Source organism: Melospiza georgiana, chromosome 21 (genome assembly GCF_028018845.1).
Source record: "Melospiza georgiana isolate bMelGeo1 chromosome 21, bMelGeo1.pri, whole genome shotgun sequence".
NCBI lineage: Eukaryota > Metazoa > Chordata > Aves > Passeriformes > Passerellidae > Melospiza > Melospiza georgiana.
Genome location: NC_080450.1, coordinates 6,442,111 through 6,497,822, shown reverse-complemented (window position 1 = coordinate 6,497,822; position 55,712 = coordinate 6,442,111). Strand labels below are relative to the sequence as shown.

General features: G+C 44.5%; 2 protein-coding genes across 2 annotated transcripts; both read right to left on the bottom strand.

Annotated features, from left to right (window-relative positions):
* Positions 1–11,234: 11,234 nt before the first annotated feature.
* LOC131092209 (myosin heavy chain, skeletal muscle, adult-like) lies at positions 11,235–26,808 on the bottom strand. The gene is made up of 40 exons (XM_058038810.1): positions 26,788–26,808; positions 26,534–26,571; positions 25,730–25,972; positions 25,498–25,641; positions 25,250–25,406; positions 23,908–23,935; positions 23,696–23,810; positions 23,510–23,602; positions 23,348–23,411; positions 23,165–23,263; positions 22,955–23,058; positions 22,743–22,881; positions 22,066–22,184; positions 21,820–21,969; positions 21,323–21,493; positions 20,535–20,844; positions 20,337–20,407; positions 19,601–19,688; positions 19,390–19,507; positions 19,109–19,232; positions 18,890–19,026; positions 18,531–18,786; positions 17,799–18,041; positions 17,527–17,703; positions 17,296–17,441; positions 17,118–17,208; positions 16,638–17,027; positions 16,345–16,471; positions 16,052–16,170; positions 15,302–15,498; positions 14,814–14,997; positions 14,562–14,727; positions 14,266–14,390; positions 13,771–14,079; positions 13,468–13,671; positions 13,077–13,202; positions 12,812–12,982; positions 12,616–12,720; positions 12,380–12,475; positions 11,235–11,521 (listed from the first exon to the last, which is right to left on the bottom strand). Exons 3-40 carry the CDS (start codon positions 25,934–25,936, stop codon positions 11,369–11,371), a joined length of 5,823 nt encoding a protein of 1,940 aa, XP_057894793.1. The 5' UTR covers positions 25,937–25,972; positions 26,534–26,571; positions 26,788–26,808; the 3' UTR covers positions 11,235–11,368.
* Positions 26,809–34,420: 7,612 nt separating this feature from the next.
* Positions 34,421–50,581, bottom strand: LOC131092205 (myosin heavy chain, skeletal muscle, adult-like). Its single transcript, XM_058038802.1, has 39 exons — positions 50,559–50,581; positions 49,105–49,347; positions 48,883–49,026; positions 48,635–48,791; positions 48,046–48,073; positions 47,834–47,948; positions 47,656–47,748; positions 47,460–47,523; positions 47,265–47,363; positions 47,060–47,163; positions 46,831–46,969; positions 45,792–45,910; positions 45,543–45,692; positions 44,860–45,030; positions 44,052–44,361; positions 43,868–43,950; positions 43,110–43,197; positions 42,894–43,011; positions 42,509–42,632; positions 41,934–42,070; positions 41,588–41,843; positions 40,795–41,037; positions 40,518–40,694; positions 40,287–40,432; positions 40,110–40,200; positions 39,632–40,021; positions 39,258–39,384; positions 39,046–39,164; positions 38,584–38,780; positions 37,865–38,048; positions 37,613–37,778; positions 37,317–37,441; positions 36,823–37,131; positions 36,516–36,719; positions 36,108–36,233; positions 35,843–36,013; positions 35,647–35,751; positions 35,411–35,506; positions 34,421–34,709 (listed from the first exon to the last, which is right to left on the bottom strand). Exons 2-39 carry the CDS (start codon positions 49,309–49,311, stop codon positions 34,557–34,559), a joined length of 5,835 nt encoding a protein of 1,944 aa, XP_057894785.1. The 5' UTR covers positions 49,312–49,347; positions 50,559–50,581; the 3' UTR covers positions 34,421–34,556.
* Positions 50,582–55,712: the final 5,131 nt, after the last annotated feature.

The window sequence follows — 55,712 nt, the reverse complement described above, 5'->3', positions numbered from 1 at the left end:
CGTGTGTGATCATCCAGCCAATGTACCATAGCATATTTTCCAGAAGGATCTGCTCCATGATCTTGCCATGTGGAGAGGTGAAGCTGACCAGCCTGTAGTTCCCTGGGTCTTTCTTTTGCCCCTTTTTAAAAACGGGGATTTTTCTGTCCGTGGAACTTATCGGATGACCACAACTTGTCAAGTGTGATGGGTACTGGCTTAACCACTTCATCTGCCAGTTCCCTCAGGATGTGGGAATGCATCTCATCAGGGCAACTCCCTCATCTCTCCCTTCCAAATATTTCATATCTGTCACTCACAGCACATGTCAACCATACAGTCCACCCCAACGAGTTTCTGTGCTAGCAATCAGGCCATAGTGCCTGTCTGGGCAGTGGCTACCAGCTCCTTCTGTCTGTTGCCCACAGTGCTGCACTGATAGAGAAGCACTTCATCTAGGCTATCAGCCACATCTCCTTGTTGGAGGAGTTTGTCCTTATCCCCTAAGAAAATCCACTGGTTTGGTCACTAATTCATTCCCAACTTTGACTCAAGGACAGCACAGGGTCAAAGCAGCTCTGCTGAGTACAGAACCATCAGGTAGACTGCCTTGTCAGCAACTGAAACACAAAAGAGACAGAGAAAAAAATTGATAATTGGACAAAGATTGGAATTTTTAAATCTAGTGTCACAACAAACATTGAATACAGAAAAGCTACAAAAGCTAATATTGGTATTTTTCTGAACATTGTTATCAGTAAGAAAACTTTCCTTGAATATTTTAACTAAATTTATAAACCAAATTACTTATTTTAATAATTTTCACTTTAAAAATTCATTAAGATTTCTTCTCTAGAGTTGGCTCTGTCATATTTAGACTTCTCCTAATGGCAGTACTGACCATGGCCTTTGGAATATAGGAGCTTTCTTAGATCGTGACTATGTATGAAACTAGAGAGACTTTTTCTTCTAAAAACTTTGACAAAACCCTGCATATCAAACAGAAAAACGCTTGAAAGTATCCCATCAAAAAGCAAATTGAAGGAGTACCAATTAGTAAGAGAGGCTGGGGTCAGACAATCAGTTTCATATATACTAAAGGAAATATTATTTGATTTTCACATTACAAACTAAAAGCTTTTTTCCTGTCTGAAAAAAATTATTTCTCAAAACTGATCTCTTTATTAAAAGGTTAGTTGCTAAGGATTTTCCATGCCATGTGGCAAAAAACCTGCAACCGGTTGCAAGTAAGTCCAAGGTGATGTTACTGAAAATGGAAAAGCAGAAACCTATTGCAACTCACATTCCCTCATGGACAATATATCAACTCTTGAAATACAGCTCATGTATAAAGCATTTGAGGTGACCTCCAGAACCTTGAGATACATACCAATGATAGAAAGATGTTACAACGATAAATATTAATATGATAAACATTTAAAGGATATTAAATCAGGTTTCCCTGAAAGATGAGATATAAAAGACATTCTAAAATTAAAAATTAGATGCAAATTATAATGGTTTTACATGTACCATGTAAGATTTAAACAGCTAAAAATCACAGCATCCCCATGTCTGTAAAAATAAGGAAGTGCTTTGCTTTGAGCAAAAGGATGAAATTTATTATTTATAGAATTCAGACAGAGGAAGTATGGAACAACTCTTACTTGAGACAATGAAAGAAAAGTGAGGGATTTCTGATGCTTCTAAGGTGACAGCTGAGGATTCTCTCCCCTCACATTTGGAACTGAAAATCTTTGCTTTTCCAGTGGCAAATGACAAAGCCAGTCTACTCAGCAGAGCACTTTTGGGGCTTTTTTCTGTTGTGCTGTGCAGGATGTGGACCCAGCCTTGCAACGGGCAAGAGTGAGGCACATGGCCAGGCAGCTATTGGGATGCTAGTCCTTAGGAAAGGGTGTACTGAAAGCCGCAGTGATGCCCTAACATTGAAAGAAAAATTAAATGGATCCTGCCCACCACTGTCCCACAGTTCTGCTACTGTCACTGCAGGGCTGGACTCTGCTCTATGCATGGTACACTCAAAAAGAGGAGAGGGAGAGTGAGCACAGACCCTGGACACAGAATATCCTGCTCAGCAATGTGAAGTAGGCAAGGTCTTGCAGGTCTGACATTTCCCCTGAAGAGACTGAAGCATGCTGAAAATAGAACCATCTTGAGAAAGACATCAAGCAGCTGACTCACTGTCTGCCAGCCCTTAGGATATGACTTCTTCTATCTCAGACTCTGTGTTAGCAGGCAGAGAGAGATAATACTTAGCAACAAGGAAAAGTATATACATACACAGATTTCCAGCCTATGGCCTGGCAATATCTCACCAATTTTAGATTTACATTGTAAACTGGAGACTAGAGTTTATAACGTTCTATTGTGGAAAACTTTTCACAGCCTGAAAGAGTGGTATTTTCTTAATTACTTTTATACATGTTTCAATACCTTTATTAATGGGTTTCTTCAGTGGAAGAAGCCCCATGGTCCTTGTTCTGGTGTCAGAACCTATTACAAAGAATAAACCTAAGAAAAGAATGATCAGATCTTCATATAATTCTCATCCATTCTGTTATGCAGCTTGAAAAAACTGATTGAAAATGAGCACTGCCGACTTCTCACATTTGGCAAGGAAGGCCTTTTCATCCCATCTAGGTTGAATCTTACTATAAACAGATTGTCCTCTGGCAGCCAGCAGAGACCACTGTAGTAGAAAACAAACTGTGAGGTCCCATTTCCCCTTGCACTATAGTGCAGCAGTGAAATTATGTTCAATTTATAATTTTTATATGCTCATCAACTATCGCTTGCAGTTTCCTCAGTTTCTACTTTTCACTAGTTTCCCAGTACAATCTGAAATTTCAAACATGTTTTCAGGATGTTTATTTATCCAGTAGGACATCCATTCAGTGAGCAGTAGATGAAAAAGTACTCATTTATAGATTCACTAAGAAACTTTCACATCTTAGGTAGTAGCATCATGCCTCACTGAGATTGTGACTGGGGAGTTTTGAGTCCAGAAACTTTTCCTGAAGGTTGGCTGCTATGACATTTGTTTCCAACTGACTGTATCTTTGGAGATAATTCATTCAAGTCAATAAGCATCAGTAGATTCCAATGTAACACTGATTATACTTATATGATAGACGTGTCCTCTGATCTAGGCCTTGTGAGATTTTACTGCTTACAGAATGGCATTTCATGGGAAAGAAATGTAGAGATTCAGGGGGATAACAAGATGCATTGCAGAGTGAAATTGGGTCTTGATGAGTAATTACTACCACACTAGATGAAGATTAAAAGCATGACTCCAATGTCTTACTTATTTCCTTAACAACATGAAGCTCACAGGGTCAAGCAAACAATTCTTGGTAGTGAGCCCTGGAAGGTTGGACAGACCTCAGAGATGCTCAGCTTCTGCTCCAGTAGGAAGCTTCCTGCTGTGGGTTGAGGACCTGGAAAGCAGGCTCAGGTGCCCTACACAAACAACTGTATCTCCTTGTGCCTGGGGACGGGTCATTGCAGCTCCTCCTCAGGTAATTGGGGTCCCTGATGCCCTCATTGGGAACTGTGTTCAGGGCCATGGGAGGGACCAGGAATGAGCAGGATCTGCATGGATGTGCTGGTTCCCTGGCAGACCACGGCCCATGTAAGCTAAGCTCAGACACAGCTGGGAGAGCAGAGGAGCAGTGAGCCTGTCCCATCCTGTGCCTGGGCAGGGGCTCCCTGCAAGGGACACGCCTCCAGGGACATGTTGAGGTTAGGTGGGTGAGGGTGAGAAGAATGAGAGCACTCATCGGAGAGGAAGCTGAGAAGGGGTAATGCAGGATAGGGGATGTGAAGAGAGGAGGGACAGGCAGTGGAGAGAGAAGATGCAGTAATGTGGGTGCATTGTAAATGAGAGGTTGATGCAGCCAAAGTCTTGCTAGAATGCAAAGGGCTTGAGCTCTGCTGTCACTCCTATAGGAATCCAGGAGACAAACTCACTACATCATCATTCACTTTAGAATGTGCTAACACTTTTCAACATTTCTTTTTCAGTCTCAAAGAGCAAAAATCTCAAGAGGAGCTTCATACTTTGGAGATGAAAATCAAGAATTGTGATGAAATCCTTTTAATTAATTCTCTCCCTTCTCATTTTAGAAGTAGCTTCATTTCAGTAGACTGAACCAAGAAAACAAAATTAATCCAAATGCTACACCTGGAACACATATACATACTTATTGTGCCAAAAAAAGGTTAATATCACATAGATTTGGAAAATAGACAGGGTTACTAGAATAGTTTATCTTCTAATGAGAAGCCTTTAGCTGTAGGAATGAAATTATTAACATGCAAGAAAAGACATTTTCTCATATACTGACTTGATCCAAAATGCAAAGCTAAGCACCCAGGTTTCTTATTAAAAAATTGAATATGTGCAATACTTTTTACTGCTTCATGTTAGTTTTACATTAATCTAGAAGGAAAATTTCCAATGGGAATTGCAGCTTGCAAATGCAATGGGATTTGCAGCTTGCAAATGCTATTCTCAGCTATGCTGTTAATATTTTTAAAACATGCCAGGAGGGATCTTTTTGACTGCGGATCCTTAATGACTGAAAAGGAATGTGTAGCCTCTTACTGAACATCCCTGGGTAAAGTAAGACCTCTCAGGAATGCTGGCATGAGACAAGGAGAAATGCCAGAACATTAATTCTCTGGTGCAAGCTTCTCACTGGGACACTTTTGCTAAGATGTGGCCGAACACTGGACCCTGGAGATGGTAAGAATGAATTTTACATTGAATTTCTATTGAAAGATAGGTATTGGGTTGAATAAAATTAAATATGTTGAGTACTTTTTCTGGTTTTGGCATATTTAATCTGGGTAATTTTTTACCTGGCTAAAATGAGTCCTTCAGAGACTTGAGCTATCATTCCAGATGAGCAGTACTAAAATGATGGATAGAAAGAGTTGGGGATTATGTCTAGCAAAAAAAAAAAACAGTGATGAACCTAACAAAGGAGAGATTAACTAACCTGGTGAGGTACTTTGGGCCAGCTACTGGCTTGGCCATTGCAAGAACAGAATGTGAGAGATCCGAGCTTTGTGCCTGTACTGCTTACAACATCCCTGGATCTCAGGGTAGCTGTGAATGGACTGAGATGGCTTTGAGCTCTTCTGATCCTGCCCCTTCCTTTGGAGATTCATTTCTGCAATGCTTAATGCAGTTATTAGCTGACCTCACAGCAGGGAAAACATGTGGGACTTCTGAAGTTTTAACAGTATATTTTAAACCTAGGAATGTCTTTATTTTGCTTGGTGACATCTAAGTGTCTGCCCGCTGAGGAAAAGTAAGTCTTGCAAAGAAAAGTGAAGAGGGAGGGCAAAACCAGCTAGAGATTAGTGACAGTTGACTCACAGAATTTTTAGACTTAATGATAAACTACTTTCTGTGTGTGTGAGATTTCTATGGTTACTCAAATTCCTCCCATCGTCACAGCATATGTCAGAGAAACATGAGCAGCAGGTTCTGGATGAGGAGGTGACATTCAGGATGCCCTTTCCATCGCATGCCAGAGTAGCTGAAAATCTTCAGTTACCAAACAGGTGAGTGAGGTGAACAGGCTCTGATGGCAATGGAAGGAGAAGGAAAAGGCAAAAGGAGCTGGACAATGGCATGGAAAGAGAAGAAATGAAAACAGCAATATGAAATAAAATTAGCTTGATTGATTGGCTTGTTTCTCTGTTGACTGCACTTGCAAGAGAAGCAGAGAGAGGCTACATTATGGAAATAAATTTGCTTAGATTTGCACTAGCCTTTTTTTCTTCTAAGTGAATGTTGCAATTATATAAAAATGTTTACCACTTTTCTTCATAAAACAAGAACATCAGAACATTAAACCCAAATTGTACAAGGCATTTTCAAGTGCAGAAAAAGTCTGCAGTATTGATAGCAGATGTTTTGGATTGGTAATTACCAGATTCATTATATACATTGGAAGAAGAGGGTTCTCCAAATTGGCTTTCAGTTTTGAGAGGATACACATTAAGAATAGTAAAACTTTGGTTTCTTATGGGTGTTCTACATGTGTCCTAAATAATGTAATATGGATCTTCAATAAAGCTGGGCTGTAATTCCCAGGAGAACATGTAGGACTAGAATAATCTATCTAAAGATGGCTTTAGGAAGAGCAAACCTTGTTTGAAATGATTAGTTTAGACTGAAAATTATAGCAAGTTGTAAGAATCCTGAAAAGTCCCTGCAAAATAAAACATTCAATAAGTGTGATATGAGTTTAGAATCCTGAGGAATATGATAATTTTCCAAGTACAGCAGGCTATATTTTCAAGGTATTTATAATATTTTAATAATTTTATATTGTTCAAAATGTATTATCCGAAATAAAAATGCTGTTTTTCTTATTCATTTATTTACCAACCCAACCCAGTGAATTCTTTCCTACCACAGAATTCTTCTAGGTCTGCTACAATAACATGCAAACACAAACCAAAAAGTTCCCTAGAAATCTTCAAAAATATCAAAATCTATTTTTTCCCCTCAAAGTTAACTTTTGATGGGTTATAACCTCCACTTCCTTTTCTTCCTATTTCAAAACCCATAAATCTTTTTGACTAATTATCACAAAAGTACTTTATTTCTCTTTATTGCATTTCCTTCTGAAGATCTGAGACAATTTCTCCAGTTTCTCAGACTTACTTTTAATTCTGATGCCATTTCACCCTGCCAACGTGTTTGGACGTCAGTGTCCCAAAAATCTCTCAGGACCTTCACAAAGTCTGCAATGTGACAACCATGTGAGGTACTCAGGGCAGGGAGTCATGATAGTCACAGTGTGGTCAAAAGGGCAGTTCCTGTGGCAGATACGTGATGTGGTTTCCAAGTGTGGCACCAAATACCCCTGCTTTCAAAGGCAACAGAAATCACAGCACAGGATGCTCATGTATTCTTTACCTTCCATGGTAGCTCTGGGTATTTTAGGCCAGAGTTTTTTTCCCCTGAAGACCCAGGTCTCTGGCAGACTCATGCTGGGACAGCCTGTGTCCATCTCAGTAGCTCTATCATGATGGAAAAGTCACATTCTGGCCACAGATTCCTCCTAGGACAAGGGATCCTCCAAGCCAAGGACATGAAGCACAACCCACCTAAATAGGGCAATTATCTGTTCTTGGCTTTCCAAAGCCCCTCCCTCCTCCAGCTGTGGGCAACTCCCTGCCACATGCCAGGCCAGAAGGAAAGACTTCATCCCTGTCAGCAAGAGGAAGATGACTGGAGGGCACTGGAATTGAAGGGCACCTCTGTGCTTGCAGCCTCAACTGCACAGAGACTCCCAGATGGAACCGTCCCCTTTGGGACAGAAACAGCATGTTTGCGGGTGGGTGTCTTCCATGCCCTTCCTCACCTGGTTTCTGTACATTCTGCCATGGTGGAATCAGCGGTGATTGCATGGGAAGTCTTTGAGAATGTCCTCATTAATAATTAGTGTCAAAGAGGAAAATCCCTGTTGCCCCACAGTTTGATTTGCATTACAGGTATGATCATGGGGCCCACTGAATGTGCTCTCACCTCAGACTGGCACTGACCTCTTGGGACGTCCATCCTTTGCCCTGAAAACCCATTTCAGTCTAGATGCCAGGCCCTCAGCACTTGCTGTTCTGCCCCACTGATCATTTCCTATCATGCTGCTCTACCAGCTGAGGGAGAAATAGCCTGGGTTTGCAGTGTGTGTTAGAAACTGACCCTCTACCTCTCACAGCAGCCCTTTCCCCAGGGAAGCTGGTCCTGCTGACATGTCCCAGGGGAATATGCCCCCTCGGCAGAAGGAAACCTCAGGGCAGGAAAGAAAGACAAAGAAGATGATGATGAGGATTTCTTCTTTGCAATGTAGCTCTGATGTTGTTTTTTATTGAACAGTGAAGGTCAGATGGCCTTTGCTTGGCTTCACAGTGCCATGTTCAAATCTGCTTTACAGGGAAGAATATCTGGATTATTTCTCTGTTTTGCTGTTCCATAGAGGTAGGCCATGGGAATGGCTCATCTGCACTTTAGGCTGCCAAGAAGTTTTTCTGTCACTTCTTCTAGCCTAAAAGTCCAGGTAGTCCTTATGTGTGGCAGCTGGACCTCATCCTAGGAGGAGTGAGGGTGTTCAGAGCCCCAGGCCTCTCCTGGTGCCTGCACTATGAAGGTCCGGCCAGATCACAATTGCCAAGAGAATATTGCAGTCGTCCTCCTTAGGCTGCTCCACAGGGTGTGCAGTGGAGGTGGCAGGGCAACTGACGCTGTGTCTTGTCCTTTTGTTAGCCACACACTCCCAAGCACCTCCCTGGTTCCCTTTCTGGGCAGAGTACCCAGTGCAGAATGAGGCCCTATGCCCTGAGCAGCACCTGTCTCTGTCAGCTCAAGGTCTTTTCTTCCAGCATTGATGACACAAACATTTCCAGCTGTTCTTTGGCCCATCTAACCTGTTCTTTGGGGAACACATGAAACTGGCCCACCTGGCTGGATTTTAACCCCTCTGCTGTGATTTGCTGCTAATAGGTAGGCCAGGCAGTTTCAGCATCTAGGTTTCAACAAGATGGACCTGGCAGTTTCAGGAGGTTTAAAGCACCCAGGTTTCAACAAGATGGGCCATGCAGTTTTAGCAAGTTTGAAGCACCCAGGTTTCAATGAGATGGGCCAGGCGGTTTCAGGAGGTCTGAAGCACCCAGGTTTCAGGGATATCTCCCTGCTGGTCTGCAGTGGAGCAGGCCCAGAGCAGGGTCCCCTCCATGGCTCCAGGCTGCCATCCCCTGGCACTGGGTGCTGGAGCACAGGCCTGGTCAGCTGCTGTCCGGGAGCTCCCTGTGACTGACAGGAGCCTGATGGGGCCCTGGGACTGGCACCCCCTGCTCCTCTCACCAGGAATAATGCTGTTGGCTTCCTGCCAAGCATCCTAAAGGAACTTTGTGTCAAGTGACAAGGCCCAAGCTGAGGAGAAAGCTCATGCCACCTATGCTGTCAGAGCAACAGCCAAGGCCTGAGGGGAATGGAACAGCCACCATCCCAGCTGATGTCCTGGGCTCAGTGTCCTTTGATTGCCCATGGTCACTGTCCCTGGCTGGGACACGGCTTTCCTGAGCTCTCCAGAGGGCCAGGGGAGTCAAGGTGCAGGCAGGGCTGAGTCTCCATAACCATCATATCAGAGGCACCAGCCCAGCCAGGGCTTCTCCTGCAGCCCTGATACTCCCGGGACACTCCAGGCCGTACTCTGGAGTACAGCCCTACATGAGGGCTGGGAAAGCACAGCTTGAGCAAAGGGACATGGATAGCAGCTGAACCTCAGAGCAGGCCCTGCCTCAGCCTTCATCCTCACCCAGGAACTCCAGCATGGCAGCTGTGAAATGCTAGCTGTTGGAAGTACCTGGGCAGCTGCTGTGCTGCCCATGGGACAGCACATCCCAGCAGGGGATGGCCATGGCACTGGCCTTTGCATGGGCTCCAAAGGGGAACACTCTGGATTCAGGCTCTGAGCAGGGAGAGCACGCTCGGGCCCCATTCTGGTGTTTAACCTTTCAGCTGGCAATGGACCATTGCTGCACTGAGTCTCTCTGGGGTAAGAATAGCAGCTGCTGCCTTGGGACACAGCACACGTGTCCAGCTCCTCCAGGGCAGCACGTTGCAGTGCCACACACAAGGCAGCCTACCCGCCCAGGAATGTCTTCAGGCGCTATTAGTGGAAGCACATCATCCCCACAAACAGGCACGACCCCGCACAGGAGCCTTGGGAGAGTGGGGCTATTTTGGGCTTTGGCATTAAACGTGAAAGGAGGATGGGCTCATCCTCCTGCCATGAGCCTCCTCCAAAGCTCCTTTGGGCCTTGTCCCTTCCTCCAGCAATGGCTCTTGTGGAGGCTGAGGGGCAGTTTTGTGTGGCCCAGGAGTGCAGGAGGTGAGGGCAGAGTGAGCTGTGAGTTTGCTGGTGGGGCAGGGCCAGCCCTCAGTGTCATCAGCAGTGCCCAGCTGTGCTCAGGGGAGGTCCTGCCTGAGGGTGTACACCTGTCGCTGATCCCAGGGCATGGGGCCTCCTCCTTTATTCCCAAGCACACCCATAAGAGGGAGAGAGATCCAAAAGGGTGCATGCAAGAGAAACAGGCAGAAAACTGGAGGAAAAAGCAGGTGATTTTACAAAAAAATCTAAAGAAAGATATAATAGGTCAGAACAGACAGAGTCACACCCACAATGAGAGAATAACTTCTTCAGTGACTTGCCAGGCATTCCCCATTGGTGTCCTTTGTGACAGTGCTTTTGGACAAGTCATCAAAAGCTCTCCAGGTGTCTCATGTGACAATAGGGCTCATTGATCCTCACTAGTGTGTGTGACTTCTGCAAAATGGGGATGGCATGACTGGCTGTGACAGCTTCAGTGGGGGAAACTTCATGAGCTGATATTGCTGAAAGGATTTCTAAATTAACTTCATAGTCCTCAGTTCTCATTAATCTGTTTGACTCAGTGTATACACAGAGCCCCATGGCATTTGAGGTTTCTGGGAAAATCATCTGAAGCTGAGTGTTCTCTCTGTCAATGTCCTGAAGAGGTGTGTTGGAGCCACCTGGTGTATGAGAGCTGGGCACTAAGAGACAATCCTGACAGTCCTTCCCTTACACAGACCCAGGCAGGCTCGGCTGTTTGCCAACTCAAGAGAAACTGGCAGCAGCTGGTGGCAGCAGCTGAGGAAATCTAGGGTGAGGGAAATGGCACAATGTAGGGACACTATTGGTGTCTTGTAACTGTGCTCTTTGTGACTGAAATAATCTCTGTCAAGAAACTATCAGTCCTTCACAGTGCAGTGTGCTGGAGCTTCTGATGACTCTCTCAGAGATTAATGTTTAGGGTTTATGAGGGCCAGCATCACAAACAAGAGTGGGAAAAGAAAAAGCAAAAGGATCACCCTCTCTTGACTCCCACATGGGAAAGAAGCTGTGCTGAAAGGACAATGGGAGAAGCATTAGGCAGGAGCTAAACAAGGAGCTGCTAGAGACAGGAGAGAGCACAGGCTGGATTTTTCAGGAGTCTCCACAGCAATGGCCAGCCTCTAAGTTTGCAGATTCTCAATCCAGCACTGACCCCTGCTTCTCCCTTGTCCCAGAGAGGAGAAGTAAGGAAACGTCTTCTGCAATACAATTGCCCAAGGAAGACAAAACCCAAAGAAGAACAAAACCCAAAGAAGAACATACCCAAAGAACAAAACCACTGGCCATAGTGTGTATGCAGAGGAATCTACTACAGTCTTTATTCACTAGACACTGAGGTGGGTACTAAGGCTCATGGCAGAAGAAAAGTGACCAAGAGGTTCACATTTTGTGCAGCCCTCAGGTCACTTTGCTGCCTGGTGACATCCTCACTCTTCCTCTTCTATCCTCCTATGGAACTCGCGGCTCTTGGCTCGGAGCTTGTTGACCTGTGACTCTGCAATGTCAGCCCGCTCCTCGGCCTCCTCCAGCTCGTGCTGGATCTTGCGGAACTTGGACAGGTTCACATTGGACAGCTCCTCCTGTGTGGGGAAAGGGAGTCAGTGGTGAGGAGCCCAGGGCAGGGGCTGCATTCCTCTTGCACCTTGGCTTTGTTGAGCTGCAGCTTTTCCCTTGGGGGAAGGCACAAATCTCTATCCCATTTCTTCCACTTCTTACATGTCATCATCCTCACACATTGCTCATACTTGCCTTTGAGGAATATCCCTTGTAGAAGGAGCATAATGGAGTTTAAACATAATTCTGCTCTGGAATGTGGGAAGGAAGCAAGATGGGCAGCTGGAAATGTGATTCTTTTAGTGCAGAATCAAATATTCAATTACATCTGCAGATCCTTAAGTGGGGTTAGGAATTTATGAGACAATGATTACAAGAGGGCTCCTCTCATAAATTGCCTTAACTGAATCAGAAGCCCTATACTGTGGTGGACTGTTTCTGCAATGAAGAAACCATGCAGAGGCAATCTGAAATTCAGGGGCTGTAGGACTTGTCTCAGGGCATCCCTGACTGCTGCATGCCTGGAAACAGACAAAGGTTCCTTATACAATTATAAAAGCATCACACAAAGGTATTTGGGAGGGGAATTCCAATACCTTCCCTGTCTGCTATAAAAACACTAAAAATAAGTTTTTTGCAAAATTTCTTAATACACTGTGTTACTGATATTAGACTCCTTATAGGTTGCTCTGTGGTTCTAATGCAAAAAATGCTAGGTGCATTTGCCCTCCTCAGTAGTCTTCTTAGTGATTCATTGGCAAGGCTGATTTATGATCCTTTGAGAGAATTAGGAGAACTCCAATACTGATGAGCAGCATCTTCCAAATTTCTTGTATCTATCTCTGGGAAAGTGATTCTTGCGAAGCACTCAGAGAGATACTTACGGCCTCCTCAGATTGTCTCTTGTAAGATTTCACTTTCATTTGCAGCTTGTCCACCAGATCCTGCAGCCTCAGCACATTCTTCCTGTCTTCCTCAGACTAAAGCAGTTGGTAAAAAGATTAGAGTCAATTCTTGGTTTTGCATTACATGAGGTTAACAATTCCCCATGGGGATGGATTGTGCAAAATGTGAGTCACTGTGAGAAAGCCCAGTGAGAGCAGGAGAGCTCCTGCCTTACCTGGTAGGTGAGTTCCTTCACCCTGCGCTCGTACTTGCGCACACCCTTCACGGCTTCAGCGCTGCGCTTCTGCTCAGCATCAACCTCCCCTTCCAGCTCCCGCACCTGCAAGGACAAGCCCAGCCTTGCAGCTGCCCTGCCAATGTCTCTCCAAGGAGGGACACGCTCACTCAGGCACAGCCCCAGCCCTACACACTCTGGCCTCCAGCTTCTGGATCTGCTTCTTCCCTCCCTTCAGTGCCAACTGCTCAGCCTCATCCAGACGGTGCTGCAGGTCCTTCACTGTCTGGTCCAGGTTCTTCTTCATCCTCTCCAGGTGGGCACTGGTGTCCTGCTCCTTCTTCAGCTCTTCTGCCATCATGGCCGCCTGATCAGAGCAAAGGGTCAAAGCCATTTTGGGGCTGGAGATATTTTGGGCAGAGTACATTCACCATCAGCAATGCCAAGAGCACCCAACTCACATCTGTGATGGCCTTCTTGGCCTTCTCCTCAGCATTGCGGGCTTCCTGGATGGTATCCTCCATTTCGCCCTGGATCTGGGCAATGTCTGTTTCCAGCTTCTTCTTGGTGTTGATCAGGCTGGTGTTCTGTGCAATTAGAAGTACATGGCAGGAGTTAAATTCTAAAACCTGCCATGAACAAAGACTTTCCCCTTCCAGATTCCAATTCTTACTCTGGAATTATTGTTTCAATGGCTGTTTGCAAAATGTCAGGCATGGGCTTCGGGAAGAGATGCAAAACACACCTCTGTTTGGGGACATCAGTAGTACAGCCTTTCAAGTACTGCTGGCTCTGTATTAAATTTTAGCCCTCTGTGTTTGGTCAGTGCCAATGCCAACAGAGCTTCCTCACCTGGGTGTGCAGGAGCTGCACACGTTCAGCAGCATCCAGAAGCTCCTGCTCAGCCACTTTCCTCGACCGCTCCGTCTGCTCCAGGGCTGCCCGGAGCTCCTCAATTTCAGCCTGCAGCAGGTTTGCTCTGCGCTCCACCATGGCCACCTGCTCCTTCAGGTCATCCTTTGTCCTAAGTGCATCATCCAGATGGATCTGGGTATCCTGGAAAGAAAGAGAAAAGAAATTAGTAGGTATCAGTTGCTTGAGTGGCATAAATATCAGGGATCTCAGTTTCTATTTCTGTAGATCTGCTGAATGGACCTTGAGCACAGCCTGGGTGTTCCTCAGGTTCTTCTGTGCCTCTGCAGCCTGGCGGTTGGTGTGGCTCAGTTGGATCTCCATTTCATTCAGATCTCCCTCCATCTTCTTCTTCAGTCTCAGGGCTTCATTCCTGCTCCTGATCTCAGCGTCCAAGCTGCTCTGCAAGGACTCCACAACTCGCAGGTGGTTCCTCTTCAGCTGGTCAATCTCCTCATCTTTCTCTGCTATCTTCCTGTCAATCTCTGCCTTCACCTGGTTGAGTTCAAGCTGCAGGCGCAGGATCTTCCCCTCCTCATGTTCCAGGGAGGCCTAGAAAAGTAGACACAAACATTGACAGCATTGATAAACCTATTGTTTGTTTTTTAGAGAATGATAGGATATTTCCAGAGATCTTAGCTGTCTGCACTCCCCAGCCAGAAGAGAAGACAACCAAGGCGTGGTCAGCCATGTTTTCTAATCTCTTTAGTGCAGACACCAGTGATTATGGTCATATACCTCTGCTTCCTCCAGAGCAGCCTGGATTTCACATTTCTCCTGCTCAATCTGCTTCTTCACTTTCTCCAGCTCGTGAATTGCCTTTCCTCCCTCCGCAATCTGCTCCGTGAGGTCAGAAATCTCCTCTGTGGGAACAAAGATCAATGGCATGGTCAGCCACAGAGCAGAATGGGGAGGGCTCTGTCCCACCAAAGTGACAGGCATCTCTGCAGACCTGCAGGCACAGAGCCATGAACAATGGTGGGAATGGGTGATAGTGAGAAAGGCCAGGGAGGAGCAAAGGGCCAGGGACTTACGCTGCAAGTTCTTGTTCTCCCGCTTCATTGTTTCCAGGTGGTCCAAGGACTCCTCATAGGCATTCTTCATCTTGAACAGCTCCGTGCTCAGAGAGCGCGACTCCTTCTGCGAGGCCTCCAGCTCAGCCTGCGTTTCCTCATACTTCTGCTTCCATTCTGCCAGGATCTGAAGAGAAATGGGGGGTGAGTCGGGCTGTGGCCATCACAGGGCCCTGCTCTGGCTAGGAGTGCTGGTGCTGGAGGCCAAAAGACCTTGTCAAAGTTCTTCTGCTTCTTATCCAGAGCAGCACAGGCAGCATTGGATTTCTCCACATCAATCATCAGGTCCTCCACTTCATTCTGCAGCCTTTGCTTTGTCTTTTCCAGGGAGGCACATTTGGCATTGACAGCCTCAACCTGTTCCTCTGCATCCTGCAAGCGCTGGGCCAGCTTCTTCCTGGGAGACGTAAGGTCAGCTTACATTAACACCGAGTATCAGTGCATGCTTGCCTTTTATTATAGTATGCCTAAGCAAATTGCAGTTTGCAGTCACATGGTGCTAAGGGCTACATATGCACTGTCCTTAGGCTTTGCTTTTACTATAGTACTAAATATATATTATAGGATTAAGTTTCTAATTTTCTATTGCTCTTCCACAAATCAGATCCGTGACTTATGTCTCATAATATAGTGATGTTTCCCTTGCAAAGTCACCTTTGAATTTTCAATCTTATTTTTCTGCTTTTTCTATCACCCCCTACTTTGCCTCCTCGAGCTCCTCCGTGCGCTGAATCGCATCCGTCTCGTATTTGGTTCTCCACTGGGCCACTTCACTGTTGGCCTTGGACAGGGCTCTCTGCAGCTCCCCCTTGGCCTCCTGCTCCTCCTCATATTGCTCCCGGAGCAAGTCACAGTCGTGGCGAGCAGACTGCAGGGCGTGGGCCAGGGCATTCTTCGCCTGTGGGGACAATTGGGTTGGGACAATTAATTTCCCATGAGATAGTAAAATATTAACTTGATGAATGTTGTTGAAAATTCCTGGATTATAACATTTAATGTGAGACCAAGAAAAATGGCATATTACTTCCATGTTTTGAGAATCTAGAATGCTTTTTCAGGAGAGATGATGGGTAAATTTCAGGTATACAGCTGCGAATCATTGAATCCTTTTAAATATGTTCTAAAGTTTCAGCTGCCACTGTGAAAAAGTAGATTAAGATGTGCAGTTTCTTTTTAGATATGTCTCAATCACTTTTTATATGTCATCATAAATTGATTAAACACCTAAAATTGTTTGTCCCTGTCTCAGTATCCACACTGGGCGGGGGGGGGGGGGGGGGTGTCTTCCTCAGCTTTGCATACCACAGAGGGAGGAGGTAAAATTTCTCACCTTGCTTGATCACTCAAGAGTTAAAATGATACAGCTAACATTCTGATATTATGTGAGAGTAGGAAATACAGAGTAAACAGATTCCCAATCCAAATCAACCCCGTATAGCAAGTAACTTTACCTTTATTTCTTCCTCTAAATGTCTCTTTAGTTCCTCAATCTGTTGAGTGAATGCCTGTTTGCTTCTGGATAACTGAGATATCAAACCATCTTTTTCTTCCACCTGACGTGAATATTCACCTGAAAAAGTTTTCAGACAGATTGCCATTTGGAATCAATATTAAATCAATACTTCTTTTAAGCACAGTATACCAGCTTACAGAGAATAGATCAATTTGAGTAAAGCAGCAGTGTTTTTTCTTATTATCACTGGTTACAGTTGTTCCATTTTGAGGGAATATAGGGGTGTATTACCTGACTCTGTCTGCAGACGAGCTCTTTGAGCATTGAGGTCATTGATCATGCGCTGATGCTCTTCTTCCTTGGTCTTAATCTCACTCAGCTGATCTTCGAGAGTGCGGCACATCTTCTCCAGGTTTGCCTATACATCAAAGTTATGTAAAAGAAGAGGACTACCACTAAGTTCTAGCGTACTGTTCTCAAGGTGAAAAACAATGCAATTGGATTTGATGGCAGAATAAAATCAGAATCAAAATCGTGTATTAGGAAGTGTATAATAGGGCAGTAACTTGACAGAAACTCCATACCTTGGCTTTGGAGACAGACTCCATGTTGCTGGCCAAGTCGTCAATCTCCATCTTCAGCTCACTCTTCTCCTTCTCCAGCTTCTGCTTCACGCGTTGCAGGTTGTCGATCTGCTCGCCCAGCTCAGCTGTGCTGTCCGCGTGCTTCTTGCGCAGGGCGGCAGCCGTGGCTTCGTGCTGCAGCGTGGCCTCTTCCAGGTCACGGCGCATCTTCTGGAACTCTGCCTCACGCTTCTTGTTCATCTCCACCTGAGCTGCTGTGGCCCCTCCTGCTTCTTCCAGGCGCTCGCTGATCTCCTCCAGCTCCCTGGACAGGTCAGCGCGATGCTTCTCTGCTTTAGCGCGAGAGGTTCGCTCTGCCTCAATCTCCTCCTCCAGCTCCTCAATGCGGGCCTGCAGAACAGCAGGGACCCTTCACAGCCGTGCCCTCCTCCTGCCTGAGCTGAGCCTGAGCAAGGCAGGGCAAAAGGCACAGAGACTTGCCTGCAGCTCCTTGATCTTCTTCTGAAGTTGAACACCCAGGGCTTGTTCATCTTCAATGTTGCTCTGGATCTGGCTGATTTCAAAGTCTTTCCTTTGGGACAAGCGAACCATGTTAGAGCACAAAGAAACAAGACAAGTGCTGCAGCCCAGCACTCACGTGCCCCAGAGCCACACTTACTTCTTCAGTTTCTCATCCAGCTGCTGCTTATCATTCTCCAAATCCATGATGCTGTCCTGGGCCAGCTTCAGGTCTCCTTCCAGTTTCCTCTTAACTCTCTCCAGGTCCACGCGCAGTTTCTTCTCTTGCTCCAGGGACCCTTCCAGCTAAACACAACAAGACCATCAGGGCTCTGCCAGCCAGCTTGGACTCCATACCTGTCCTCTTCCTGCTCTATATCTGTGTGCTTACATCATCCACTTGCTGTTCCAGCTTGGTCTTGGCTTTGGTCAGAGTATTGACTTTGTCTTCCTCTGCCTGCAGGTCATCCAGGGTCTGCTGATGCGCCTCTTGGAGGGCTTTCTTCTCTTTTGTCAGCTTCACAATCGTCTCATCCAGAGCTGCCATCTCCTCAGTCAGGTTTTTCGCCTTTGAGAAGAAGGGAGCAAACACGGACAGAAAATGGCGCTTAAAACTTTCTAACAAGTTTTTCCAGAGTGCAAGTGACAGGTTCTACCTCATACCTTGTTTTCAGTGGCATGTTTTTCCTTCTCCACCTTGGCCAGTGTTAGCTCAAGGTCATCAATATCTTTCTTCAGCTCTGAACATTCATCCTCCAGCTTCCTCTTCTTGGCTGTCAGATCAGCATTGATTTCCTCTTCATCCTCTGCCCTTTCTGTCAGCTCCTTAATTTTGGCTTCCAGCTGGATTTTGGTTTTGATGAGCTGGTCGCACCTTTCCTCAGCATCAGCCAAGCTATCTGCTTCCTGGTGGGTAGACAAAATTTTGTGGATTCTAATGTTTTGAATTTGTTCTGCTCTGACTCTTTAATCACTGAGTAGCACCTGAACCTGACCTACAACTCCAGCAACAGAAGGATTTTAACTGCTAATTACCAAGCTAAGAGAGGATGACTTTTCCTACACCTGGATCTACAAGTAAACTTCCAAGTGTGTTTTGCATTTTGCCACAAAATTAATTCATTGTTCTATCTCGTGTCAAGGATCTACATTTGCCTCCTTCCTGTGAAGACAAGAGCTCTGACTCCCAGTTGAAACTCTCTGTATCTTTGCACTGGCTGTCAGAGTGCTAACCACATCACTGCCAAAATTTGTTTCCTCAGCTTCATATACGTATAATACAATTTCCCAAATTTATTACTTTTGGTCTTCTATAGCCTGATCTTCTGTTTGTAAAGAACAGTCTGAATGTATAGATTTATTTTCTGAGTGATAAAATAAAGGTAATAAACTCACAGCCTGTACTTGGAGCTGCAGGTCATTTTTCTCCTGCACAAGTTTCACCATTTTCTCCTCCAGCTCCTTCCGCTTTGCCTCAGACTTTGCAAGCTCTTCCTTGGTTTTCTCAAACTCCTGTTTCATGTTGGCCATTTCCTTCTCAGACTCTGCACTCTTCAGCAAGGGTTTGATCTTGAAGAACAGCTTCATCCATGGCCAGTGTTTGACATTCATGAATGCACGAATATTGTACTGGATGCAGAAGATGGATTCCCTGAGGCATAATTAAAATGTACAATGAATATTCTCAGTCTGATGAGTGTCAACACTTCCTCCCAAGCAGAATGACTCTTTAACTGAAGAAGAGGAAGGTGTACCTGCGCTCCACCATTCTCTGGTACTCCACCCTCATCAGGAAGCCCCTGCACCTGGCCTGGGTGCGGGTGATGAGCTGTGCCAGTTTCTCATCCCTCATCTCCTCCAGGAGCCCCAGCAGCCCAGCTTTGAAGAACACCTTGAGAGAGACAATATTGCAGCACATCACTGTCAGGTAGAGAGAGCAAAGCCCAGGCAGGCAGTGAATGGGGGGGCTGTACCTTGGTGTGTCCAAATTTATACTGGGTGTGATCCACATCGATTGACCCAAGGAGCTTCTCAGAAGCCTTCTTGCTATCGATGAACTGTCCCTCAGGGATGGCACTGGCATTAAGCACCTTGTATCTGTGGAATCAAAAGAAGATAAGACTATTTTTTTCCAAGCAACACACAGTAGCCTCTAAACCCCATCAACTGGTTTTGAAAACAGAGCACAGCCTAAATGGACCCATGAATGAGCCAACATTGCTTTTAATGATGCTGACAAGAGCAGAGCTCTCACCTCTGTTTGAAGTCAGCATAGAGGACTCTGCTGGGGAACCCTTTCCTGCAGATCCTGATCCCTTCCAGCACGCCGTTACAGCGCAGCTGGTGCAGCACCAGCTCGTGCTCCATGGCACCTGGCAATGCAGAGCACAAATGAGGGGCACAGATTGCATTGCAGAGGGGAATGAATGTATCAGAGCCAGGATCTTTTAGCTTGGGCTTCTTACCAGGTGTTTTAGTCTCATTGGGGATGATGCAGCGCACAAAATGGGGGTGAGTGCTCCGCAGATTGGTCATCAGCTTGTTCAGATTCTCCTAGAGGAACCAGTTACCAGTGTGAGTTCCTTTCTTTCGAGTGTTTGATGCACCAAGGTAATGATTTTACAAACTTCTCAAGCTGGGTTTTGAGCATTTCAATAAAGCCACAGAAACCAAAAAATTTCTTCTATTTGAAGATACTGAGCACCAGAGTGAAATACAACAGCGCTGCTATTGGTTCAGTGAAAACTTATATATAATTTCACACATTCACAAAAAATAAATTACTTAGATTTTTCACATTCTGCCTTTAGAACTCAATCTACTTTAGTATTAAGAAATAGGGATTTTTTACAATGAGATATCTATCTCCTTGGAAATTATTTTCAACTCCTCAACAGAAATGCAGGAATACTAGTATTACCATTCTAGTTTGACCCAAAGACATAAAAATATGAGTATCTGAATGATATCTGCCAATAAAAAAAAAAAAAAATAAGAAAGAAAACCATCACAAATTAGGCTTCCACAATTTTGAAGAATGAATGCTTATTTTTGAACATATTTGCAAAGTTAAAATTGACTGTGGAAAACCTGATGTAGAATTCCCAAAGAAATTTGCCCCCTTTATAGTAGCTCCTTCAAATTTAATATTAGCTCACCCCCTTTCTGCACATTTCAGAGATAACAAATACAGTACTATACCCGGAAAAGGGCTGAGACAGTCTGGAAGGAAGAACCCTTCTTCTTGCCTCCCTTCTTGCCACCACCAGCCTCTGCAAATTGAATAAAGAAAAACAACATTATAAAATTACCATGAAACAACTTTAAATGTATAGTGTTTATGGCTTTAATTCTTTGACAGGTCTCCCACATTAAAAATACAACTTTTATAAAACTGACCTGCATCTGCTCCACCATAGTTGGCAAAGAGTAAAGCCAGGGTCTTCACAGATGATTTCTGGTACAACCCAATGACAGTTTCATTCAGAGGGTCCTTGTTCTTCTCCAGCCACCCAGAGATGTTGTAATCCACTGTTCCAGCATAGTGCACCAGGGAGAAGTGGGCCTCAGCCTTGCCTTTGGCAGGCTTGGGCTTCTGGAAGTTGTTGGACTTGCCCAGGTGCTGGTCATAGAGCTTGTTCTTGAAAGAGGTGTCAGTTGCCTTGGGGAACATGCACTCCTCTTCCAGGATGGAGAAGATGCCCATGGGCTGGGAGAGATTATGACAGACAAGAGGGAGAAACAGATTAGAAAGGAGATATCTCTTGGTTGGAAAGTTGCTGAAGTCAGAAAAGGAAGCTGTTCCCATAGTGACTTAAAGTCAGAGAAAATCCACTAAAATTCAACTTTTTTCAGTGTTGCTGTTTCATTCAAAATTATGGAAATGCCTTTGCTGATAAATTATTATAGATATGACAATGTGAAATACTGTTCTCTCCATAAAACCTGTTTACTGGTAAGTACTTAGAGAACACAACCTTTTTCACTTCATTTTGTAATTTGGCAATGAATTCTCTAACCAAAAGCCTTCATATCTGAGTAATGATCTCCAAAACCACTTCTACCTGCTTGCCACTTTCACAGAGTATATATTTGAAGAAGTCAAAATATTCTCGCATGCTTCTTATTTGTTTCTCTTGGCAAGCATAGAACACCCAATTTCTATTAAACTTGAACAGGAAGGATACCTTCTCAATGAGCTCAATGCAGGCAGCCAGGTCCATCCCAAAATCAATGAATGTCCATTCAATTCCCTCCTTCTTGTACTCCTCCTGCTCCAGCACGAACATGTGGTGGTTGAAGAACTGTTGCAGTTTCTCATTGGTGAAGTTGATGCATAGCTGCTCAAAGCTGTTGTACTGCCAGACATAAAAAGACATACAAGGATTTCAAGCATTAGCAATAATACCAAGGTGTGTTCTTGTACAATCCTAATTCACTGTATCTTATATTTTACGTACAAGTCCCCTTCCTGTGTAGTTTTTCTTTGCTATCTCTCCAGAATATTTAGAAAAGAGAGGTTTTTAATTAAGAGCAATGAGAAGATTAGTTTTCTATTCCGTTGTTTTTTAAGGATTAAAAACATGATTCCAAAAGCCCTACAAGAAAGTGTAGGGAGAAGAAATATGTTTCAAAATTCTCAATTATAGTTCTACAAAAATTCTAGGAAAGCTGTGCTCCTTACATCAAAGATCTCAAAGCCAGCAATGTCCAGGACACCAATGAAGTACTGCCTGGGCTGCTTCGTGTCCAGCTGTTGGTTGATACGAACAACCATCCACAGGAACATCTTCTCATAGACAGCCTTCGCCAGGGCACCCACTGAATTGTTCACCTAAAGCATAAAGAAAGCTTTGGAGGTTACTATACACAGCAGAGGACAATCAGTGGGAACCATCACAGCATGCTCCACATTACCATATTTTTTTACCTGCTGCACAGTTTGGCCCTTGGTCACGTATTCATTCCCCACCTTGACTCGGGGGTAGCAGAGGGCCTTGAGCAGGTCTGCTGAGTTCAGACCCATCAGGTAGGCAGCCTTGTCAGCAACTATCACCAGAAAAGACAGAAGAATAGATATTAAAAAATTCCTAAAAGTTAGTGCTGGACTGTCCTAATAGTATTCTCCACAAGGTTGCACAACAGTATCTGTCATAGCTAAAAAGCTAATTTCTGAGGATTTATCACTCAGAAAGATGGTGACATGGACTGTCACTCCTACTGTGACAGAGATTAATGAAGTACACATGTCAGAGTTCTCTCCAGCAGGTAAGGGTGAAGAAAAGCAGAACATTCTGTCTTGTTAGGCTCCATACTACAGCAGAGGTTGCAAGGTGTATTTCACCTTAAGTATGATTAGCAAAGTTACAGCAATTGACATGCAAGTCTCCTGGCTTACTGTCAAAGTACACTGGATCTCTTCTATAGTAGTCACAGAGTAAAAAGTACGGGTATCATTAAATGAGATAAATGCCTCAAATGGAGCATTTAGTCATGGAGCAATTAGTCATGGAGCAACTACTTTACACATTTAAAGCCTGAAATCTGTTTAAGTCCTTCTGTAATAAAGATTATCTTGTTTGGAAAGGTTGCTGACTCTGCTGATACCTTCTGTGCCGTCAGGCTCTGCCTGCTCCTCACGCTGTTTCTGCTTGAACTTCAGGTTCCCATAGTGCATGACAGCCCCTGTCAGCTTGTAGATGGCTGTTTTCTCATCAGCACTGAAGCCCAGGATGTCAATGGCACTCTGGCAGCAGAAACACAATGTACATACAGCAGGGCTCAAGTGCACCAGATGATCATTTGGTAAAGTTACTCACATCTGTGGCCATCAGCTCCTCCTGATCATCAATGCTGGGGACTGTGATCTCACCTTGACTCACAAAGTGGAAATCGTAAGGATTGGTGGTAATGAGAAGCATGTCTGAAAGCAACAGAAGGAGAAAAACAAGCTTAATTTAGTTTCTAGATAACACAATGAACTATTGCTCAGTGCTCTTCCTTCAAAAAAAGTTAGTGATCTTTCCTACCAATTAGCTCTGGCTTCTTGTTGGACATGATCTGATAAAAGATGTGGTAGCTCCTTTCCGCCTTGAGCTGGAAAGTGACTCTGGACTTCTCCAGAAGATCTGGCAAGGAAGGTAGGACACAGTCAAGCACAAGAAGTGGGGAAGGCTGGAGGGAAGGGGGATCAGGCCAGAAAGGTGTCTTACATGTTTCAATATCAGCAGAAGCCAGTTTGCCTGTGGCACCAAAATGGATTCTGATGAATTTACCCTGAAAAGAGCAGGAAAGTCAATTGAGATTTATTTTACCAGTCTGGATAGCAAGAATATCCAAATTGGTGTTGACAGTTGTACCAATTAATAACTCACAAAGCGTGAGGAGTTGTCGTTCCTCACGGTCTTGGCATTTCCAAAGGCCTCCAGCAGTGGGTTGGCACTGATGATTTGATCCTCAAGCGTTCCCTGCAGGGTGATAATCAGTGCTAGTTATCCTTTCCAAAAATCATGTCAGGAACAAAGAAAAGCATTGATCCCACCATGTATCAACTAATTTACCTGCATTTTGCCTGACGCATGTTCTTCCTTCTTCTTCTCTCCACTGGCTGCAATTGTTGCAAAGTACTGGATGACACGCTTGGTGTTCACAGTCTTCCCGGCCCCGGATTCTCCGCTGCCAAAGCCATGAGAGAAGCAGAGGGTGCGTGGTCAGGCAGGAGGGGCCCTGGCACCGGGCAGCCCCACAGGGACCCGCGCAGGGGGGTACCTACGTGATCAGGATGGACTGGTTCTCCCGATCTGTGAAGAGACAGAGGTGAGAAACAGACATAAGAAAAGACAAATTAGAAATTCAAGAACTAGGAGAAAAATAAGAACTGAAGCTTCCAGAGGATCCAGGAAAAAAAAATAGCAAAAAGTGCCCAGGGAATTCTAGTGGGTACTTTTGATGTGGTCAGCAGTACTGCACCTCTTAGCAACTGGTTCTATATAAAGGAATCACTGCAGAGAAACTTCAGTAGTCTTATGCCTTTCCTGACATTGTCTTACCATCAAGTTACTTTTTTCTTTTTTAACACTCAAGTACAGGTTATGAAAATATTGAAGTTGCAATTGTTTTGTATGTAAATTCTTCTGAAGTTAAAAGTCTCTAGAATAATTTTATCAAAATCTTAAGGCATCATTAATTACAGAACATCTGACCAACATCTTTCATCCTTTTTCACCTCTATTTTTTTAATCCCTATATATACAGAAATTATGCATTCTTGAGATTATACATCAACAACATTCATTTTTTATTTTTTCTATTCTGTATGCACTTCCCAGAGTCTAAGAAAAGAACGGGAGAAGAAGTTCTAAAATCCTGCGCACCTTTTATTTCATTGCATAGATAAGGAAGAGAAAATAAGAGGTGAAAGGAAGAGGGAAAAGTGGCAAGAAATTTTTTGAAGTCGCCCAATTTAAATGCTAAAAGCTTTATTTTTTCCTTGATATTGTTTTACAAAGCTTACTTTTCACTCTACAGTGCAATGGATTTAGAGATGCAGCTACAGACCCGTGCATGAGTTCCAGAGATCATTAAAGGCTGTATGTAATTTACATCACATGGCCATCATCTACGTCAGGAAATCCATTTGCATATTAAGTGCCTCAGGTGAGCTTTACATACATCTTTAAGGTACACCTCTCTGTTTCATTTGTCAGCACTGATGCTTGAAGATTTAAATTTATATTATGTACATCATTTATAGGATATGTGTCATTTAACCGCATCCTGTACTCTCCATCTGAGACTAATTTAATGATTAACATACACAAGTCCATCCATATATGTAAGATTCCATTATAGGCATAAGGTATACACAACGAAATAGGTGATTTCTTTCCAGTGAATTTACACCCTCTAGGTTATGTCCAGGTCCTTAGTGATTCTAATGAGAGCACTGATACTCAGCTCTCACAGACCATTAGAGTTAAGTGCACTAATCTTCCATTAATTTCACACACACACTTTTTTTCTTAAGTGTGGCACCATATTTCCAGATAATACCCTACATTTTCCTGTACAGATAGACAATTTCAATGGCAGCTCAAAGGAAATCAAGCACTCACCAGTCAGCATGGACTGATAGGCATTGTCAGAGATGGAGAAGATGTGTGGAGGGGCCTCCTGGCGTTTCTTGCCTCGGTAGGCCAACACCACCTCGGGGTTGTACACCGGCAGCCACTTGTAGGGGTTGACAGTGACGCAGAAGAGACCCGAGTAGGTCTGCAAGGAAGGGACACAGCGCGTTGCCTTGCCCTGAGCCTGGCCCAGCAGCTCCTGAGGCTGCCCAGAGGAAGCTGCTGCTGCCACTTACGTAGATCATCCAGGCTGCGTAACGCTCTTTGAGGTTGTACAGCACAGCGGGTTCGTGCAGGTGGGTCATCATGGCCATGTCCTCGATTTTGTCATACTTGGGAGGGTTCATGGAGAAGACTTGGTCTTCCTTCACAGTCAGGGTCTGCAAAGAAAACAAAAGATCCACATGTATCGCCTAAAATCTCAAAGTGGAGATCAAATTTTGTCCTTGACTCTTATTTTTGACTCACCTCTCCCCCTTCAGTCTTGACAGTGACTTTTCCCGATTCCCTGCTCTGGATTGTCCCTTTCACAAAGGATTCTTTGGGATGAGCCACGAAGACTGATGACTTGGCATCAAAAGGTTTGTTCTGGGCTGCAATTCTCTCCTTCTCTGATTTTCGGAGGTAAGGAGCTGCCTCCCCAAAAACAGCCATTTCAGCATCTCCAGAGGCCATGGCTCTCCTCTAATGAAAGCTTGTCAGCAGAGGTGCCTTGTGAAGAGCAAAATGTTATTGGTCATTAAGAAGAATAATACAATTAATACCAATGAGAAAGCTCCTTGCTCTTTAGCAAATAAATTCCTAGTTAGTCTCCAAAATAAACTCTTGAAAGACACCAATTAAATCCACTTTGATTTGAAGTTAAAAGTACCGTAGTCTAAACTCAAGAATAAGACTTAGACTTCTACAACATGTAGATCTTGTAATAGTAACCAGACCATCTGAGTATTGAGTACAGTTTGGTAAGTCACCCTGAATTCAGACAAGGTTTGAGTTTTTCTCATAAAAGAATCTAGTAATAGAAAAATCACTCTCTGTTCGGGTCCTTAATTATCAGCCATGAGTCTTCAAGAGAGTACTTTCTTGCTGAAAGGATTACCTTTTCTATTAAAGATAAAAAATTACTTCAATTTTTAGATCTCCCCTATTTCCAACTATCTAGCCTAAGCAAATTCAGCTGGAATATAAGAGGATTTATGAAGAGAATTTGTGCAGCTCTTTAAAAGTTCTGTCATAGAATATAGATTAGGAATGAATTATTCAGCATATTACCTTTGGGTAACAGCTTGTATCCTGGTATATGGCCAACCCTGTAAAATAGGAATGGCAGTTGTTTCTTATTGCTGAACAGAATTCCATTACATACTGTAGATGGAAAATACAGGCATGCATCAAAATTACACTGAAAATTTTAGTTCACATGGGCACTCCCTCATGGAAAGGGTTGTTAGAGAAAGAAGAAATGAAACAGGATATTGCAAGGATGTGATCCTCTTTCTTCAAGCTCATGAAATGCATGCACTTACCTGGAAGCCTTCTGCAGAGACAGGCTAGGCTTGTCTCTGGCAGATTTTATAGTGTCTCGCCTGCAGATGATGCAGATGGTCCCCCTTTCTTCGGTCAAAACATTTCTGGCAAACCTTTTTTGGCCAAGCATTGTCTGTCAAACTAAGGGCATAATTGTCACTTGATTTGAATGATATAATTAGAACATTTTTATATCTTACTGACTACGTGAATACATCTATAAATAATTTGTCAAGAGTGTTAAGGAGAGAATCTGGACTACTCAAGGCACTTAGAGAACTTGCATGGTTCTATTGCTGCCTTTCTCAGTGATTTGCTCCTTGACCCATGGTAGTTTCCTTGGTATGTTTATACCACAACTTTTCAGTCATGTAATGGTGATGACAACGTCTATGATGCTTTAGGAACATATGCATTGAGAGGAATGGGGAAAATATGTCCAAAACTAGCAAATAATGTTGGGAACCACTTTTCAGTGGTATTTTCTAAAAAGCAGGAAGTAAAATTCTATTGCAGCTGAGTTTTCTGTATATGACACTCTCAATAGCTTAAATTATTTGAAAAAAGTGAGTTGGGAGCCTAATCCCAAGTAATGGGAGACTCTATTTTGATATGGAGCTCTTGAATAGATTCCTGAGCTGACTGTTGAGGAATCAAATGTTGCAAATGAGTTAAGGTTGCTTAAAGTATCACCATCAAAGGCATTAGTGAAAGAGTATTCAATATAAATTTGCAAAAGCACAACAAAGTTTGATGGCAAGGTTTGCTCTATTGCTTGCTGCAAAGATCAAGAAAAATCTACTAAGATGAAAACTGGGAAGCTGAATTCCTTCCAGCTCTTGCCATGTCCAGCACTGATGTCCTGTGTTTAAATTTCTCCATGCTCATGCTGTTCAGGGAATTCAGGTTCCTCAAGTTTCCTGCTTCAGGCTCTTCCCCAAGTATCTCCTCATTTCTCAGCAGCTGTCCTTTCAGGACAGAAATACCTACTTTAAATAAAGAAGGGGCTAACTGCTCAAGCAACTCATATAACACCCATAGGAGACTACAACTGCTCCATACATTATGGCAGATGTTATTTTGGGTTCTAGTACTCATTGCCAGTGAGTGCTTGTAGAAATCACTAAGAAGGGTGTGAAAGAAAAGCAGTGTTGACTTACCTGGTTTGAATACAGCTGTGGACATAGCTGAAAATAAGGCTGTTTTAGAATTGATCTACGACAATACATGTAATGTAGCATTCTATGAAGGGTTAAAATAGCCCCCAGAAGTCAATATTATTGTGTTTCTAAAGTACATCTCTCCTGAGCAGTCTCTTCTCTTCACAGCTGCTGCAAAGTGTGTGCTAACTAGCAGTTCCTGGAATGCAATGAATTTCAATCTTACAAAGTCCAGAATGGTAATTTTGTTGCTTATCTCCCCAGACTTCTGCTGGATCCTTCATCCAGTCATGTATTTGCTGCAGTCTGAGGTGCTATCTGGGATCATGTTTATCACAAGTTCATCCCTGCTTCCAATATTCAGTTTTGCCTGTCCAGAATTCACATTGGGATATTGGCATCAGCCTGCCCAAGAATTTCTGTCAGAGCTTGCCTGATGCTGTTGCCCTCACAGCAGATGCCCACATGGCTGAAAACATCCCTAAGGCAGAGGAGACTTGAGTTTCTACTAGTTGTGGAAATCCCTTCAGTACTTTGTCTCTTTCAGGTGGCCCATAACAGACTCTATCACAACATCCCTCATTTTCCTCCTGTTTCTAACAGGATGTCTGCAGCCCCACAGTGGAGCACTGCACAAATGAGGAGCACTTTGACATAAAGCATAAAACCTTCTCATTTCCCCTATGTATTCTTCCTACACAGTCCATACTGTCCCATGATTATGCTGCTGTGATGCACACTGTCCTACATTACCTCCATAATTCTGATCACATTCCCCTTCTTCCTTGTAAAATCCCTACACTTGCAGCTATTCCCTTGTTATTTCTCAGCTTAAGTGTTCTTCCCATAATGAAGCTGATTTTAGACCCTTCTCATCAGGTTAGTAGTCTCATGGCAGATTTCTTTCCTTCTCAGTCCTCAAATACAGATGTCCAAAAATCATGGGGAGCTCATAGATGAACTTGTGAAGCTTCCAAACAGAGTGAAAGCTCCTACTTAAGAATCCATTAATATATCACAGGACTGCCAGGTGACCAATGAAATACCAATGGCATTAATAGGGCTTATGGGGAAACCAAGAGAACTACAGTGCAGCAAGGCTGGTGGCTTTAATTGACAAATGAATTCAGCACCCCTCCCTCAACTCACTTTTTGAGGGCAGCACCAATATTTTGCTTTCTTGGTCTCAGTCCTTAAACTTTACAGTAAGCAACAATAAAATGGGAGAAACCCAATAGGGCACCTGTTCTGGTTTCATGAATTGGTTGGAAGCCCGCTGCATCCCACTCTTCCTGGAAATTTTAGCATATTTTGGAATGGGGATAGAGACACATTCTCCCCCTCCAACGGCTCCAAATTTATCACACAACAAGCTGCTCTCTGGGTAAGACACCAAGGCTCTGCATCATGTGCTTCCTCCTTGTAAAACTTTATTTCATTCCTCCCATTAGCAAAATTATTAAAACATTCTCCATTTCATTTTCTTTGGGGTAATTGTTTATTTTCTCCTGTAACTTAAAAAAAACCCAATTCTGTTGCAGAGTGAAATATAATTACTGTGGTGTTTATTTCCTGATAAAAGAATTCTTTTTACAACTGGGCAGAGCTTAGGGTGCCCTGGAGAGGGCAGGTGGTTGGCTTTGCTGAGTCCTCCTCCAGGGAGTGAAGTGACATCATGTTAAGGAAGTCCACCTCCTTCTTCTCTGAAAGGGTTGTCAAGCCCTGGAACAGGCTGCCCAGGGCAGTGCTGGACTCCCCATCCCTGGAGAGATTTAAAAGATGTGTGGGGACATGGTTTAATAGTAGACTTGGTAGTGCTGGGGTAATGGTTAAACATAATGATTTTAGAGGTCTTTTCCAACCCAAATGGAGACCTCATGACTCCATCACATTTTGGAGAGTACAGGGCAAGAGGAGGAGCAATTGTTCTGATTTCTTTTCCTGCTTTTATTTCTGCAGTCTCTTTAGGGTACTGACACACCACCTTCATCTCTTTTATTTTCCCTGTGCTGCTAAACTGTTTGGCATTATGCCCAGAATACTGAGTGACAGTTATTGTCAAGTCCTCCCCTTAGTTATTAGCTAGGATTTGCAGGAATCTTTCAAGAAAAGGATATAGTTTCAGTATAGATTGCCTAAATTCACTTCTATTGGGAAATGAGTATTTAGTATCAGTGTCCTTATATTCTAGGAAAAAAAAAAAAAAAAAAAAAGGTATGTTGTTCGGTGCCTTGATTCTGCCTTAAAAAACATTTATTGCAATGTGAGACCTAGCTGCTAGACTATCACTTTCTGGTCTAATGTTTTTTCTTGTCACACTCTGTAAGGAATACTATACCTCCAAAATAAGTGGCAACATTTGAATTCTAGAAGCAGGGCATCAGCATGCAGCACTTTTGAGGTAAAAAACATCGCCATCACCTCAAAACAGCAGAGGCTGACATAGTGCCAGTAGCAGATACAAAAATCATGTAGATTAGAATCACTTACAACTCTTCTAGAAAGAGCAATGGTGGAGCAAGGAGTCTGACTGACTTGCTCATTATTTCTCCCCACTGCCAGAAAAAAGGGATCTCAAATCCTTGCAGGATTTTTTTTGTTTGCCGCTGGCCCTGCTGTCATTAAGGTAGGGTCTGCCTAGAGAGGTCAGTTTTCTCTGCAGCCTGTCATGGACAGTTTGAGAGGGAATGCTCAGCCCCTGCTGCAGCAGCTTTTCTGCTGCCCTCTGTGTAAAACGAGAGCTTCCAGGAATGTTAGCAGAAGGCAAGCAGAAATGTCAGAGCACTGCTCTGTAGCAGCACTGCTCACCCCCGTACTTCTGCTGGGATATGACTGGACACCCTGGAGAGGGTAAGAGCACATTTTCCATATAAAAGATTGGCTTTCAATTCAGTGTCGCTCCATTAAGGTTCATGCTTTCAATGCTATGTTGAAAGATGCTCAGTGTTATGAGGAGAACAAGCTCAGTCCGTAATTTTGGATGCGACATCTGATTAGTAAATTTGCCATTGAACTAACATTTCTAATAAATGTGGCTTAAGGAATAGGCTGAGGCAATTTCTGGAAGCAATAAATGATTTCTGAGGAAGAACCACTGAGGACCATAACTGGTAAGACTTAAAAGCTGCAGGTAAAGAATAGGCCACCCATTCTCTACCATGGCAAATGTGAAGAAATGTTCAAAATTTCTGTGTGTAAGTGTGAGAACCTGTGGAGATAAGATGAATGTCACTGGCTGGCCATGGAGAGGCTGTGATGGCCTTGCTGTCCCTTCTGCTCTAGTCAGAAATTAACTTTTGTAGATCTTAATGTGATTTACATCCACTACATGTCAAATAAACGGAATGCACCTGTCCTAGGGGGGAGCTTTAATTATAAATTTGTTTCCAAGTAGGTTCCCACAGACTGGTATTCTTGGAAGTCTTGGAGTGAGTTTAAGCTGAACATGAGAGGCAAATAAATTGAATAACTGAACATGAGAGGCAAATAAATCCATAATCTGGGATTAGAGGATGGGTAGTTTCAAGAGCATGCCACTCGTGTGCTGCGATTCACACTACTCTTGTCTCCACAGGCACCTCAGCGGAAGAGGTCTGGGCAGGAGATCCCATCCAGGCAGGTGACGCTCGGGATGCCCTTTCTATCCCCTGCCAAGCAGCTGAGGAGCTCTAATTACACAGCAGGTGAGTGGGGTGGGCAACCTGGCAGGCAGGAAGAGGTAATTGAAGCAGCGAGTAACTATGAGAGCAGGAAGGAAGGGGAAGGAAAAGGAAACAATGAAGGAGCATGGTATTAACCTCTGCAGGAAACTCTGTCATAACCTAAAATAAGATGTCCTTGTGAGATCAAAGGTTTTTGTAGCCCAACTTCCTGTCTTTGAAAGTGATGCTCAGGAAGGATCATCATCATAGAATGGCACTTGTACAGAACTCTCCTACCTCCAGTAATTTGTATTTATGGAATCCCTGAGCAGAATGCAGTGTCTAAGTACTTAACAGCTCATGGAGGAATTTTAACTGATTCATTTCTCAAATGTTCATTTGCTGAACTTATAAGCGTTCCCTGAACATAGGTGATGTTACTGTGATCCTCTACTGACCAAGGCCAACCCATAGAAAGCGAGATCTCCCTGCTGGTCTGCAGTGGAGCAGGGCCCCGAGCAGGGTCCCCTCCATGGCTCCAGGCTGCCATCCCCTGGCACTGGGTGCTGCAGCACAGGCCTGGTCAGCTGCTGTCCGGAAGCTCCCTGTGACTGACAGGAGCCTGATGGGGCCCTGGGACTGGCACCCCCTGCTCCTCTCACCAGGAATAATGCTGTTGGCTTCCTGCCAAGGATCCTAAAGGAACTTTGTGTCAAGTGACAAGGCCCAAGCTGAGGAGAAAGCTGATGCCACCTATGCTGTCAGAGCAACAGCCAAGGCCTGAGGGGAATGGCACAGCCACCATCCCAGCTGATGTCCTGGGCTCAGTGTCCTTTGATTGCCCATGGTCACTGTCCCTGGCTGGGACATGGCTTTCCTGAGCTCTCCAGAGGGCCAGGGGAGTCAAGGTGCAGGCAGGGCTGAGTCTCCATAACCATCATGTCAGAGGCACCAGCTCGGCCAGGGCTTCTCCTGCAGCCCTGATACTCCCGGGACACTCCAGGCCGTACTCTGGAGTACAGCCCTACATGAGGGCTGGGAAAGCACAGCTTGAGCAAAGGGACATGGATAGCAGCTGAACCTCAGAGCAGGCCCTGCCTCAGCCTTCATCCTCACCCAGGAACTCCAGCATGGCAGCTGTGAAATGCTGCACTTTCAGGCCTACAGCCCAGCCTGTCTTTTCCATTTGCTGGTAAAAATGAGAGAGGCAAAGCCCCATCCACCCCAAGGAGCCCTGGCTGGCTGTTGGAAGTACCAGGGCAGCTGCTGTGCTGCCCATGGGACAGTACATCCCAGCAGGGGATGGCCATGGCACTGGGCTGGCACAGGCCCTTTGCATGGGCTCCAAAGGGGAACACTCTGGATTCAGGCTCTGTGCAGGGAGAGCACACTCGGGCCCCATTCTGGTGTTTAACCTTTCAGCTGGCAATGGACCATTGCTGCACTGAGTCTCTCTGGGGTAAGAATAGCAGCTGCTGCCTTGGGACACAGCACACGTGTCCAGCTCCTCCAGGGCAGCACGTTGCAGTGCCACACACAAGGCAGCCTACCCGCCCAGGAATGTCTTCAGGCACTATTAGTGGAAGCAGATCATCCCCACAAACAGGCACGACCCCGCACAGGAGCCTTGGGAGAGTAGGGCTATTTTGGGCTTTGGCATTGAGCGTGAAAGGAGACACATGATGGGCCGATCCTCCTGCCATGGGCCTCCTCCAAAGCTCCTTTGGGCCTTGTCCCCTCCTCCAGCAATGGCTCTTGTGGAGGCTGAGGGGCAGTTTTGTGTGGCCCAGGAGTGCAGGAGGTGAGGGCAAAGGCAGCTGTGAGTTTGCTGGGTGGCAGGGCCAGCCCTCAGTGCCCAGCTGTGCTCAGGGCAGGCCCTGCCTCAGGGCATGCTCCTGTCCCTGAGTCTCTGAGGTTAATGCTTGTACCAGCAATTGCAGTCAAGACATACTCACAGATTTTATGTGCCCTCTAGACTCTATGCAGACCTACCTGAAGCTTTGGAAATGCCCTCAGGTGGGACTGCTCCCAAGAGGAGCAGGCGGCCTCTAGGTGAGGTTGGGCACGCAAAAGTTCATGCCAGGAGGGAGGAAAATTTTAGGATTCTGCCAAGGAGCCCTGGGGAAAAGTTGTACAGTGTCATGAAAAGGAAGTACTAGTCTGGCATCTCTGCAGGGCCTTGGGTGGCATTCTGAAGGTCTGGGGTTGAAACCTGAGGTCTGCTCCTAAAGAACAATCTCCCATTTCTCTCCATAGACAACACTGACAGGTTCTGGTCGTCAATGCATTTTAGTGACAATGGAATCAGGCTGGACTTCCCAGCAAGAGCTGCTGAGGCTGCACTTGGGAGCCAGGTAAGGTGAGAGCCCTTGGGACATTGCTGTCATGGGTGTAACAAAAAAATATCAGAGTGGTCAGTTTCAACTTCCCTTCAGTGTTGAGATTGTTGAAAAACAAAACCTAAACCAGTGCTTAGGGTTTGTGAGGGCCTGCAACACAAACAAGAGTAGGAAAAGAAAAAGCAAAAGGATCACCCTCTCTTGATTCTCACATGGGAAAGGAGCTGTGCTGAAAGGGACAATGGGAGAAGCATTAGGAGGATCTGAAGGCAGGAGCTGGACAAAGAGCTGCTTGAGACAGGAGAGGGCCTGGATTTTTCAGGAGTGGCCAGTCTCTAAGTTTGCAGATCCTCAATCCAGCACTGACCCCTGCCTCTCCCTTGTCCCAGAGAGGAAAAGTAAGGAAACTTCTTCTGCAATGCAATTGCCCGAGGAAGACAAAACCCAAAGAAGAACAAAATCCAAAGAAGAACAAAACCACTGACCATAGTGTGTATGCAGAAGAATCTACTATAATTTTTATTCACTAGACACTGAGGTGGGTACTAAGGCTCATGGCAGAAGAAAAGTGACCAAGAGGTTCACATTTTGTGCAGCCCTCAGGTCACTTTGCTGCCTGGTGACATGCTCACTCTTCCTCTTCTATCCTCCTATGGAACTCGCGGCTCTTGGCTCGGAGCTTGTTGACCTGTGACTCTGCAATGTCAGCCCGCTCCTCGGCCTCCTCCAGCTCGTGCTGGATCTTGCGGAACTTGGACAGGTTCACATTAGACAGCTGCTCCTGAGAGGGAGAAGGAGTTGGTAGTGAGAAGTTTGGGGTTTTCATTCCTTCTGGGCCTTGACCTGGCAAAGTCACAAACCTCCAAACTCCACCCACCACTACTTGTACTAAGTCTCGCAGTGAGATTGATGAGATCTCAGGGTCATTCTCACATATCCCCTTAACTAACTCAGAAGCTCTATTCTGTGCAGGACTGTTTCCATAGCTGTGGAAGAAGCCGTGCTCAGACAATCATAAATTCAGGGGCTGTAGGATCCTCAGTCCATCCCTGAATGCTGCATGCCCAGAAACAAGCAAAGATTCCTTGCAATATTCTAAACGCGAAATGCAAAGTGGTTTGGGGTGGGATTGCCAACACGTTCCCTTTCTGCTATCAAAAATTCTAAAAATAAGGCATTTCCAAAACTTCTTTATATATATTGTATTGCTGGTATAATTCATAAAAATCCTTACAGGTTGCTTTGTGCTTCTAATGCAAAAAATGCTATGTGCATTTGCCCTCGTCAGAAGTCTTCTTAAAGGCTCATTGTTTTCATTCTCAAAGGCGAGTCTACTTTGTGAGCCTTTTAGAGAATTTGAAAGCATGTGAAATTGATGAGCATCTCCGTTGGCATCTTCGAAATTTCTTATATTTGTCTATTCAATGGCCAAACTACCTTCTGGGAAAGTGATTCTTGCCAAGCACTCAGAGAGATACTTACAGCCTCCTCAGATTGTCTCTTGTAGGATTTCACTTTCATTTGCAGCTTGTCTACCAGATCCTGCAGCCTGAGAATATTCTTCCTGTCTTCCTCAGACTAACATTTGACAAACAGGAAAGAAAGTCAATTCTTGGTTCCGCATTACATGAGGTTAACAATTCCCCTTGGGGATGGTGTGTGCAAAATGTGAGTCACTGTGAGAAAGCCCAGTGAGAGCAGGAGAGCTCCTGCCTTACCTGGTAGGTGAGTTCCTTCACCCTGCGCTCGTACTTGCGCACACCCTTCACGGCTTCAGCGCTGCGCTTCTGCTCAGCATCAACCTCCCCTTCCAGCTCCCGCACCTGCAAGGACAAGCCCAGCCCTGCAGCTGCCCTGCCAATGTCTCTCCAAGGAGGGACACGCTCCCTCAGGCACAGCCCCTGCCCTACACACCCTGGCCTCCAGCTTCTGGATCTGCTTCTTCCCTCCCTTCAGTGCCAGCTGCTCGGCCTCATCCAGACGAAGCTGCAGGTCCTTCACTGTCTGGTCCAGGTTCTTCTTCATCCTCTCCAGGTGGGCACTGGTGTCCTGCTCCTTCTTCAGCTCTTCTGCCATCATGGCCGCCTGATCAGAGCAAAAGGTCAAAGCCATTTTGGGATGGGAGATATTTTTGGCAGAGTACATTCACCATCAGCAATGCCAGGAGCGCCCAACTCACATCTGTGATGGCCTTCTTGGCCTTCTCCTCAGCATTGCGGGCTTCCTGGATGGTATCCTCCATTTCGCCCTGGATCTGGGCAATGTCTGTTTCCAGCTTCTTCTTGGTGTTGATCAGGCTGGTGTTCTGTGCAATGGGAAGGACATGGCAGGAGTTGAATTCTAAAACTTGCCATAATGAACCTTCTGCCTGAACAAAGACTTTTCCCTTCCAGATTCCAATTCTTACTCTGGAATTACTGTTACAATGGTTGTTTACAAAATATGAGGCATGGGCTTGGCAAAGAGATGTAAAACATGCCTCTCCTTGGGGAGAAGAGTTTTAAGGACTTTCTAGTACTGCTGGTTCTCTGGTAAATTCTAGCCCTCTGTGTTTGGTCAGTGTCAACAGAGCTCTTTGTTCCCTGACCTGGGTGTGCAGGAGCTGCACACGTTCTGTGGCATCCAAAAGCTCCTGCTCAGCCAATTTCCTCGACCGCTCTGTCTGCTCCAGGGCTGCCCGGAGCTCCTCAATTTCAGCCTGCAGCAGGTTTGCTCTGCGCTCCACCATGGCCACCTGCTCCTTCAGGTCATCCTGTGTCCTGAGAGCATCATCCAGATGGATCTGGGTGTCCTGGAAAGAAAGAGAAAAGAAATTACGATGTGTAAGTGTGCACTTGAGTGGCAAAAATGTTAGGCATCTCATTTTTATCTTTCTGTAGCTTTGCTGAATGAACCTTGAGCACTCCCTGTGTATTTCTCAGATTCTTCTGTGCCTCTGCAGCCACACGGTTGGCATGGCTCAGCTGGATCTCCATTTCATTCAGGTCTCCCTCCATCTTCTTCTTCAGCCTCAGGGCTTCATTCCTGCTCCTGATCTCAGCGTCCAAGCTGCTCTGCAAGGACTCCACAACTCGCAGGTGGTTTCTCTTCATCTGGTCAATCTCTTCATCTTTCTCTGCTATCTTCCTGTCAATCTCTGCCTTCACCTGGTTGAGCTCAAGCTGCAGGCGCAGGATCTTCCCCTCCTCATGTTCCAGGGAGGCCTGGACAAATGGACACAAGCATTGATAACATCAATAAACCTACTGCTTCCTTTTAGGGAATGACAAAAAGTTTCCAGAGATCTCAGCTGTCTGCACTCCCCAGCCAGAAGAGACGACAACCCAGGCCCTTTCCACCATATTTCCTCATTTGTTTAATGAAGACACCAGTGATTAGGGTCATATACCTCTGCTTCCTCCAGAGCAGCCTGGATTTCAGATTTCTCCTGCTCAATCTGCTTCTTCACTTTCTCCAGCTCATGAATCGCCTTTCCTTGCTCCGCAATCTGCTCCGTGAGGTCAGAAATCTCCTCTGTGGGAACAAAGATCAATGGCATGGTCAGGCACAGAGCAGAATGGGAAGGGCCCTGTCCCACCAAGGGGACAGGCATCTCTGCAGACCTGCAGGCACAGAGCCATGAACAATGGTGGGAATGGCTGATAGTGAGAAAGGCCAGGGAGGAGCAGAGGGCCAGGGACTTACGCTGCAAGTTCTTGTTCTCCCGCTTCATTGTTTCCAGGTGGTCCAAGGACTCCTCATAGGCATTCTTCATCTTGAACAGCTCCGTGCTCAGAGAGCGCGACTCCTTCTGCGACGCCTCCAGCTCAGCCTGCGTTTCCTCATACTTCTGCTTCCATTCTGCCAGGATCTGAAGAGAAACAGGAGGTGAGTAGGGCTGTGGCCATCACAGGGCCCTGCTCTGGCCAGGAGTGCTGGTGCTGGAGGCCAAAAGACCTTGTCAAAGTTCTTCTGCTTCTTATCCAGAGCAGCACAGGCAGCATTGGATCTCTCCACATCAATCATCAGGTCCTCCACTTCATTCTGCAGCCTCTGCTTTGTCTTTTCCAGGGAGGCACATTTGGCATTGACAGCCTCAACATGCTCCTCTGCCTCCTGCAGGCGCTGGGCAAGCTTCTTCCTGGGAAGTAGTAAGCACGGTTCTTAACTGGAAATGTTGGTGGATATTGATTACCATACTCACCAGGGCACTGAGACACTTCCGAGTATTTGGCCCTAATGCACCTGGTGCCGAGCCTATCCCTACCAGTCATTTTTTTCTATTTCATTTCCCCAAAGTCTTCATAGAGTCATAGAGTCACAGAATTTTTTGTTTTATGTTGGACGGGACATCAAAAATCCATTAATTCCATGCCTTGGGCAGCAACACCTTCCAATAGACCAGTTTGCTCCAAGTCCTGTCCAGACTGGCCTTGAACACTTCCATGGATAGGGCAGCCACAGCTTCTCTGCAGTCTTGCTATCCCTCTACACTTTGCACAATCCCATACAGGTCCTTTCCCTTCATTCTTTGTCATATAACCTGTTTTCCTTGTGTTTTTTCCTTTCATATAACTCCTCAACCTTCTACCAGGCTTTTGCCTTTGGAAATCTCAGTGATGTCTTTAAGTTTCTCTTATTGACTTATGCTGACCTTCCACAAAAAGCTCACATACTTGGCCTCCTCAAGCTCCTCCGTGCGCTGAATCGCGTCCGTCTCGTATTTGGTTCTCCACTGAGCCACTTCACTGTTTGCCTTGGACAGGGCTCGTTGCAGCTCCCCCTTGGCCTCCTGCTCCTCCTCATATTGTTCCCGGAGCAAGTCACAGTCGTGGCGAGCGGACTGCAGGGCGTGGGCCAGGGCGTTCTTGGCCTGGTGGTAAAAATATGGCGATGAGGAGTAGGTGTTTCCTGAGAAATTTCTCTCACTGGTACTTATACATTGATAAACATCCCAAAGAGATAGAGATTAACTGACTGTCTCATAAAAACATGGGAGTCCTGCACTGCAAGGGCCTGGATTGCATCGTCTAAAGGAATGGTTTGAACTTTTAATTAAATCACCTTTTGAAGCCTTGAACACTTTCCAAAAAACAGTATTATGTCAAATATTTATTTCATATGTAATGTATCTTCACCTTGATCTCCTCCTCTAGCTGCCGCTTCAGTTCTTCAATCTGCTGGGTGAAAGCCTGTTTCCCTCTAGACAGCTGAGAAATTAAAGCATCTTTTTCTTCCACCTGGCGTCCATATTCACCTGAAAAAGTTTGCAATTGAGATAAAATTTTAAGAGCCAAGAGAGCAATTTATGGGGTTCTCCATTTCCAAATTACAGATGGAAAGGCTGTACCAGATTCTGTCTGCAGACGAGCTCTTTGAGCACTAAGATCGCTAATCATGCGCTGATTCTGCTCCTCCTTTGTTTTATACTCGCTCAGCTGGTCTTCCAGAGTGCGGCACATCTTCTCCAGATTTGCCTAGATATCAATTGTACATTAAAAAAAAAAAAAAAAAAAAGTAAATACCTTGATCCTGCTTTCTTTTAGAAGGAAAATATGTCCAGAAGATGCAGTTGACATCTTGGGACTGTACATGCACCCAAACTTCTACACATGAGATTTGGAGAAAGCATTTATAATACAACCTGATAAAAATTACATCATATAAGATTAAAGAAAAAAATACCACATTGCTATCGAATTCCTAATAAAAATAATTGTGCACCTTGGCTTTGGACACAGACTCTATGTTACTGGCCAAGTCGTCAATCTCCATCTTCATCTCACTCTTCTCCTTCTCCAGCTTCTGCTTCACGCGTTGCAGGTTGTCGATCTGCTCGCCCAGCTCAGCTGTGCTGTCCGCGTGCTTCTTGCGCAGGGCGGCAGCCGTGGCTTCGTGCTGCAGCGTGGCCTCTTCCAGGTCACGGCGCATCTTCTGGAACTCTGCCTCACGCTTCTTGTTCATCTCCACCTGAGCTGCTGTGGCCCCTCCTGCTTCTTCCAGGCGCTCGCTGATCTCCTCCAGCTCCCTGGACAGGTCAGCGCGATGCTTCTCTGCTTTAGCGCGAGAGGTTCGCTCTGCCTCAATCTCCTCCTCCAGCTCCTCAATGCGGGCCTGCAGAACAGCAGGGACCCTTCACAGCCGTGCCCTCCTCCTGCCTGAGCTGAGCCTGAGCAAGGCAGGGCAAGGCACAGAAACTTGCCTGCAGCTCCTTGATCTTCTTCTGAAATTGCATGCCTAGAAGTTGCTCATCCTCGATCTTGCTCTGGATCTGGCTGATTTCAAAGTCTTTCCTTTGGGACAAGTGAACCATGTTAGAGCACAAAGAAAGAAGACAAGTGCTGCAGCCCAGACTCAGGTGCCCCAGAGCCACACTTACTTCTTCAGTTTCTCATCCAGTTGCTGCTTATCATTCTCCAAATCCATGATGCTGTCCTGGGCCAGCTTCAGGTCTCCTTCCAGTTTCCTCTTGGCTCTCTCCAGGTCCATGCGCAGTTTCTTCTCTTGCTCCAGGGACCCTTCCAGCTAAACACAACAAAACCATCAGGGCTCTGCCAGCCAGATTGGACTCCATACCTGTCCTGTTCCTGCTCTATGTCTGTGTGCTTACATCATCCACTTGCTGTTCCAGCTTGATCTTGGCTTTGGTCAGAGTATTGACTTTGTCCTCCTCTGCCTGCAGGTCATCCAGGGTCTGCTGATGAGCCTCTTGGAGGGCTTTCTTCTCTTTTGTCAGCTTCACAATCGTCTCATCCAGGGCTGCCATCTCCTCAGTCAGGTTTTTCACCTTTGAGAAGAAGAGAGCAAGCACAGACAGAAAATGGCGCTTAAAATTTTCTAACAAGACAAGTTTTTCCAGAGTGCAAGTGACAGGTTCTACCTCATACCTTGTTTTCAGTGGCATGTTTTTCCTTCTCCACCTTGGCCAGTGTTAGCTCAAGGTCATCAATATCTTTCTTCAGCTCTGAACATTCATCCTCCAGCTTCCTCTTCTTGGCTGTCAACTCAGCATTAATTTCCTCTTCTTCTTCAGCCCTTTCAGTCACCTCCTTGACTTTGGCTTCCAGCTGGATTTTGGTTTTGATGAGCTGATCACACCTTTCCTCAGCATCAGCCAAAGCATCGGCTTCCTGGTAAGGAGATGCCATTTTTAGGCATATGCTTTTTCAGGGAATATTGAGATACCTAATCTTCATGGTGCATGGTCTTGGATAACAGTTTTGTAGTTTAAAATTTTTATTCACTTTCCAACAGAATGACTTATAATATAAAATTGATTTTTATATTGTTAGTTTTGAAACAGACAGGTTTAAAAGGTAAAACCAAGTAAATTCCTTTGCAATCTACCTGAAGATATGAGTATTTATGTATTTGTGCAGGGTATAGAGTCCAATATTATCTCATAATATCAAACATAGGATCAAAGTGCATGATAAGCATAAGATATAAGAATATCTCAGTGTGCACTGTAGAAAAGTGTCACTTTTCTACTAAGTAATATTTTGACTGCAGATAACTCGCAGTCCTTATAGAAGCTAGTTATACCTTTTACAGCACCACTAAAAGAACTACAATTGAACTAAACTAAATCAAAGTTTCTATTTGGTTTGAAAATGTACTTGGAAATAGCAACCTGATAGTCACAGTAGAATTAGGAGAATGCCTGCTGGTGGTACTCACAGACTGAACCTGGAGCTGCAGGTCATTTTTCTCCTGCACAAGTTTCACCATTTTCTCCTCCAGCTCCTTCCGCTTTGCCTCAGACTTCGCAAGCTCTTCCTTGGTTTTCTCAAACTCCTGTTTCATGTTGGCCATTTCCTTCTCAGACTCTGCACTCTTCAGCAATGGCTTGATCTTGAAGAACAGCTTCATCCATGGCCAGTGTTTGACATTCATGAATGCACGAATGTTGTACTGGATGCAGAAGATGGATTCCCTGAAAGATAAGTCAAATTAATATTCAATATTTACACCACGATGACACAATAAGCCAAGTACAGTGACCCTGATCTAAAGATAAGTCTACCTTCTCTCCACCATTTTCTGGTACTCCATCCTCGCCAGGAAGCCCCTGCACCTGGCCTGGGTGCGGGTGATGAGCTGTGCCAGCTTCTCATCCCTCATCTCTTCCAAAAGGCCTACCAGCCCGGCTTTGAAGAACACCTTAGGTGAGAACAAGAAAACAGATGCAGTGTCAGTAGCCTGATACCCTGTCCCCATGACATACTCTATGAAAGTTAAAAGCAAAACCACAAAGAATATATGTGGTGGCAGACACTCTTTTATAACTCCAGGCTTCTGGTTACTTGCAGTTGAGGAACTATAATACCCAGACATTTTTCTTTGATTTTTATTCACCCATAATTCTTTTATTCAACAACTTTGTCTTAAATAGGAACTTGATTAACCCTTAATTAAATCATCCTAATACCATGAATTTCAGTTCATTCAGTGTTGAGTAATCAAGAATCTGGTTGATTTATTTTACAATATTTCTTACACTCTATTGGATCATTTCATGTGCTCTCTGGAGTATCTGAGTGTCAGTATTAAACCATGCTAACCAAAACCACATAGCACTTGAAGCAAACAATCTTTTACCTTAGTGTGACCAAATTTGTATTGAGTATGGTCTATGTCAATCGATCCAAGAAGTTTCTCACATGCCTTCTTGCTGTCAATGAACTGTCCCTCTGGGATAGCACTGGCATTTAATACTTTGTATCTGAGAAAGAAAATGGAAGGACTTGCTTTGAACTCCAGAATATTAAGGGTCTTTTCCAACCTAAGTGATTCTGTGAATATGAAGAGGTCTGTTGTTGAGACCAGCTGGCAGGTACATCGCAAGAAAGAGTCTCAAGAACTGTTGAGAACAAACAGCACTTATTAAACTAAACTTTAGAGAAGACTTTAGGCACAGGAGGGGAAGGTTAGATTTCAAAAGCTAAGATGGGTAAGGTGATCCAGTAAGAGAATGAAGTCTGACCTCTGTTTAAAATCTGCATACAGGACTCTGTTGGGAAATCCTTTCCTGCAGATCCTGATCCCTTCCAGCACGCCGTTACAGCGCAGCTGATGCAGCACCAGCTCATGCTCCATGGCACCTGGCAATGCAGAGCACAAATACATGCCATGTTCTGTAATACAGTGAGGAAGAGCGGCACCACACTGAAAACCTTCAATGTATATGTAAGTCTCTTACCAGGTGTTTTAGTTTCATTTGGAATGATGCACCGTACAAAATGGGGGTGGGTGCTTCTCAGGTTGGTCATCAGCTTGTTTAAATTCTCCTGGGAGAGTCATTAAGAAAAGCTGATATTAGCAAATGTCATTTCTGCTGTAAGCATCAAGTCCTCCTAAATGAGATACTATACGAAAATCAGCAGAACCCTGAACTCAAGCTCTCTGCACCAGTTTTTCTGACTTTCCACAGATATTTGCTATAATTAACTTAGTAATCTGAGTAATGTTTAGGAAAAAATGTACTCTTAAATATACAAATTTAATACATTTCACTGACTCTAGTGGAATGCCTTCATTTGAAAAGATATCCATTTTCTATTGGATATACCCAGAGAGATAAAGCAGTACCCCTAAAAGACAGTGTGAAGCATTCTTCAGTAGGTATTTAGGCAGGGTCATATGGAGCACACTACATAGAACCTTTGAGTTTTCCCTACTGAAAGCAAAAGGGACAAAACCAGCAAGCTGAGTTTTAAATGTCTAGATTATACATTTGTCTTGTAGGGTGTGCTGAGATGAATTCCAGCCTTAAACAAATGGAAAAACTGTGCATTCAGTGAAATGAAGTATGAGTACATTGACTGAATTTATTCCTAGGAGAATGGGGCCCAAGAACTTCAGAATCTTTTAACAGAAACAAGCCAAAACAAGACTAGCTGTAGTAATTGGTGGGTTTACTCCTTGACTTAGGAGGAAATAATGATTTCTTTACTGTACCCGAAAAAGAGCTGAGACAGTCTGGAAGGAAGAACCCTTCTTCTTGCCTCCCTTCTTGCCACCACCACCACCACTAGCCTCAGCTAAATTGAAAATAAAACAGATTTTAGAATTTTTTTGGACTTTTTTTGATTCCTTTTTGCAAGCTGTAAATCAGTGAAAACATGGAATTCAAAGAACCAACCTGCATCTGCTCCACCATAGTTGGCAAAGAGTAAAGCCAGGGTCTTCACAGATGATTTCTGGTACAGCCCAATGACAGTTTCATTCAGAGGGTCCTTGTTCTTCTCCAGCCACCCAGTGATGTTGTAGTCCACTGTTCCAGCATAGTGCACCAGGGAGAAGTGGGCCTCAACCTTGCCTTTGGTAGGTTTTGGCTTCTGGAAGTTGCTGGACTTGCCCAGGTGCTGGTCATAGAGCTTGTTCTTGAAAGAGGTGTCAGTTGCCTTGGGGAACATGCACTCCTCTTCCAGGATGGAGAAGATGCCCATGGGCTGGGAGAAATCACAAGAAGAAACCAATTGTAATTTATCTTTCAAGGCAATAATGATCTTCACCTAGGCTCAGTAATGGAACATAGACTGAAATACACATAAGAAAATATTATTATTTAATTCCATTTTCTTCTAGAAAGTGGTATTGATCACACTGATACTTACATTTTTGAACACAAAATTACTCATAAAAGAAATAGAAATTAATTTTGTTTGTGTTGACAATGTGCCCTGTAAAATCAGAGCATACATAGATGTGTCGGACAAGTTGAACATGAGCCATTGCAGCAAAGGCACCAACACATCCTCAGCTACACCGTGCTGCTCACAGCTCAAGGGAGTTAATCCTTCCCCTCTACTCAGCTCTGAGAAGAAACATCTGGAGTGCTGTTCCAGCTCTTGGCTACCCAGCACAAGGGAAACATGAACATAGAAGGTCCCTTTGGAAAATGAGACCAAGAGATTCCATGCATGGAACTGATTTGAAAGGAAGGATACCTTCTCAATGAGCTCAATGCAGGCAGCCAGGTCCATCCCAAAATCAATGAATGTCCATTCAATTCCTTCCTTCTTGTACTCCTCCTGCTCCAGCACGAACATGTGGTGGTTGAAGAACTGTTGCAGTTTCTCATTGGTGAAGTTGATGCACAGCTGTTCAAAGCTATTGAACTGGAAATAAAATAAAAAAGATGCATATTTGAAGATGCAGGAATAGTTGCAAGACCTCCTCTTTTAAAAATAAGGAATGCAGTTAACTTGACTTCCCATGCATTTCTTCAGTCTGTTTTATGACAATTTGAAAAAGAGAAAAGGTTCAAAATAATTGTCCACAAGGAAATTGTTTTCATTCACAAAATTTAAAGATAAATTATACATCCTGTTTAAAATGGGACCATGTTACTGGGAGAAAGAGCCCAAGTTTAGGACTATTGTGATTACATGTCTTTATACTGTCTTGGGCCTGATCATATAAACAATGAAGTTTTTTGATTGGACCATTTTGTACTTTGATTTTTCACATCTTGAAATAGCACAAGTCCTTTAAAAGGTCCTTTTTTTACTTAAAAAAGACAAATAGCTATAATCATGTGATGATATTATGTTCTCTTTAAAAATGTCTCTCAAATTGATCGTAACATTCAGTTGTCACTTCCAAATAGCTCTTACCAAATCTTACTTACATCAAAGATCTCAAAGCCAGCAATGTCCAGGACACCAATGAAGTACTGCCTGGGCTGCTTCGTGTCCAGCTGTTCATTGATGCGAACAACCATCCACAGGAACATTCTCTCATAAAGTGCCTTTGCCAAGGCACCCACAGCATTGTGCACCTACAGGGAAAAAAATACCTGGAGTTACAATACAAGGCACAGGAGAATCAAAAGGATATTCATTCTACACATGGTTACAGGTTGCAGCATGTCTCTTACCTGCTGTGCTGTTTGGCCCTTGGTCACGTATTCATTCCCCACCTTGACTCGGGGGTAGCAGAGGGCCTTCAGCATGTCAGCTGAGTTCAGACCCATCAGGTAGGCAGCCTTGTCAGCAACTGAAAAGCCAGAGAAAAAAGGAAGAATTTTATGTCCATCAGGCTTTGAATTCTAGAGTATTCCCTAAAGGCTGAATGGTTCAGATTTCTAGTTTTTGAAAACTTTTGATAGACTCTTGTAGAGGGAATCTTTGTAACATCACACTTGCCATTATGCACATTGAGCTTTTCTAAAAATAATCAGTTTGAAATTTTTCACTGCAACATGCAGAAAGTAATGAAGTTTTCAAAAATCTCCTGGCACAAAACTGAAAACTGAAGCTTGCTAGTCTGAGTGCAGTACACATGCAGCTCAGGAGCTGCAGTGATAACAGTCAGGTACTGATCTACATTCAGGTGATCAAAACCAGAAAATAATTAGAGTGGAATGCAGAGATAATATCTCTATTCTCCTTCAAATCCACATCCTACAGCCTTTTCTGAGCTTTTGTTTCTGATATTCAATAAAACTTATTGGGTGCTCCCCACCTGCCTTGTCCTTTAACAAGAGGAGGCATTGCTCACAGAACTGAAGACAGGTTGTACGCCCTGTGCCAACAAAGGAAAGGAATTAAATAACTCCTCTCACAGCTGACTTCCCTGAGCACCTCATAGGTGAAGGTGCATGGGAACATGGTTCCCTGTCGTGTTAGAACTGAATCACTGGACTGTTCACAATTGCAAGCCATATTCCAGCATGGAACATCCATAATGTCTTACTTCTTGAAAGAGTATGAAGACCAATTTAAAGTATTAATTGTTTATAGCATAAGTTATGTAAGTCCTTAAATCAGGGAATTTCATGTACTAAGGACAAGGGACAGCTGTTTTTTCCTGGATGATTGTTTTCTTTGGAATCTGAAGTCTAACAGTGAAAAACTTTTGCTGTCTTCAACATATGTAGTGGCTTACAGAGGGTTAATTATTGAGTTTGATAATACCTTCAGTGCCTTCAGGCTCTGCTTGCTCCTCTCTTGGTTTCTGCTTGAATTTCAGGTTCCCATAGTGCATGACAGCCCCTGTCAGCTTGTAGATGGCTGTCTTTTCATCAGCAGTGAAGCCCAGGATGTCAATGGCACTCTGGTAATACAATGAACAAAGTGAAATATTTGCATGTTATCTGATGCATGACCTGTGTCTCTTGACCTTGGCCTCTTGTACATTACTTACATCTGTTGCCATCAACTCCTCCTTGTCATCAATGCTGGGGACAGTGATCTCACCTTGACTCACAAAAGGGAAGTCAAATGGGTTGGTGGTGATGAGGAGCATTTCTGAAAACAAATGTGTTTGTGGGTTAAATTTAATTAATCTTGTAAAAGAGTTGAATGTTGTTCAGAGATTTTCCTCTCAAAAGCTCAGGGATGTCTCCTACCAATTAGCTCCGGCTTCTTGTTGGACATGATCTGATAAAAGATGTGGTAGCTCCTTTCCGCCTTGAGCTGGAAAGTGACTCTGGACTTCTCCAGCAGATCTAGCAAGGATGGTAGAAAGAGTTAGACACTTGTGGGAATGTACATAGAAAGGGGAATTTGGGAAGGGATGGGAGCAGTCCAGGAGAATCTCTTACAAGTTTCAATGTCAGCAGAAGCCAGTTTGCCTGTGGCACCAAAGTGGATTCTGATGAATTTGCCCTGTGAAGCAGAAGCAGCAGCAGGTCAGCCTGGATGTGTTCTGCTGATGTCCCCTTTGCATGAAGAACTGTTCAGGCATCAAGGGCGTTGCCATGAGCAGGGGAAGACATATTATGCAAAGCAAGAACTCACAAAGCGTGAGGAGTTGTCGTTCCTCACGGTCTTGGCGTTTCCAAAGGCCTCCAGCAGTGGGTTGGCGCTGATGATTTGATCCTCAAGCGTTCCCTGCAGGGACATCATTATTCAGTGACTGTGTTTGGTTGACAGGGCAATGACAGGCCAAGCATTCAGTCTGTCCCTCTTGACTCACCTGCATTTTGCCTGATGACTTCTCCTCTTTCTTCTTGTCTCCACTGGCTGCAATTGTTGCAAAGTACTGGATGACACGCTTGGTGTTCACAGTCTTCCCGGCCCCGGATTCTCCGCTGCCAAAGCCAAGAGAGAAGCAGAGGGTGCGTGGTCAGGCAGGAGGGGCCCTGGCACCGGGCAGCCCCACAGGGACCCGCGCAGGGGGGTACCTACGTGATCAGGATGGACTGGTTCTCCCGATCTGTAAAAGCAGAACAATGACAGATGTGTTAGCAGCTGGTCTGGGTAATGCTAAGCTGAATGAGAAGTAAAACTGCAAACCAAAGTTGGGGATTCTTCAAAAAGTCCAAGACTACCCAACTCCCTTCTATGTCCTAGTAGTATTAAGCATAAGCGCAAATGGATACATTGAACAGTCAGAGACATCTGGACCTGAGACAAGCTGTGTATCATTTTCCCTTCACATAATTTTCCTCAAGAAATGAAACCAAAGTACCTACCCAAGTTCAAATACAAGAAAAAATAACTTTTTCTTTCTTACCAGTGAAAAAATGTAGAAAACTGAGCCAAGTACTATTTCTGCAGTAGGAGAGTGTAGAATTTTGTACAATTAAATATAAATAATTCACCATGATAAGTTCATGAATGCTCCTAGGTCAGTTTCACTTGAAATTGTTTACTACATAAATCGAACAAGTCCACAGTCATGCTTCTTGGTGGCTCCAGCTGGCTTCTCACATGCTCCAGTGAAATCAGCAGCGCTTTTTTGATTAGATTGCTGTGAGGGAGGCCAAACACTCACCAGTCAGCATGAACTGATAGGCGTTGTCAGAGATGGAGAAGATGTGTGGAGGGGCCTCCTGGCGCTTCTTGCCTCGGTAGGCCAACACCACCTCGGGGTTGTACACCGGCAGCCACTTGTAGGGGTTGACAGTGACGCAGAAGAGACCCGAGTAGGTCTGCAAGGAAGGGACACAGCACGTTGCCTTGCCCTGAGCCTGGCCCAGCAGCTCCTGAGGCTGCCCAGAGGAAGCTGCTGCTGCCACTTACGTAGATCATCCAGGCTGCGTAACGCTCTTTGAGGTTGTACAGCACAGCGGGTTCGTGCAGGTGGGTCATCATGGCCATGTCCTCGATTTTGTCATACTTGGGAGGGTTCATGGAGAAGATCTGGTCATCTTTCACAGTCAGGGTCTGCAAAGATCCTTATATGTCAGTTAAGAATCCAGTGAGGGAAGCAAATGTTGTTTTTGAACCTTGTTTTTGACTCACCTCTCCCCCTTCAGTCTTGACAGTGACTTTTCCCGATTCCCTGCTCGTGATTGTCCCTTTCACAAAGGATTCTTTGGGATGAACCACAAAGACAGATGACTTGGCATCGAAAGGTTTGTTCTGGGCTGCAATTCTCTCCTTCTCCGATTTTCGGAGGTAAGGAGCCGCCTCCCCAAAAACAGCCATCTCAGCATCTCCAGAGGCCATGGCTGCCCTTTACTGAGGATATCTCAGCGGATGACTCTGAGGAGAAAAAATATGGTACTGATTATTTCTTCTGTAAGATTTGGGGAAATTTTCATCCTGTGCCTTGGTGTCTCTTCATTCTCAGGGTACTTTAACATGAGATAACTAGAAACTTAATTTTATGTCAAAACAAGAAGCTTTCATGGATGCAGTCTAGGTCTTCAAACATTCATTGATGACCTTTTCAGAACTGTGGATTTGGTGCTTTAAGAATACTGTGCCTGTAATACAAGAGTGAATTTGTTGAACAAGTTTCACTAAGACATCCCTATTAGGAATGGAAATAGAAGAAATTGTAAAAAGGATGAACAGTGAAATAAAACTACTGAAAAACTGTAGTATAGGTGACCTACAGTTTTGGAAAACAATGAATCTGTAAGACATTTACCTATTAAATGATAGGGTAATTAATAATTTGCTAATGAAGTTCTCCACTGGAAAAAAAATACAAAACAAAGAGAGCAGACTTTGTGACCTTTTAATATTCTGTGACAATTAAATTGCTCTGTGCATTTGTCACACTTCACTACAACACTTAAATAATTTGAGCCCCAAAATTCTGACTTAGGTGAAATAAAATTCAGTCATTGAAATTGGAATTTCTAAGGCTTTATTAATATCCCAAATAAATACTTACTGAAAAAATTTAGGAACATGAGAATTCTCAAAACTTTTGATTTATTAAACATCTAGGGTACCTAAATTTAGCCAACTGTACTTGAAAATCCTCTAGCTATAATAAAATTTTATTCCTACTTTATTCTTTAGGTAATAAATATATTTTTTGTCTGGAGTAAGAAAATGGATATCTAATAAAGCTGAGAATTCTGGCACTCTACAAAGGTGGTTAGAAGGTCTGTATGTTAGATGATTTAATAATTAATATATTCTTAAGCAGAATACAGGATTTTGCATTTTTTCTCTGCTGTGCTTATCTGGTCCCATTCTCTTCCTGCCGTAGCAAAGATGGGAAGGCAGCACTCCTTGATTTATGTAAGGTCAGTTAAGCAGAAGCGATGAATGTCCCCATGGGGATTTTCTGCTCTTTCATCAGTACTCAGAGGCTTCAAACACAGCCTTGGGCACCCTCATCACTTTTTACTGCAATCCCACCAGGTTTGCATATAGGGCAAACCAGTAAAACCTCCTGACACCCCACCCAAAAGGATCTGTCTCTGTTCCTATAAATTGGTAAATCAGCTTCTTACCTCTTGTGACACCAGATGTGTGGCTTATGAGCTGGCAGCTGATCAGTGCTGTAAAACAGAAATGACAATTCCCAAATTGCTGCTGCACAAAAATCAAGAGTGAAAACATGCAGGTAGGTGCCTTGAAAAGAGATTTGTAATGGAGTCCCCTCCTGCACAGGAGCACCAGAGGCAGCAGGAATGTGGGGGCACATTAGGCTGACATCCCCTTCCTGCAGCCTGCAGACCCCATCCCTTACCTTGGAGCTTTCTGTGGAGCCAGGGCAGACGTGTTGCAGGGACATTTTATACGATCTCGCCTGCAGATGCTGCAGATGCCTCCTCTTTCTTCGGTCAAAATATTTTGGCAAACCCTCTTTGGTGAAGCATTGTCTGGCAAACTGAACTAAGGGCATAATTGTCATTTGACATGACTAGATATAATTAGAAAATTTTGATGTCTTAGTGGCTATATGAATACATCGTCTATAAACAATCTTCCAAGGGTGTTAAGGAGGGAATCTAGACTAGTCAAAGCACTTAAAGAACTTGGATTCAGGACTTATGGATTTTATTGCTGCCTTTCCCACCGACTCACTGCACAACCTGGGATGGATTGCATGGTATGTCTCTGCTGCAGCTACCCCAGCAGCACAATAGATAAAACAGGATGTTAAAAGATAAATTAGTGCTATTAAAACTTTTTGACAGTTTTGTTTGTTTAACCCTGAAAGAAAAAAAGAGTGCAGGGAAAAAGATGTAGAAGAGGTAGAAGAGGTGAGGAGGGTGACAGGCACACCAGGGTGGTCAGCCAAACACTGCAGCAGGGAGAGGCTGGGCTCTACCTGGGCTTTTGATATTGATGGCTCTGACAGATGTGAGGCAGCTTTAGGGGTATCAGGAAGAGTGGGCGCACACACACACACATACACACACACTGTGCCTGTGTGCCTCTCTGCACACACTCCAGATTGGAAATAAGTGGGAGATTCTGTAAAAACTGTTTTTGTGCACCCTGTGATGGGTTATACCTGCTGAAACTCCTGGTCTGCGGGTTAGTGCCAATGAGCAAGATGCTCCCTGCTTTTGCTGGCAAATTAACTTATCCTTAACCCTAGGAAGAATAACTGATTTGAAATGCCTTCCAAGTGAAACCAGGACACCTACTTACAAATGGCAGGAAAATCCTCTTTTCAGTAATGCCTGCACAAATAATTGGATGTATGCACAAACACATCATGTCAGCATGCAGTCCCAGATGCTCTCTACCTGATACATCCTCAGTCGGGCACTTCCAGTTCATTACAAATACCTTGCACACTTAATCCAAAACACCACGGGTACACCAGAGCTCTGGGGGTGGCAGACATGCCTGGACAATGCTGATGGAGTGGGGTGGGAAGGAAGGGGATTAACTGGTCGTACTGGAGAGAGACTGGTCTTGTTTTAGGGACAGAGCACAGTCATGTGAGTTGATTGATATCCTGTCAGATTTAGGCTGAGGTACTTCACATCTTCTTTGCCTCAGTCATCAACAGAAGGAGTGGTTGATGAAGGGCACCCAGCCCCTTTAGCTGTTAGGTAGAGGAGCAGAATGGATTGCCTGCAATCCAGGAGGAATTAGTCAGCAACCTCCTGATTTTAAACACTCACAAATCTGTGAGGCCAGACAGAATTCACCTGAGGCCACTGAGGGAACTGTGGGAAGAATTTGCCCAGCCACTCTCCATCATTTATCATCAGTCCTGGCTAACCAGGACTTTTCCTATAACCAGGTGTGAGAGACTGGAAAGATTGATGTCCTGAGACATTTTGGGATGCATGAGGATATGTCACAAGATGACTCTGAGAAGAAAAAATATGGGAAAACTAAAAATGGGAAAAATATGGGAAAACTAAAAATGGGAAGGGCAGGTCAGGCCCTGTGAGTGAGGCAGTGCACTTCCCCATGCTCCATCCCACCTAGAGCCATGATTCTGTGATTTTTTAGCTGAGAGTGCTGGGCTAGATCACCTGACTTTGGGGACGTTGCTTTCCAGTGGCCAACAACAAAGCCATTCTACCCAGAGAGCTCTTTGGGTTTTTGCTCTTGTGCTGTGCAGGCTGTGGCCCCAGCTGTGCAAGAGGCAGGAATGAGGCACACAGCCAGCTAGCTCTGGGCAGGCAGCCGAGGGAAGGTCTGGTTTGAATGGGAAGCAGTCAGTGAGCTGAGGTGTCTCCAAGTATTGACACTTACCAGTGATTTGGGGATTAAATTTAGTGTCAGTAGGTCCCCATGGACCAGTGGTAGAACATAAAACCTTTTTTGAAAACGGTCCAGATCTCAGAAGAGGGTTGTGAAGTAGAACACAGCAATGAAAGAGATTCTTTCATCCGGATGGCTTTTGAATATCTCCAAGGATTGAGATTTCACAATAGCTCTGGGAAACTTGGGCCAGTGCTCAGTCACCCTTCCAGGAAAAAAGCATTCCCAGATTTTCACAAAGGAAAATCTGTGTGCCAGGTTGTGCTCATTGCTTCTTGTCTCACCACTGTGCAACAATAAAAAGGACACCTGGTTCCATCCTCTGTGCACCTCCAGGTATTTATATCCATGGATATGACTCACCTGATTATTCTCTTCTTCAGACTCAACAGTCTCTGCTCTGTCAGCCTTCCCTTAGGAGATGCTCCAGTCTCTCATTCATGTCACTGGCCCTTTTCTGGACCCTCTCCAGTAGCTCTGTTTCTCTCTTATACTGGTGAGCTCAGCACTGGACATCACTCCACGTGTGGCCTCAGTGCTGAGTTAAGGGCAGGGATTACCTCTCTCTGCAGCACTCCTAATGCAGACACCATTCACCTTCTTCACATAAATGACACATTGTGGGCTCATGTTCAACTTGCTGTCCCCCAGAACCCCCAGGTTCTTTTTGTGCAAAGCTGTTTTTCACCTGGTCAGCACTCAGCATTTACTGGTGCCTGGGCTTGCTCCTCTCCAGGTTCAGGGGTTTGCACTTGTGTGTCATTGGGTCCCAAGTTCACCTCAGGGTTTTGCCTCACCAGTACTCAGCTGCACACTATCCTTAACACAGAAAACACAATGTTAAATGGCAATTTAGAATCACAGAGATTCAAACCTTACTACCATGTTTATATTGCTGATTAAGTTATAAAAAAAAGATAAAATAATAAAATGTCAACTACTTTCATTTGAAAGCTCTAAATTCATACCCATTTCCTTTTTTCCTCTTTTGCATTAACGAAATAAGAACACAGAAAACAAGAACTTCTCTTTCAGTGTTTTGAGTTGCTGTTTTTTAATATCTTTTTGAAGGAAAATAGGGCTAAAGCAATGGTAGCTGTAAGAGCATGCATTGTGTATGCAGGTAGTGTATGAACTCTCAATGTCTACAGGGGAAAGACACACCATTTGTGGAGGCTGGAAGAGGACACAGGAGCAAGTGCAAAAAAAAGGTTGGGCAAATAACCCGTCATTCCCTGATGTAGTGTATGACATAAAGCTCATGGAAAGTGAAGTGTTTGGTCAGCTGTCATAAGGATCCCTGAAAAGCAGCCTAAGTTACTGAGCATCTGCTTTGGATTTAGTTTAATTTATGCAGCTCTTCTCTTCCACCAAGTACCATTTATATGACACTGGTATAGTGGTTTCTTACGAAGAAATAGTCTCTAATCTGAAATGGATGATTCAGATTTCACTGTAGTTTCACTCTCTAGATCCCCAAAAATTACTTCAGGAGAAATTTTGCCATGTGTCCTCTATCCAGGTACAGAGAGGAGAAATCTGTCCAGGAAGGAATCTTTTGAACGAAGTGCAAGCACCTCAAAGCAAAAAAAAAAAAAAAAAAAAAAAAAAAGACTGCAATGTTTCCTGGGAACCATTAATATTCTGTCCATTCTATTTCCATCTCTTCAGGGTGAACTTCACAGAAGCAAAGCACAGCAGAGATAAATGGCAGGAGGCAGGCTGGAAGCCATCTCTGGATAGAGTGTGCTGCACAGCAATGCAGTGTCGTCAAGGTGCACATTCCCATGGAGGAGAAAGGATTCAGTCGTGCTGAAAATAGCTCCTTCTTGAGACAGAGATCAGACAGCTGCTCCCTCCCTGCCAGGGCCTAAGATGTGCATTTTGTTCCCCCCATCCCAGTAGTTAACTGAGAGATAAGGAGTGAGAAGGCACTTTTTAGTCAGGCTGGGGAGGGCAAGGCTAAATTCCTGCAGGTGCTGTGTGTTGGCCACTGGGAACTTCCCCCTCCTCCCTGCTCAGACTCATCAAGTTCATGAACTGAAAACACAAGAATGGCCTGTATGGGCAACAGCAGGAAAAGGAATGGGTTTTTGTAGTCTTTACCCCTGGAAGCTACTCTCAGGCTATATGGTCTGTGATTCCCTAAGACAGACAGCCCTCCAAGGTGTCACTTCTGGCTGGGGAAGTCTTCAAGTGTCCCTTCTCGCTGATGATGTGTCCAGGTGGCCACTCCCATGCAGCTGAAGCCATGGCTATAAGTGAAATATTTTATTTCACTTCATTCAATCAACAGACAGTTAATTCCATGGCACTTGCCAAAGCATATCCCTCCAGAGCACCAAATCCATAACAGTGCTTCTCATGAACATCAGCTGAAATGTCCTCAGCAGAAGCAGCAGGCTTTGGTTGCTTTCAGTCCTTGAAGAGCAGAGTGACCTGCAGGCAGAGCCAGAGATCTGTGGGGCTCATTGGGGCAGCAAAATGCATCACATCACAGCAGCAAGGAGCTCCACCAGGTGAGGAGCAGCAGGGCAGGCAGAGTACAGGACATTCTTATACTACAGGCTGGACATATTCTCAGTGGTAACTGCATGCTGGTAAGCATTTCTCCTTGTCCATAACAGGAATTTAGGGTTGTGGTTCAAACTTTTTTTTTTTCATTATGAGTTGCCAGGCATGATTTTTCAGAAATATGTGTATGATACAGCACTAACATCACCTCTGTGGGTTATTTCTGACAATATCATAACACTGAAGGAAATAAAATAGCATGACGTCCCTGCCCATGTCAGAGAGAATGGATTAGGTGAGATTTAAAGGTCTGTTCAACCCAAACCCTTCTGTGATCTGTGTGGCTCTCTGAATGGCTGTACTGGGTGAGTCCAAAGGAACAGCCGACCCTCACACCCAAGACATTTGTCATCATC

Bases quoted from the DNA above. Each gene is read 5' to 3' on its own strand.
- LOC131092209 (XM_058038810.1), bottom strand. From the start codon at position 25,936: ATGGCCTCTGGAGATGCTGAAATGGCTGTTTTTGGGGAGGCAGCTCCT. The intron at 19,233-19,389 runs GTGAGAGCTCTG...TTGATTCCACAG, and splicing joins TATGCTGACTTCAAACAGAG to ATACAAGGTGCTTAATGCCA. The intron at 16,171-16,344 runs GTAATACACCCC...AAACTTTTTCAG, and splicing joins TCGTCTGCAGACAGAGTCAG to GTGAATATTCACGTCAGGTG.
- LOC131092205 (XM_058038802.1), bottom strand. From the start codon at position 49,311: ATGGCCTCTGGAGATGCTGAGATGGCTGTTTTTGGGGAGGCGGCTCCT. The intron at 45,031-45,542 runs GTAAGTAAGATT...TTTTATTTCCAG, and splicing joins CTGGCTTTGAGATCTTTGAT to TTCAATAGCTTTGAACAGCT. The intron at 37,442-37,612 runs GTAAGTCCCTGG...TTGTTCCCACAG, and splicing joins GGAGAACAAGAACTTGCAGC to AGGAGATTTCTGACCTCACG.